The sequence below is a fragment of the Agelaius tricolor genome, unplaced genomic scaffold (genome assembly GCF_023055355.1).
Source record: "Agelaius tricolor isolate 1412-34295 unplaced genomic scaffold, bAgeTri1.0.p SCAF_50, whole genome shotgun sequence".
Classification (NCBI taxonomy): Eukaryota; Metazoa; Chordata; class Aves; order Passeriformes; family Icteridae; genus Agelaius; species Agelaius tricolor.
This window is the reverse complement of record NW_027269310.1, coordinates 2,672,655-2,733,602: the sequence shown is the minus strand read 5'-3', so window position 1 is coordinate 2,733,602 and position 60,948 is coordinate 2,672,655. Positions and strand designations below refer to the sequence as shown.

Here is a 60,948-nt window from a genome sequence, read left to right as displayed (position 1 = left end):
GAAGAAACCGGGCTTCTCTTCCTCATCCTCACTGTCTCCCGTGGTTGCCCTCTTCATTCGCTGCCTCGTTCAATAGGCCAAGGGAGATCTGAGTTTGGGGATGGTTACCTGTTTTTCTTCAGTTTTGGGAAGGGTCGGCAGCAGTGGTTGCTCACATGGGAGTGGAGTCGCCGCCGCTTGTTCACGTGGAGGGGAAGGCGCCACAGCCTGCTCCGGTGGGAGCCTGGAGGAGTGGGGGGATTGGCCCAGGCTCTGTGCTTGTTCAGGATCCCCGAGTGCAGCAAATGGGAGAGTTCCCGGCTGGCAGAGGCCCCACTCAGAGGGAGTCGCTGGCCCAGGAGAGCTCCAAGGGCTCCTTTTGGAGCGCTGTTTGCAGGGCCCCAAGAGAGGGGCTTCAGTCCCAGCAATGCTTCATCCTGGCCGCACTGGGCACCAACAGCTTTCTTTGGCAGGGTGAGAACAGGGATCTTGTGCCACTGAGGGAACAAAACCAGTTCCCAGGGCTGCTGCTAAAGGAACCAGGAGCTGGTTGGGCAGCAGCAGTGCCTGGAGCAGACAGTGTTTGTGATGAGCTGCAGAGGAGCTGAGCCCAGGGGCTGTTGGCCAAGGCCGAGGCCCAAGGAGCATTTCTCAGCTGGCAGGGCGGCCTGAGAAGGGCAGGGGGGAATGCACCAGCACAGGGCCATGGAACCAAGGGAGCATTGTGACACTGTGGGGCCTAGTGAGACCAAGGGACCATTGTGACACTGAGGAGCCCTGTGAGACCAAGGGACCATTGTGACACTGTGGGGCCCTGTGAGACCAAGGGACGATTGTGACACTGTGGGGCCTCATGGAATCATGGAGACCACTGTGACATTGCTGGGCCTCATGGAACCAAGGGGACTGTACTCACACTGTGTGGCTCCATGGAATGTAGGTATCACTGTGACACTGAGAGGCCTCATGGAACCAAGGGTCCATTGTGACACCAGGGGGCCTCATGGCCCCATGGAGACCATTATGACACTTTGGGGTGTCATGGAACCAAGGAGCCATTTTGACACTGATGGCACCATGGAATCATGGAGACCATTGTGCCCCTGGGGGTCCCCAGAGAACCAAGAGGACCATTGTGATATTGTGGGGCCTCGTGAAACCAAGAGGCCTTTGTGACACTGCAGGGCTGCATGCAACCAAAGGTCCATTGTGACACTGCAGGGCTGCATGGAACCAAAGCTCCAGGGCGACACAGAGTGGCCTCCTGTCATCAATGGTCCATTGTGACACTGTGGAGCCAGAGGAGACCATTGTGACACAGCAAAGCCCCAGGGTCCAAAGGTCCATTGTGACATTGCAGGGCTCATGGAACAGAGGAGTCACACGACATTGTGGGGCCTGGGGAACCACGGAGACCATTGGGACACTGCAAGGCCTCATGGAATCCTTGGGACCATTGTGACACTGCAGGGTCTTATGACACCTGGGGGCCACTGTGACATTGTGGGACCCCATCGAACCTGGGGGCCAGTGTGACACTGCAGGTCTTCTTGTAATCAAGGGGCCACTGTGACACTGCTGGAACCCATGGAATCAAGTCACCATTATGACACTGCGGGGCCCCATGGATCCAAGGCACCATTGTGACACTCTGGAGCCCCATAAAACCAAGGGAACACAGAACAGCTCTGGCTGGTTTGGCCTCCCATGGGCTGCCTGACTGGTCCAAGGGACCTTTGCATGTTGAGGGTCACTTCTCATCTGCTGCTGAAACACTGGGGCTCTGTGCTTTCCTTCCCAATAGATAGGAACTGTCCATCTGCTCCAGGCACCCATGGCCAGAATTGGGATTTCACCTCCAAATTTCCTTCTATCCAGGGATTGTTCCCATAGGAATATTGCCAGGACAAGTCTGGCTGGCAGTGGTTTCACAAGGGTCATCTCTCATCTGTCTCCAAAACACTGGGGGAGGCTCCATGCTCTCCTTCCCATGAGAAAGAACTGTCCTGCTTCTCCAGGTGCCCATGGCCGAGATTGGGTTTCCACCTCCAAAATTCCCTAAATCCAAAATCTGCTATTACTGACAAGTCTGGCTGGCCTTGGCCTACTGAGGCTCTCACCTGTCTTCCAAACCTTTGGGCTCTGTGCTTTCCTTCCTATGGAAAAGAACTGTCCTTCTCAGCCAGGTGCCCATGGCCACAATTGGGATTGCATCTCCAACACTGCCTGTTGTGACAGACTGGAGGAGATTGTTGGCTCCAAACATTTTGTGTGTGGGGGAGGAAGGGGCAGGTCCGGCCTTGCCCTGTAAGCCCAGCCCAGCCCTGCCCTGAGACCCCAATGCCCCCAGGGGCCTCCAGTGGGTTTACGGTTTCTACCTGAACCGCGGCACACTGAACCCCCAGCACCGCCGTCCGAGCCTGGGCACTGGGGCCCTCTTGGCTCTACTCAGTGCTGCTGCTGTACTCGGGGCACCCCAAACCCCGGTAGGGACCCGTGTCCCCCCACTCCAGGGATTGTGCGCGACTCACACTGCCCCGATCCTCCCCGCAGCCGGAGCTCTGTTCGGGGTTTGCGTGCCAACTCACCAATTCGTCTGCCACCCTCAGCACGCCCTGAGGGCGCCTACCAAGCCTGAACGGGGAAGGCCGACCCCTTGCGTGCCACTCACATTTCTATTCCTCCCACGCCCGGAGGGGGGCCCACCTTATCCCCCTGGGAGGCGTCTCACTCACTCAGGCTTCTCCTGCTTCCCTCCGTTTCTGGCCGGTCCCCTGGCAGGAGTCCGGAACCGCGGTACTCGGAGGCCCACAGCTGCTTCGGGGCTCCGAGCTGCCGGGCCCTGTCTCACACACACTTCTTTTGCTTGCCTCCTACTCCTGACACCGCCTTTACTTACCCATGCTCCTCCACACTCTTTGCTCCTAGGCTGCTGCCGACCGCTCCAGATAGGGCCAGATATCCCGCAGGCCCTCAGTCCTCTTTGGGTGTGGCCTTCTCCCGGACCAGTCCCCAAGACTGTTATGAATGGCACGTGAGCAGCTCTTTAGTGATTTCAGCTTTACTGGAAACAGTCTAGGCAGGGGACCCATGGGGTGTGCTCACACCACCGCTCCTCCCGAGACGGCGTGGAGGAGGAGGAGGTCAGCTCGTCCTCCAGCAGAGCTGGGTCTTCTTTCCTCACGACAGTCTCCGAGTAGATGCCTGTTGGTTTCAGGTTCATAATCTTTATACTGCTCTTGGCCTGCTCTGGTTAGATTGATGAAGGCAAAAAGTTCTGACCAGGGTCTTTGATATTGTCTTATGTTCTCTTTGTTTAGAGGTGGTATTTTGATTCTTTATTTGCAAGGTGGTTGGTTGTTCTAGGGGTTTTTGTTATGTAATCCTTTTCTGCTAAGTCTTATGGGAGTTTCATATTTGCTTATTAGGTGCCGTAATCATCCTCTTTATGGTCTTGGGTGGTTTGCCATTTGAGATGAGAGTGGGAGCAGCGGGGGGAATACCCAACAGTAAGGGGATTTACATAATTTTAAGACCTTTAAAAAAACAATTAAAACTTACACTGGCACTTTACATAACTATAAAACATTAAACAAACAGTCTATATCTATCATGGGAATTTTCTATTTACTCCTTTAACAATGTATTCTCTACAACACTCTGGAAAGTTGTGGAACCAAGGGGATCATTGTGGCACTGTTGGGGCCCATGGAACCAAGGGGCCAGTGTGCAAACAAGAGGCCATTGTGAGCCTGTGGGGTGTAACAGCCCAGAACACTGAAATGCTGCAGGTAACCAAAGGCTCCTTTACTTGAGTTTGGTGCACAGCAGGAACACCAGCCAGATATTCTCAAGAGGTCAAAAGGACACAAAATTCTACTGGCAAAGTACAAAAACACAAGAAACTTTGGAAGAGGATTTAATGCAACATCCCATTACACAGAAAACACTTATCATAGCAGTAACTTCATTAACTTAGCTCATTTACCCTAGAAATCATTGAACACGTAAGCTGCTGAGGTACCCAAAAAATGTTGCATATAAAGAGCATTAGAAGGAGAAGAAAGAGAGAGAGAGACAGAAAGACAGAAGCTCTATAGAAAGACACTCATATGACTATCAGTTCCTAGGGTTCCAGTGTGGGTGAGACACAAACCCCAGGAGAAGGCAGAGTCCATACCAGGGGCTGACCTTGTGCTCCGTGTTTTTAAGCCCCCGGGCCTTTGTGGGCCTGCCCCCAGGTGGGATTTCTGATCGCTCAGGCAATCAGGGCTGGGTTAGCACTGTCCCCACTGTGTGACTGACTGACAGCTCATCCCACGGTGTCTCAGGACATTGATCTCACCCAGCCTCTGACAGTGACCATGGTGACACCGCGGAACCTCATGGAACCATGGGTCGGTTGTGACCAGGTGGGTCCAAGGACACCACGGTGACACTGGGGAACCTCATGGGAACAAGTGGCCATTGTGACGCTGTGGGTCCCCATGGAACCAAGGGAACATGGAACAGGCTGATGCCTTCAGTTTTAGCTGTCATATCTCCAGATTCTGTACTGCATTAGTCTGTAACTCTGGACTTCATACAGAGTGTTAGCAAGTTCTCTTCACAGTGTAGTCAGACAAAACAATCCTTTTCCAGCCCCAGAACCAGATGCTGTTGCAGCTTCAGGCCCCAAAAGGGCAAACAACAGCGAATTGAGGAGAGCAAACTGGGAAGATGGGACTGCATCACCTGAGGCTGGAATTGGACATTTAACCCCAATATTTAAATGGACCAAACCTTATAAAAGTGTGAAAACCCCTGACCAGTCATCCATTTTGAGTGTAGCCTTGGCTGGGCTCTTGTCCTGCTCAAGGGGAATCCTTTGAAGGCCTTGTAATAAATCCCTACTTTATTCCTTTAACTCTGCCCAGCCTCTGTTCCAGGGAGCCTCTCCAGGCATCAAGCTGATCAGTGCCTGGAGAGCAAAGGATTGCTCAGGAAGTCTCCCTCACCCTCGCACAGTCCCATCTGACCAGGGCAAAAATCCAGTGGAGAGGAGAACATTATCTTGGGCCCTGGAAGGTGTGTTCTGCCTTTGCTTTGCACTTCCTTTCCTTGGACATTTGTGACATCTCCTTTGAGGAACTGAGGCTCATGGAGTTGCCACCAAATCTCCCATGGGGCTCCTCAGAGTGCACAAAGCCCAAAGGAGCTGCACCTCGACCAGAATTATCTTCAAGAATTAGTTTTGTCAGGAGTGGAATTAATGAAAAAGATTTCAATGAGCAATTGCCTCAAATGATTTTTTCCCATTTTCAGGATTTTCTCTCCTTAGTTTTCTTTTCATAAGAAGCAATATAACATTATTTTCTAATTGATATAGAAGCAGGGTGTTCCCTAAGGAAGTCTTGATTGGTAGGAAAGGTCTTCCTTGAGGTCAAGCACTGCCTCTATGAATAAAACTTTGCTTCTCACATTTTCAATACTGCCATTTCTCTCCTGGGCCTCTGGGCACCTGCATCCCTTTTCACCTTCTAGAAGGCAGTGAGCTGCGTCTCAGCTGCTTTTATTTTTTGGGACAGGAATGATGTTTTCTGTGGTGGTGAAACAGCAGCCAAAAGCTGACAAACTGAATCCTGACCTGAGCTGCCAGAAGCCATGAGAAAGCTGAAAACTCTGTGAGAACAGAGTTGTGCAGCAGTGAAAAACAATTTGTTTTTTCCTGAGAAAGAGCTCTAGGACAGTGGAAAACAACTGACTTTCCCTGAAAAAGAGCTCTAGGACTGTGATAAACGCTAGCCACCTGCATAAACTGTTTTTTCACTCTTAGATAGAAAAATGAAAACTATCTCTCACAAACAACTTTTCCTGCACTTACACACCAGGGGTTTGAGTGACCAATCAATCACCTGTGGGTAAACAATCTCCAAACACATTCTGCACATGAGCCCAACACAGGAGAAGCAAATGAGATAAGCATTGTTTTCCTTTTCCTCTGAGGCTTCTCAGCTTCCCAGGAGAAAAATCCTGGGCGGAGGGATTTTTTCAGAGAATGTGAATGCCACAGTGATAGACATGAGTAATGAGATGGTTGGCCTTCCCAATTAAGGGGTGAACATGATCAGTATGTTAAGAGAAGTTGTACAGATGTAGAGTTCTGTTACTGCAATGTGTCCCCCCCGCCCAGCATTGTTATCCCGGGATGATCTTGGTAGTGCGGGCATTTGGGGAGGGGCAGATTGTTCCTAAGAGGCACGGCTTAGCAACAGCTGAGCTCCAATCCAGTTCTAAGAAAGCAGTCTGCACCAATGGACAGCGACCAAGAGTCAAGAGACAGCCTTTGGGAGGAGCTAGGGCTGCCTGTTGCAACAGCAAGGATATAAAAGGGAGAGCAGCCATTGTGTGGATGAGCCAGCCCCGTGGTTACCAGCCACAAAGAGGGGGAGGCTCCCAGCACTGTCACTTTTTCCTTATTTAGTCCCTTTGTTGTAAGTTTTGTTAAGTTTTTAATAGATCTTTCAAAATTTTGAGACGTGAACAGTCATTTCTCACAGGGAGAAAAGGTTTTAAAAGAAAGGGGTTTTTTTAAATTATTTTTTTTCTTTTAAACCCAGGCCATGCCGACTTCTCTCACAGTGAACCACAGCCTTTCTCACCACCTGCACAGCCACCCCTCCACTCAACCCATTCCCCCTGGACTCTGCACAACTCCCAACACACCATTTGTCTGGAGGAAAGCACAGACTGTGTCAAGGCAGCAGAGCCCAGACCTGGCCTGACTTCCCCGGGTCACTGGAAAGGAGGAAATCCAGACCCACGGACACACACACGGACACAGAGCAAAGCTTTGCTCAAAGGGTTTATTGACTATTGATTGATTATTCTTCAGGGGAAATGGCCCAGGGCTCAAAGGGTTCAGGGGGTTCCTGCAGGGATGATCATCTCCTCATGCCACTGGAGAGGAAAAAGGACACTGGTCCTTGCCAGCCTAAAAGACAAAGCCCAGAAGGTGACCTCTGGAGCCCACTGGGCCATGGCTGGGCTTTGTCCCCAGCCCTGTCCCTGCAGGCACGGCTCACCTAGGCATCCAGAGAGGCAGCCAGGCGCTTCTGCCGCAGGAGAGCCCGCAGCTTTTCAGCCACAGGGGGCTGGGGACAAAGGCAGCGTTAGAGACACACTGGGGGCACTGGGCTGCACTGGGAGGCAGGGGACAGCAGGGGCGCCTTGGGGAAGGGGCTGTGGGAGCAATGGGGTGCAGGAGCTGCTGTGCTGCTGCCCAGAAGCACTGGGCTCCTGGCCAAGAGGCACAGCTGGGGCAGGGGCTGCATCCTGGCTCATCCAGGGGCTCCTGGGCTGACAGGGATGGGAATGCAGCAGGGCCCTGGGCAAAGGCTTCCCTGGGGAGCAGCCCTGGGGCAGGGCATTGTCTGGGCTGTCAGGAGGGGTGCACTGGGCTCTGCTGGGACAGACTGGGATGGCCTGGGCTGTGCTGGCCAGGCAAGGGGAGGCTCTGACAGCGGCAGAACTCGTGGTACCCACCAGAGGCGTCTCCAGGACCGCGATATTGTCTAAATCCAACTGCAGAGAGACCAGGAGACCTCGCTGGTCACTGGGATGTCCCCGGTGCCAGCAAGGGATGGGGGGACACCACTGCCCCCCAATGCCCTGAGGGGATGCCCTCCCATGCCAGCAGCCCACTCACCTCCCGCAGATCATCTTGGGTTCCTTCCAGGAGTGCCTGGAAAGGAGAACAAAGGCTGGGTCTGGACTGGACCTTGTGGGGCTGGGGGGGACACGGGTGCAGGGAGCAGGGCGCAGGCAGAGGGATGGGAATTCAGGGCCTTCAAGAAGATCTGTTTGAGGTGGGGGGAGACCCAAAGACACTGATCTGGGGTCACTTGAGGGCCCAGGGGACAGGGCTGAGGGTGTGGAAGGAGCAGGGTGTGAGGTACAGGGGAGGAGAAAGGAACTGAGGTGTAGGGACATGGGTGGGCAAGGGAGGGACTTGGTGGTGACAGGAGAATGAGGACAGGTGGGGACAAAACCAACGGGACTGGGAGATGGTGTGGGAGTGGGGGTGAGTCAGGGAATTGTACGGGGGGACCCCTCTGCAGTGGCCAGGAAGAAAAGCAAAGGATTGAGGGGGGACATGGAAGGAAAGGCCTCAGGAATGGTCAGTGGGAGGGCATTTGGGGACCCTGAATGGGACACAGAGGAGGGATCAAAAGGGTGGGAAGGGAGGCCAGAAAGGGCAGGATGTGGGGACAGCGTTTGGCTGGTGCCTCACCTTGGCCTGTGCCGGGGGGCACAGCAGGATGGAGAAGAGCAGAGCCACGCTGAGCACAGCCACCTTCATCTTCCTCTGGCTCTGGGCAGCGCTGCCTGAGGCTGCAGCAGGTGAGGAGCACCTTTATCCCTGCCGGGACTCCTCCCTGCACCCTCCCTGCCAGCCCCCAGGCCAAAGCCCGGCCTGGCACAGCCCCCAGCCCTGGCCACAAGCCCAGCCCTGGCACAGAGTCCACCCCACCCCACCTGTGGCACGGATCCAGCCCCCTTGCCCGGCATCCCTCCAGCTTCCTGCACGGGGCAGCTGCCCCTGGAAGGGCCCAGGCACCTGGGGGGCCAAGGGGGGCAGGCAGGGAGCCAAAGGCACCTGGGGACCCTGTGGGCACAGCCCCCAGTCCAACACAATCCATCCTCCAACAGCCCCCAGTGCCAGATCCCCCATCTCCTGCTGCCCCTCCCCTCCCAGAGCTTTCCCTGGGGGACACCCCAGAGCTGAGCCCGGCCCCAAACCCAACATGTGGGAGAACAAGGGGAACAAGGGACATGGGATCAGGTGGCTGATTGGCATCTCAGTCACTGCAGACACTGGGGAGCACTGGGCAATGCTGAGCACCTGCAGACAAGGCTGAGGCCTGGGGAATGCCTCAGGAGTGACAATTCCCACATCCACACAACCCAATAGCCCTTTCCCTGCAGATGCCAAACCCCACCAAGCTCCATGCCCACAGCACTGTCCCGAGGGGAATATGCCCTGCCCTGCCCCTCATCCTGTCACACCTGCAGCCACCGAGTCCTCCCAGAGCACCTGGATCATGGCCCTGGCTCTGGGCCCAGGCCAGCACTGGCCCTGAGCAGGATGTGCCCATCCCAGGCACACGGGGAAGTGGGCACCTGTCCCCAGGCAGCCACTCGGAGCTAATTGGGGGAACAGAGGTGCCCTGTGAGGAGGAGGAGGGGTGTTGGTGCCCTGCCAGCCTCTCTGACAAGCCCTGTTTACCCAGGCCCTGAGGCACCAGGAGCACATTCAGACATCTTGGGCTTCCAGGAAGGAAAATCCACACTGAAGTGGTTCCTGAGAGCTGTCCAAGGCTGTGATTCCTGTTTGACATTCCAGGGCATAAGTGAAGGGTTCTGCACATCTCTTTCCCCAGGGACAATGTGCATCCATCAGAGAAGTGTTATGGCCCAGCTGGGAAAACATTTCAGGCCACTGCCTTGATTGTTTGCTCTGGAACTCACCCAAGGAGGCGCAGTGCCCAAGGGGGATGATTTCCCTTGGGGGTTTTGATGCTTTGGGCCTTGGAGGAGACACCTGAGTGTCCCTGTGGGAGATTCTTCACCAGATGGACAAGAGCTGTGATATCATTGGTTTTCTGAGGTCACCTTGGAGAGAAATTGAGGAAGTGTCTGCAAGACCCTAAACAGTGAATGAATGGATGAAGGAGATCCTCACTGTCCTGACCCACTATCCAGCAAAACCACAGCCAAGGGAAGAGGCCTGGTGGAATCAGGGGGGAAGGAGACCTTGTTGAGCCTGGTGCACACTGGGCACTGTGGGGTGATCTCCTGCTGGTGTCCCAGCTGTCAGTGCAATACCACTGCTCTGATAAGACTGGGTCCTTAAGAAACAAAAGAAGTGTTCAAGCTCAGGGGAGGGGGGGATCTGGTCGCACTTCTCTTCTCTGGCAGTTTCTCTCCCAGGGGGGACATTACATGAGAATTGGGATGCGGTAAAGGACAGGGCTGAGGGCAGCTGCTCCCTCTCTCTCTGGGCTTCACAGGAGGACGCTGGGAGCTGCTGCCTGGGAAAAGGAATTGGTTGCTGCGGGTGGCCAGAGCAGCTTCCCCAGGCAGGCGCTGTCAGGCGCCTGCAGCACCGAAAGCGTCTCCACTTGGGGCTGCCTTGACAACTGCCCCAGCCCAGCAGACGCCTGAGCCCGGATGGTGCAATCAAAGCCTCACCAGAGGGACGAGAGGACTCCTTGCAGAGCAGATCCAGCCGGGTTTATTAAGGGAAAATCCAAGGGCCCAGCTGCAACCCAGGGTAGAAAGATGGAAACAGCAACCCTCTTCATCTTGCCCGAATTATAAATTTGGCCATCGCAATTTTGATTGAATTGGGAGTACGATCTTTTCTGGGGCGCCAATTGAGTTTCTTGTTTCCAATTTTTAATTTGGGTAGTGTTTGGGGTGAGGGTAGTAAGCTGGCCAAGGCTGCAGGAGCCCCCTTTGATCTTTGAGGGGATCTCTGCCCACACCCTGTCACCACAGATGAGAAACACTCCCTTGGGAAGCACTCTGGGAAACGGAGAGGACTTAGATAATGTTTTGGCAGTATAATTGCACCAGTCAACATCATTGTATCTCTTATCATTTGGTGATATATCTTTTCTCACTATCATCTGTGGTTCAGATTTCTCATGCCAATTTTGTTGGGGTGGCTCCTAGAAAAAGTTGACACAAGAAGTCGCTTTGAGGAGCCCGGTAGGTCTAGTTCTTGGAGGTCCTGTGGTGCATGTGGTAAGATCTTCATCCACTCGTCCCAGGTGTTTACCAGGGTGGGCTTCTTACCTGCACAGGCATATTCATTTGGTGACAGGGGGATTCCCACCAGACATGTAGACAGCAGGTCTTTTGCACCTGCCATGGCCATGCAAAAGTTATCCTGCTTGAGAGATTTCCCCAGTGTGACCCATAGGTTTTCTGTTGGTTGTGGCACGACCCATCCAACCGCTGTTTGGATGCACAGGAGCACAGTGACGGTGGCAGCAGCTGTTAAGGTATTTCGGGGTGTCCTGGGAGTGGCCATCTGGTCCTCCAGTGAGTCAGGTATCGACTGTTTGAGCACTGATGGAAACATGAAGTTAGTTAGTTGTCAAGTTAGTTGTCACTGTAATTTTCTTCGTTTTTAGTCAAGTTAGTTAGTTGTCAAGTTAGTTGTCACTGTAATTTTCTTCGTTTTGTCCCTATGGTAGCGAGGGCGAGGGATTGGCAATTGGGGCAGGTGGAGATAATTGCCTTGGCTTGGTCTCTGGAAATCTTAAATTGACCTACTAAAGCTGGAGCATTCTGAGGGAAGAATGCATGGCTTAGACGAGCCTGTTGAAAGACATGTGGTGCAGCGGGGGAAATGTGGGTGGCACTTGCTGCCATTGCTAACAAGTCTGCTCTCCAGCTGCCCTCAGTGATGTATCTTGGCAGCTCTGTGTGCAACCGGACGTGCAGAACGTGATAAGGTTGCTCTCTATGGGAGATGAACCAAATTAATTCAGAGAGCAAGCTGTAGAATTTTTTATTTTGGACTTCCTTGATCAGGGCACGCTCTGCCCGCTCTGCTATCCCGGTGACATATGCAGAACCTGTGACTGAATTGAAGGGTTGTTGGAATGTTCGAAACGCCCTCACAGCTGCAGCAAGTTCTGCAGTCTGGGGGGAACCTTCAACAACCTGGATATCAGACTCCCACTTCTGAGTGTCCGGGTCCCTCCAGGTGAACACTGACTGGTGAGATTTGCCTGAACCGTCAGTGAACACCGTGATAGAGTTTTTGAGTGGAGTTTTACTTTTATCTGATTTTGGGGCCAAATGCAGTGAATCTTTAAAAAGTCTGTGTTCAGGATAATGACTTGAAATTTTTCTGGGATAGCTGTTGAATGAAATTTGCAGATGTTCATTTGTTTGTAATAGAGAATCCAATGGTTCCAAAGTATAAGGGAGGTAAATGCACACCGGATCACAAGCTGCAAGAGTCCGGAGGCAATGCCGGCTTTTAATAATAAGTTTGGCTACAAGTTCTGGTGGGGTGGTAAATGTTTGATGTGGTTGGTGCAGCAGAAAAAGCCACTCGATGATGATGAGTGGGGTTTTTGAAGTATCATCCCACTGAAAGAGCAGCACATGGAAGTTTGGGCACTTACCAAAAATACCGAGGCTGAGGGGAAGGGACCGGTCTGTCCGATGTGCCTGGCGGTGTTTGATGGCGCTGGCGACTCTCTGCAAAGCCTCACAGGCTTCTGGCGTTAGCGAGCGTGGGGAAGCCAGGTCGCCATCTCCTCGTAGAAGGTCGAAGAGCGGTGCCAGTTCTTCTGTGGTGAGGCCCAGGAGAGGTCGGATCCACGTGATGACGCCGCACAGCTGTTGCGTGTCTCTTAATGTCTGGGGGTGCTCATTGATGGACAGAGTTTGAGGCACGATGGTCCTTCCTGTGATTAAAAACCCGAGGTACTTCCATGGGCTCCATAGCTGGATTTTTTCCTGAGCTATCTGAAACCCCGCACTTTTGACAGCTGCGACAGTTTTGGAAAGTGCTGCGTCTGAGTAAGACTTGGTGGAAGCACAGATTAGTACGTCATCCATGTAATGTATGTGTGAGACTCTGTCCAAAGTTTCTCTCATCTGCCTCACAATCGTCATTGGGGACCACTGAAGAAAAGCCCCTTGTCTGAAGTTTCTGGCCCTGGTGGAGAAAGTTACATGCCATGGGCCCCGAGACCTGAGCACAGCTGCTGGCATTGCTAAGCTATTGTTCACAGGTGTGTTTGCTGTATGCTACACTGAACCCAATGAAAGGAAGAAGGGGGCCCCTTGCCTTTTTGCAACAATAGCCTTGGAAGTTGTCCCACCTCTCGGCCTGGCTGGACTTCTCCTGAGTTTTGGGTGGTCCCCCACAGAAGACCCCTCACTTGTCTTACAGCCGCCGTGACAGACAGACTGAGATGTACAAGGCCTCTCCATCAAAGACCGAGACATGAAATCCCTATGTGAAAAGGCCCCCCTACACTCTTTCCAAGGACTGGCACTGAGACCCCTAACCTGGGGGAGGTGTGTGGGGGAGGCAAGCTAACCAAAGCAAGATGGATGTTGCAGGTGCGAGCAGTGGACCAAGAAGACAATGGCTCTCACCCACTGCAGAGAACATGGACTGTGTGTACCCTTCTCTAAATACCATTTTTTCCCCCAAAAATACAATAGATTACCTTTGATTCGGTTTCATGTTTTACCCCTTCCCCCATCAACAAAAAGAGTATAATAAGAGTTCAGATGAACTGCAACCCTGAGATCTCCCCAGACGTGACCTGGTGAACTCCATTGGCTGGACATCAAAGGACTGTGCCTTTTCTACGTTTGGTAGCTCTATACCTTCCTTTCTCTTCCTCCCTCTTTTTCCCTTTTCCCCAATTCCTCCCCAATGCATTTTCTTGTGGTTATTCAATAAAGGTACATTTCTTTTGATTATCACTGCAGCCCCCTGTACCGTGCCGGTGTTTTTTGCACTCTGAGATCAACCCACAAACCATCACAAAACCCGTTCGTAAGGATGGATCGTGACACTTGCATACATACTATAGAAACCTTCTATCAAACCTTAAAAATTCTCTACAAATTCATTTCCAACATTACTGGGTCTGGCACTGCCCAGATCTGGTGTTTGCTGCCACCTCCAGTGCCCAGATCTGGAAATTCCCTTGTTCTGGCAGAGCCAAGTCCAGCAATTTTCTGGTAAAGAAAGCCAAAATCTGGCAATTTCCCACTGCTGACACTGGCAATGCCAAGATCTGGTGTTTGCTGCCACCGCCCGTACCCCAGTCTGGACATACTTGGTTCCAACACAGCCCAAGTGCAGCAGTTTTTTGGAAAAAGAAGACAAAACGCAGCAATTTCCTGGTGCCAAGACTGTCACCACCCAGACCTGGTGTTTGATGGCACCACCCATGCCCAGATCTGAACATTTCCCTGTGCCACCACAGCCCAAGTCCAGCAATTGGCTGGCAAAGAAAGCCAAAACCAGGCAAATACCTGGTGCCTACACTACTCCGATCTCGTGTGTGCTGACACCGCCAGTGCCCCGATCCGGAATTTTTCAGATGCCTGCACAGCACAATTCCAGCAGTTTGCTGGCACAGAAAGGTCACATCTGGCAATTTCCCAGTGCTGGCACAACCCAAATGCAGCCATTTTCTGGCAAAGAAAGCCAAAACCCGGCAGCTTCCCGGTGCTGCCACCAGCACCACTGTCTCTGTCTCTCTGGGAGCCTCTCAGGAACCCTGGGCCAGTCCCGAGTCGGCAGACACCGGGGGCAGCCCCGACACGGCCGACAGCGGGGAGACACTCTCTGTGCCCCGAGGGTACTGAGGGCACCTGGGCTGGCCGCCTTTGCAGCACAAGAGACACCAGAGACAGCGGTAGAAGATAAAGGGCCGACTCTTAGCAGGGGTTAATCCAAGGTTTTATTCCAGGTGTCCCAAAGGAGCCCCTACACCTCAGGGGCCTCCTGCCGAGAGCCCGGGAGATGTGCCAAGGTTACATTTAAAGGGAGGTGGAAACCCAAAGTAGAGAACATTTGACTAACCAAGAAGTGACCCTAAGGGATGGGTACTGGGGGATGGACATTTAGGACAGCGTATGGGGCAAGGCTTGGGGGGCTGACCCCTGGCCTCTGGCTGATCACTTGACATCCTGGACCAAAGCTTCTAGAGGGAGGGGATGGGATGCTGAGTGATTGACAGAGAGCCAGGGTGGGGATTTGGGGATGATCTCAGCAAGGGCAAAGGATTACACAGGGAAAGGGAGGGGGGTACCATCTGGGATGAACCATTTGGGAAAAATACGGGGATACAAAACCAAAACTATCACAAAGTATTACAAAGTATAAAAACACACTACAACACACCACCCAGATCTGGTGCCTGCTGCACAAGTGCCCAGATCCGGAAATTTCCCAGTGCTGGCACAGCCCAAGTCCAGCAATTTGCTGGCACAGAAATCCAAAATCCAGCAATTTCCTGATGCCAATACAGGCGCCCAGACCTGGTGTTTGCTTCCACTGCCAGTGCTCACATCTGGATATTTCCCTGTTCTGGCAGAGCCAAGTCCAGCAATTTTCTGGCAAAGAAAGCCAAAATCTGGCAATTCCCTGCTACCGTCATTGGCAATGCCAAGATCCGGTGTTTGCTGGCACCACCAGTGCCCAGATGCGGGAATTTCCCGGTGCCGGCACAGCCCGAGTCGAGGAATTTTCTGGTAAAGAAAGCCAAAACCTTGCAAACACCTGGTGCTGGCCCCACCCAGATCTGGTGTTTGCTGGCACTGCCAGTGCTCAGATCCAGCAGTTTCCCAGTGGCAGCACAGCCCAAGTCCAGCAGTTTGCTGGCACAGAAAGACAAAACTCGGCAATTTTCTGGTGACAGCACCGGCACCACCCAGATCTGCGGTGAGCTGGCACTGCCAGTGCCCAGATCTGGCAATTTCCCTGTGCCAGCACAGCCCAAATGCAGCAATTGTCTGGCAAAGAAAGCCAAAACCCGGCACCTCCCAGGTCTGGTGTGTTGGGGTTGGTTTAAAAGAAGAAGGAGACCTTGGCTTAAGGCCGTGGGAAAACCCTCTTTAGTTGGGGTCAGCAGGAGCTCCCGCCCATAATCCTCTTGTTCAATTATGCAGATTGTTACTAGAAAGTTCTGAGTTCTCTTTGCTACCATTGGTTACATTTTACTGCAAAAATTGTAATATTCATAATCCTTCCTTCCTCTTGGATCCTTCCCTCAGATCCCACCTTAACCCCTCCCCATATATAAATGTATAAATATCCCTGCAGGACCCTGGGCCCAGGCTTTTTTCTGCTTTGCTCTGTGTACTGTGCACGCCGTCCTGTTTGTTGTGTTTGCCTGCATTAAAGTTCTGTTTCCAGACAAGCAGATGAAAGCAGTCTCTGTCTGTAAAGTGGCCAGAGCTGGTTCTCAGGGAAACCACTGGCCAATGGTCCGGACGAGGACCAGAAGGTTTCACTGGTGTTTGCTGGCACCGCCAGTGCCCAGATCTGGAAATTTCCCTATTCTGACACAGCCCAAGGGCAGCAATTTGCTGGCACAGAAATCCAAAACCCGGCCACTTTCTGCTACTGGCTCTGGCACTGCCCACATCTTGTTTTTGCTGTGCCAGTACCCAGATTTGGAAATTTCCCGGTGCCAGCAGAGCCCAAATCCGGCAGATTTCTGTCGCTGCCAACGACACCACCCAGATCTGGTGTTTGCTGGCAGCGCCAGCGCCCAGATCTGAAAACTTCCTGGTGCCAGCACAGCCCAAGTCCAGTGATTTGCTGGCACAGAAAGCCAAAAGTTGGAAATTTCCAGGTTCTGGCTCCAGCACCATCCAGATCTGGTGTTTGCTGGCAGCGCCAGTGCCCAGATTTGGAAATTTCCTGATGCCTTCACAGCCCAGGTCCAGCAATTTGGTTTTAGCTAGCTTAGGCAGAGAAGTTCCTGGGACTGGGACTTTCCTTTTTCTTGGAACTGTTTAAACCTGCTCTGGACTGAAAACCCAGAAAAACACCAGAAGCTCACACCTGTGGCCCACCGAGGTCTGGGACGCTGCACTCCAGCACCAGAGGGACTTAGAAGAGACCGAGTGAGCCAACTACACCCCACAAAAAGGACTTTCTGAATTTGCCATCCCTTCAGCACTGTCAGAGGTTTTATTTAATATTATTCATTTTTCATGCTTGTGAATACTTTACTTGATAAATAAACTGGGGTTTTATTACTTTTCCCAAGGGAACTCTTTTTCTGAACTAGTAGGAGGAGAGGCCACTGGAACTTGATTTCTAGACGGACCCCTTTTGGAGGTTTCCTCCCAAAATTTGCCCTAAACCAGCACAAACAGTCACAATGGAAACTTCACCAGTGGCACAACACCCCAGCCCACCAGGAAAAGAAAGGACACGTAAAGTTCTCCAAACATTTGTCCTGCTTTGCTGCAAAAGTCCTGCTGCAGACACTGTGCAGTGTGGAAAGCCAAGAGAAGCTGCAGCTGGTGGCAAATCTTGGGACAGAAGCTTGACCTTGTTCTCCAGGAGAGATTCTTGGCAAGAGCAGACAGGAGAAGATTCCTGGAAACCTGGAACAGCTTTCCAGAAGAGAAATGTAAATGAAAGAAACAATCCAAGATGTTTTCCTCTATTTATTTCTATGCTCCCCTTTTCCATGTGGCACTACTTCTCCATCCCAGTAATTCCAGATGCACTGCACCTCTAAGATCAGTGGCTTAGTGATTTTTAGACACTCTAAAATACCATGAGGCACACACAGTTTTGCTTCCCCTGTTTTTACTGGAAGGCAACACTGGAGATGTAAGTGCAGTGCTGGGCTCAGGTAGGAATCCTAGCCCAAGGGAAGGTGTCCCGCCAGTGTTTGCCCCTCAGCCAGGCCAATGCAGAGCAGCAAGCGAGGGGATTGCTGTGCCAGTGTGCAGGAGTCAGGGCTCTGCACCTGGGCTCAAGGCTGCAAAGTTCCCGTGTTTGGACAGACTCAGGGGCTGTGCCCGGGGCGCGCGGGGCTCGAACGTGGGGCTCGTGGGGCGAGCGGGGAACGAACACGGGGACGAACGGCCCCGGTGCTTCAGTTGCAGCGGCGGCAGCGGCGGCAGCAGCAGCGGCGGCAGCAGCGGCAGCAGCAGCGGCGGCAGAAGCAAAACAGATAGCCTAGAACGATCTTTATCGTTCTCTCTTTCTTGGTCTTTCTCTCTTTCTGTCTCTGTGTCTCCCTTTCCCGCTGTCGGGCACCCTTCTCCCGGGGTCCCTTGCCCGGCGTCCCTCTCCTCTCCCCGCCTCCCTCTCGTGTCCCCGCCTCCCTCTCCCCCTGCCGGGCCGGGCCATGCCCCCGGCCCGCCCCCGGCCCCGGGCGGGGCTGCCCCGTGCCCGGCCCCGCCCGTCCCGCCGCGGTCTCGCCTCCGCCCGGCTCTGGCCCTACTGGCGGTGGCGCTGCTGGGCGGGCATCAGTGCCGTGTGCGGGGGCGGCATCGCCGCCCTTCGCCTCCGCCTGGCCCGAGCCCGGCCCCGGCCCCGAGGCAGGCTCCAGCCCCGAGCCCGGCCCCGGCCCCGGCTCCTGCCGGGGCCCGCGGAGGACACAGGCGGCGCGGCCGCTGCCGCCGCCTCCGCTGCGGCTTCCCCGGCCCGAGCTCCGCCGCTCGGCAGCGCGGCCGCCGGCCCCGAGCCTCCCGTGCCGCGTTGCGAGGAGCGAAGGCCTGGGCATGGCCGGCCCGGGGCGGCTGAGGGGCGCTCGGGGGCCGTTGCTGGCCCCGGGCCGAGCGCTGACAGCCGCGTCCCTCCCGCAGGGACGGCGCACGAGGCCCTGCAGGAGCGCTACCGCCTGGGTTCGCTGCTGGGGCGCGGAGGATTCGGCAGCGTCTTCGCGGCCACGCGGCTCTCGGACGGCGCCCCGGTGAGCGGCGGGGCCGGCGGCGGGCGCAGGACGAGGGGGCGGAGGAGGAGGAGGAGAAGGAGGAGGATGGGGCTGGGCAGGGCGGGCGGCGAGCTGAGGCCGCCGCTGTCCTTGGCTTGCAGGTGGCCATCAAGAGGGTGCCACGGAACCGCGTGCGGCACTGGGGCGAGCTGGTGAGTGAGCGGGGCCAGCGGCAGCAGCCGGGGCTGCCGGGCGGGGATGAGCCGAGGCCCGGCACGGTGGAAGCCGCCAGGACGCCTCGAGGGGGAGCGGGCGTGGGCGCAGCGCAGGGCGCAGAGCATCCCGGGCTGGCTCAGGGCTTCCCCAGGCCTGGCACGGCATCGGCCCCACTGAGGGCATCGTGCTCCTCCCGCAGCCCGACGGCAGCAGGGCCCCGCTGGAGATCGTGCTGCAGGCCAAGGTGTCCACTGGCTTCCCCGGCGTGGTGCAGCTCCTGGAGTGGTTTGAGCTGCCCAACCACATCGTGATGGTGATGGAGCGGCCAGAGCGGTGTCAGGACCTGCATCGTGTCATTCGGGCACGGCGGTTCGTGCCCGAGGAGGTGGCGCGGGAGCTGTTCCGCCAGGTGCTGGAGGCCGTGCGGCACTGCACCAGCTGCGGGGTCCTGCACCGCGACATCAAGCCAGAGAACATCGTGCTTGACCTGGCCACCGGGCAGGCCAAACTGATTGACTTTGGCTGTGGCACCTACCTGCAAGAGACAGCCTACACTCACTTTGCAGGTGAGCCCACGTAAGGGTGTACTCCTGGTCCCGGGATCTCATGGCCCAACATCTCCCAGCCCAAGCTGGCTGTGGCAGCGGGGATTCTCCCTTTTGCTGCCAGTCAGGGGACTGAGTCTTCAGCTGAGTTGCTTTAGAGCGGGGCTGGGTGGGGAGCCATCTTCCAGCCCTGCTGGCAGCCTTTGCCAGCCACTCTGCCCAGGACTGGGGCTGGGCTGGGGCAGCCAGCCCGACCAAAACCCCCGTGGGTGGGGGTAGCAGAGAGGGGGGTGGAACCTGTGCCCCAGCCAGTTTGGTGTGCAGGGGAGAGGAAGGGCTTGGACTGCTCCACTCGCCCTGTTTGCCTTTGCTTCCTAATATTTTTGGGGCAATGCAGACAGGGAGGATAAGGGCATGTTTTCCCCAGCACAGAGAGGGTTTTTCCTTTGCTTGTCATGGTCAGGCTTAGCCAGGGCTTCCTCTGCCCTCTTCTGACACCAGTGGCTTCTTTTCCAAGCCTTAGTTTGTGCACAAGTCCCAGGTGCTGGCGAGAGGGCAGTGGTCACCCTGTGTGCCACTGATGCAGCCCCCGCAGGCCCAGGGATGCTGGGGCCAGGCTCTGGGAGCAGCAGCATCCCCCTGCTGAACTCCATCTGTATTCCATAGGAACACCATCCTACAGCCCCCCGGAATGGAACGACTTTGGCTGGTACCATGGCGAGGCAGCAACGATCTGGTCCCTGGGCATCCTGCTGCACCAGATGGTCTGCGGGGAGCACCCTTTCAGGAGGGGCCGGAACCTCAGCTGGGGCCAGCTCCCGCTGCCACAAGGGCTCTCTCAAGGTGGATCCTCTTCTCTGGGCATGGGGGGAATCCCAGTGCTGGGAGCCAGCAGCGGGCTCGTGAGCATCCCGCTCTGGCAGCTGCTGAGGAGGTGGCACATGTCCTGCTCTCCTCCAAAACAGGGAATTGATGGGAAAGTTTAGGCCCAGCCCTGAGCGCATCCACCAAGGCCTGGGCATGGCAATAGTGGGGCAAAGCAGACAGGAGCCTTCTCTGGCTGACCGGCAGTTTCTGCTTTCTCTGCCCAGAGTGCAAAGATCTGATCAGGTGGTGTTTATCCGTGAACTCCTTGGAAAGACCCACATTAGAAGACCTGTTCTGTGATCCTTGGGTGCAGGATATTCCTTGGCCGTAGAAGAAGGGAGAGAGCCACAGGCACACTTTGATGCAGGGCCCTGGTAAGTTGCAGCTCCACACATGCCTTGGCAATCAGAAGCAAAGGAACCCAGACCTTTTTGTGCTGCCTGTGTCACAGCAGGGGGGTCATGGGATGGGCACACGCAGCCCTTGTGCTGCAGCTGAGCTGCTCTGCCCAGCACTGGTGGCCGCCATCCAAGCTGGTTTTGCTTGTGCTGGTTCCCTGACAGCTGGGGCCCTGGGCAGAGCCCTGAGAGCCTGGTCTCCCCCCAGGGAAGGAGAAGGAGCCCCTGGAGAAGCTGTACCGGGTGGGGATGCTGCTGCTGCTGCTGCTGCTGCTGCTGCTTCTGCTGCTGCTGGAGACAGCCAGGATGGCACCAAGGATGAGAAGCTCTTCCTCAGCCTGGCCACTGGAGGCTGAAGGTGATGGACTTTGATTCTGGCACCTTCTTCAAAGCCAAACTCCACAGGGAATTTGCAGGTGAGTCCCCACCCGGGGAAATGCTGCCAGATTTGGGCATGGCCCAGCCTGGCTGGGAAGCAAAGGTTCCCCCTGTGCTGGGGCAGATGCAACTCATTCTTCAGTCGCTGTCCAGCTGCTTCTGGCAGGGCTGGGGCATGGGCTGTGCTGGGTACGAAATGGGAGTGGGCTCCTGGCCCTGCCAACAGCTCCCAGCAGCCACCGTGGCCTGGGCTGGGGCTGGGGCTGGGGCAGCCAGCCCGACACAAGCAAAGCCCCATGGTGGGAGCAGAGGTGGGACTCCAGAAGCTGTGCAGGGGCTGCTTTGCTCTGCAGGCAAGGAAGGGCTGGGCTGCTGCACTGCCCTTGTTTGCTTTGGGATGACCGTGATTTTGGGGGACAGTGCAGGGTGGAAGTGAGAAACTGTGGGCTTCCCTCAGCCATGGCTGGGTTTTTCCCTACCATGTAGGAGTTGGGCCTTCCTCAAGGCCCTGACAGAGATAAGAGTTTTTCCCGTTTTTCTTGTTTTCCCTTTTTGTCTGTAATCTCTTTTCAAGAATGTGTTGTTTGTTTTTCCAGAGGAAGCGTTCCAGGTGGTCCAGTGTGGATGGGGAAGTGCTTGGGAGCAGCTGTGGCGTGGATGGGCGGTGGCCTTGGAGAAGGCTGAGGCCATGGTTTGGGAGCAGCTTTTCTTGCAGCCGTGGCTGGCGTGAGGTGGGTCCCTGTGTGCTTGGCAGGGTGGGATCAGAGCTTTTGGGAGATGGCAGCGAGCACAGGAGCATCCTGCTCTGGGCAGCTGCTGAGGGCTGGATGTGCCGTGGCTGGCTGCAGGCTGGGCACATGTCCTGCCCTCCTGCTCTGCTGCCAAAGGCAGCAGGGATGGGCAGCTCTGGGCACAGCTCTGGGCACAGCCAGCATGGCCTGGGCACCGCAGGCCTTGGCACAAGGGCACAGGAGCCCTCAGCTGACGGGCACTTTCTGCTTTCTCTCCTTGCAGCCGGGCTCTGCGGCTGCTGAGGCTGCTCTGGGCTCTGCCAGGGCTCTGCTGGGCTCAGCCCTGGGCCCAGCTGGGCTGGCTCTGCCCTCACATTGCTCTGACAGCTTTGCATCAGATGAGCCCCTTGCGAGCACAGCGGCTGAGCTTTCTGCTTTGGCAGCTGAGTGAGACTCTGCTGCAGGCCCAGAGATTGCAGCTGGGGACACACATCCAATTGGCAAGAACCCAAACCCTCCACAGTCCCAGCTGAACGCCTGGATCTGCACAGGGTGTTTGTCTGTCCCATTCCTCCTTATTGATTGGCTGGAATTGTGCAATTGCACTTTCTTCCTTCTCTAGAAGTGCCTGAGTGGGCCAAAGCTGGCGAGTGGGCCATGTTCCTGAGGCAGTGCAGTCTGGAGCTGATGGATGGAGAATTGCCCTTCTGCACTGCCAAACCAGAGCAAAAAGCCCTAAGTGGCACTTGGTGTCTCTAAGAAATCCCTGACAGTTTCAAAGGGAATGTGCAGCTCCTTGCCAGGCTGGGAAGGAAGGGCATCTTCTAAAGGATTTGGGCTTTGACAGAGTTTCCATTCCCAGTCCTGCTTGGAGCTGGAAGGGCACAAAGCAATTTCCTCTTGCTTTGAGCACAATTTCAAATGGCAATGTTGGAAACAAAGCCCAAAATCTTTTAAAAGGCTGCTGGGATAAGTAAGATGGATCCATGCCATCAGTACATTTACAATGTAAATAACTGAGTTCCCCTTTAAAAAAGATCATTTACCTCTTAATGCAAAGTTTCAGAAGTTTTTCACTAACACTTGGGTTTTGTTTTCATCTTTCACATTTTATATAGTTTTTTTCTTTTTCCTTTTTTTCCTTTAAATAGAAAACATGTCCTACAGAAGGAATGTCCTTTGCTCCTGGTTCCTGTGTTGAGCAGCTCCCTTCCTGCTGGCTGAGCTGCTCAGGCAGAGCCCGGCAGCTCCTGGCCCTGCAGGGCTGAGGCTTTTCCCCGTTGCTGGGCACAGACTGATGGAGCAGCACTGCTGAACACGGGCACACACAGAGGGCCCAGCAGCAGCTGCCTTTGGCCACCTGAGGCTCCAAGGCCCAACCTCTGAGCAGCCAAGGCTGGAAGAGACTGGCAGCATCTGATCCCTGACTCTGGGCCAGGGCTGCACAAATGACCCCACAGCAGCAGCAGCAGCAGCAGCAGCAGATGGAGCTGACTTTCAGCACAGCCCCTGCCCCTGTTCCCTCCCGTGTGCAGCGGTGTCACAGCAGCCTGAGGCACCTGGGAGCCCCCAGTGCCAGCAGGGACTTGAGATGGCAGCCCTGGGCTCCTGGAGGCTGTGCAAGGAACGGAGCTGGGCACTCCCTGTCCATGGGGAGCTTCCAGATGGAAAAGGCTGCTGTGCCCAGGCAGCTCCAAGGGCACAGAAAGGAGGCTCTGGAGCACTGGATCTGTGCCAGTGCCACAGTCCTGGGCAGCAGCCAGCCAGCCCTGGGGGAACAGAGGGCACAGCAAGAGGGACAGAAGCAGGCAAGGGCAGAGACTGGGAAGAGCCAGAGCCAGGAGCAGGAACAGCTGCTCCATTGCACTCTTGGAGAAAGCTCTTGGCTGCTTCAAAGCGCTGAAAGGCGTGAAGGGCAGAGAGGAGGCCACAGCAAACAATGCTCCTGTTTGCACAGCCTCCCCTCTGCGTGTCCCAGAAGGAATTGGATGGACTGGATTCGTCTCTCCGAGTGCTCTCGTTCAGCATGAGCAGCTCAGCACCAGCAGCTGAAGGAGCTGAAGCCTCAGGCCACAGGAGCTGGGCAAGAGGGAACTTCTGGAGCAAAGTAATGCTGCTGAAATAGCCCCAGCTGAATGCAGCGGATCTCATCATGGAATCACAGAATCCTTTCTGTTGGAAAAGCCCTCTGAGCTCACCCAGTGCAGCCGCTCAGCCAGCAGTGCCAAGCCCAGCACTAAAGCCCGTCCCTGAAGTGCCAAGGCCTGGACAGCAGCCCTGAGTGAGGCCTGGACAGCAGGCCCTGAGCCCAAGGTGGCCTCTGGATGAACCTTCCAAGCAAAGGTTATCTTTGTATCTGCTCCCTGCTGAGATATGCATGGTCATTAGCACTGTGATAGATGTAGCCACTCCTTAGTGAAACATGGATGGCCCTTTGTGTATTTAGAAGCCAGAGAAGGCCATGAAATCTGACATCTGGCCTTGTGTGGGGCTGAAGGATCAAAGTCAGCTGCCTTGGCTCCTCCTTGAGGCCTGGCCAGGCTTTGGGAGGGAGCCAAGAGGAGGATGAAAGCAGATGTTGGCACACTAGCAGTGCTGTCAGTTTGTTCATGCAGCACTGCCAGAGCTGGGCCCTCTCCCAGCGGGCTTGGAGCCTCAGCTGGGGCTGGAGGCACCTGCAGGAATTGCCAGTGCCCAGGAGTGGCTCTGCAGCCCTTGGCTGTGACAGCTTCCCCAGCTGCTGTGTGCATCTGGGGGATGGGAAAGGCTGAGGGGAAATGCTGCTGCATCTTCCCTAATCACTGCAGGCAATCTTTGGTGGGGATGATTGGGTGCATTGCTGAGCTGCTCCTTTTGTGATTCTTTGCTGCTCTGAACTGCAGGAAATGACACTGATTCCTTCAGCTGGAGTCTGTGTCTTTGGTGCTGACTTTGCCCACTGGTCAAACCAAACTGGCCCAGTCTGGCCAGATCCCAACCAAATGTCACTTGTTCAATGTCAATGTGAGGCATCAGTGCCATCAGAAATTCCCAGATGGGAAGCCCTTCCCTGGAGTTCCCTGGCTCTGCAGTGGGCTGAGGTGGGAGCCCCGTGGGAGCAGTGGGGCAGTGGGGTAAAAGAAGCTGCAGCCCTGGATGTCTTCAAATGCATCCAAAAACTGCACATGGAAAAGGAAAAGGACTTGTGGGTTTGGGCAGACAAAGATGAATTTGTTAAGAGTCCAATGGAAACAGCACCTTCAGAAGGAACAATTATTGTTGGAATGCTCCCACATGGAGCAAGAGCAGAAGGTTTTAATCTTGAGCTCAGCTGCATTTGTACCAGTGAAATATCAATATACTAAATAACTATATCTATTTATTGTATAATAAGACCTTAATATACTTATATATAGTTGTGTATTTATATATATATATTATATATATATGTCTGTATTTATCTGTCTATATGTATATCAATATGTATATCTACATATGAAATAATAATAATGTGAAATAGTGCTGACAATACTAATTTGGTAGCTTTGGCTGCTCAGGGATGTAACTCTAAATACCCTACAGAACAGGATTGGCCAGGACCCTACTGTCAGTGGTCAACTTTGTGAGTTTGTATACAATGTAAAAAGGAGGAAGGGAGGAAATTGGCTATTTTCCCAGGGTTTGGTGATACTGTGATGCAGAGTGCTTTGTCTGTTGCTAGGAAAAATACAGTGATGAAGCCTGCAGGGTTTTTCATGTCCCAGACTATGCACAAGCTGCAGGATTGGTTGAACGGGTGAAGGGGTTGTTAAAAGAGCAGTTGAAAAAATGAGGAGATGGGAACCTTTGCCCATGGAGAACCCATCTCCCAGATGTGCTCCATGCCCTGAACAATGGCCCACGGGGGAAATGGAAACCCCTGGCTGTGCACGGCTGCCCCCAATTTGCAAATCCAACCATGGGCAGTGAGACTTGGACTGCCTGGGAAATTGTTCTGGCTGTGATGGCCCCTGGCAGGGCCAGCCCAGAGGCTGCAGGGCTGGGCCTTCATGCATTGGAATTAATGAGGATGAATTCAAAGCAAATGAGAGCCATCAATACTGAAACAGGAATTCAGATTCCTCCAGGACACTTTGCTTTGGTAACTGCTCCCTTGGAGCTTGGCCTTGCAAAGTGTTCATGTCATGGCAGGAGGAATCGATGCAGAATATCCAGGAGAAATTACAGTAATTCTGTGAAACAATAGTGACCAGGATTGGATTATTCAACCCCATGGCAGGGTAGCACAATTATTGATATTGCAATTTTAGGAACGATTGTGAAAAAAGGAGCTCCAGCTCCAATCACCACCATTTGTGGAGATAAAGGGTTTGGATGCAGCAGTCCTAATAATGGAGCCATAGCGTGGGTCCAGAGGCCAAATGGCCCTCCCGAGGCAGCTGAAGGAGCAGCTCCTGGGAAAGACAACTCTGAGTCCTGAAAGCTGGGCAGGAACAATGGGAATGTGTCCCTGCAGCCAGGGATTGTGTGTGAGAAACAAGTAGATGTGACAGGATATTGTTTTACACATGCTGCCAGACCAAATCTCCCTGTTTGCCCCAAGGGCCCCTTTGGCAAATGCTCTGATCCATGGGGCTCCATGGGAAGGCTGCTGTGACACTGAGGGACTTGCACAGGAATTGCATCCAGGAGCCTGGGTGCCCCTCAGGGACTGGGACCCGGCCCCTTCCAGCCAGAGGGGAAAGGGCCCCCCAAGCCTTGTTAGCCCCAGACAACATGGTAAAGCTGAACAGCAAAGGGCCTGGGGGCATTATTCTGGAATTATAAAGGTGCCAGCTCCATGGACAACAGAATTCTTGTTCCTAACTCCAAGGAGATTGAGAAAAAAGAATGAAGAACGGTGTCACCGAAGTACTACTGATGTCTGTAAGGTGTACCTTGATAGTCAGCCAGAATCTTTGTCTGCCACAAACACCTCTAGTGTTTGACCAAGGGGTTAGTCATCAAAATGTAATGATGAGTTCTGATGGATTGCTGAGCTTCTTTTGTAATTCTTTGCTAATGATGATGTGCTTTGCTGAGCTTATCCTTTTGTAATTCTTTGCAGCTGTGCATGATATAAATGCCACAATTCCTTCAGTTGGTGTCTGTGTCTTTGGTAGTGACCCTGCCCACTGGTGAAACAGGGCCCCCTCTTGCCTAAGTGTTCCCTGGGAAGGCAAAAAGCCTCCCTCCAAAATTCCCCCCTTGCTCCTTGTTCCCCCCCTTCATAGCCTGAGCATGATGTGCTCTGGTCTGGGCTGTGCCCGGGGTCAGTTGGGGTCACCTGTCCTGGCTGTGCCCCCTGCCCAGCTCCCCCGCAGCCCCAGCCCCTCCCCAGCGTGGCTGGACGAGGGGCAGGACAGGCCTTGGCTGTGCTGCAGCTCAGCAAGAACAAAACCATCTCTGCGTGCTCAGCGCTGTGCTCAGCACCCGGCCCAGCAGTGTCTCAGTGCCAGGGGCTGTGCCCTCAGTGCCTGCCAGGGCTTTCCATGGCAACTGCCAGGCCAGGTGCCCCAGGTGTCCCCCCCAGTGCCGCTTGCCATGGAAACAGTGCCCAGCCCTGCCCCTTTCTGTCTGGCTGACCTGGCCTTTGGCCCTGGCAGTGCCCTTGGCTGCTGGTTCCTGGTGCCTGAGCGGCCAGCGCGGCACAGGGCAGGTGGCCATGGCACAGCCCCCAGCAAGGGATCCCCTCTGGCTCTGGGCACTGACACCAGCCCTGAGCAAGGGGCCCAGGGCAGCTTTCCATGCCCACCAACCATCACAAGGCTTTTGCCCAGAAAAAGGTACTTGGACATCCATAACTCTTTGTTCTTATTGTCTCTTATTCTCCTAAATCCTAATTGTCCTAAGTTTTATTACTTTAATTATATTACTGTTTTATAAAACAATTTAATTGTTTTATAGCAATTTTTAAAAAGTTTAAAAACAAGTGATTGGTGTTTTTCACACAGTGCCCAACACACAACATCCCATGTACTGATGTTTCTGGGGGAGCCATTTACAACACCGCGGGGTCACAGGATGTGAAAAACGCCAATCACTTGTTTTTTAAATTTTTAAAAGTTTCATAGTAATAAAATGGTTAGAAAAAGAGCAATATAATTCGAGTAATAATAACTTGGCAAATTTGGATTAGTACAATATGAGACAATACAAACAAAGAGTTACGGATATCTGGGTACCTTTTTCTGGGCAAAATAAGCCTGAAAAAAGACAAACTTTAAGAGAGGATTAACCCTTAAAGACAATAACCTGTTGCATATTCATACACCTCATACATGATGCATAAATTCCATTCAAACCAAGGAGTCTGTTCAGTGTCGACTTCTTCCTCTGAATCCTGACGGCATCTTCAGGGCTGAGCAGGCAGGAAGAAGTTCGTTTCCTCTGATAGGAAAGCAATAAATTCTCTTTCTCTGAAAGATTTAGGTGTCCTGTGGCTGCTATCTCGCTGCAAGTCCTTTCTTAAAAAAAAAAGTATCTCACATAGCATAGTTTTTATTTTAACATTATGTTATAACCTAAAACTAGATTTAACACAGTACTTAAGAAAATTAATACAGCATAACTTTCTGACATAACACATATAATATTCATTTGAATATTTGCGAAAAGCCAATCATAAAATACGCATTTTTCCCACAGGAGGACTGGGCTCCCCCATTTATTCCCTGTACAGGCGGGACCCCTCTTCCCCTCAGACCTCTCCCGCCTTCCCCGCGACGGCCAAAGTCCCGCTGTGCTGCCCCCGGCCGGCGACCACGGCGACATCGCCAACCCGCCCGGGCCCCCGGGCTGCCCCGAGACCTCTCTGGCGTCCACGGGCGACGAGCAAGCCCCGCCGATGGCCCCGATGGTGCCGATGGCCCCGCCGATGGCCCCGATGGTGCCGATGGCCCCGCCGATGGCCCCGCCGATGGCCCCGCCGATGGCCCCGATGGTGCCGATGGCCCCGCCGATGGCCCCGATGGTGCCGATGGCCCCGATGGTGCCGCTGGCCCCGCCGATGGCCCCGATGGCCCCGATGCTGCCGATGGCCCCGCCGATGGCCCCGCCGATGGCCCCGCCCGATGGCCCCGCCGATGGCCCCGCCGATGGCCCCGCCGATGGCCCCGCCGATGGCCCCGCGGCCGCCGCTCTGTCCGGCCGGGCCGTGCCCGGGCCGTGCCCCGCGAGCTCCGCTAGGCGGCGCCCCCGCCCCCGCGCTGAGGGGCCGCTGCCGCTTCCCGCCCTTCGCGCCTGCCCTCAGCGGCCGCCGGGAGCTGGGGCCGCTCCGCCCGCCCTTTTATCGGAGCCATGGAGAAGGAAAACCGCTTTAAATTGTTCATGCCGCTGCGCCTGAGCGCTGGGCAGGTGTCTGCGGGCAGATCCCAGGTGAGCGCTCGGCCGCGGGGCCGCTGAGGGCGGCCCCAAACCCCCCCTCCCCGGCCGTCCCCTCGGGCTGTGCTGCTCTGGAGGCCGCGGCTGAGGAGGGGACGGGGGGAAAGCGCTGGGGCCCTTCCCCGGGGACACGGGGACAGTGCTGGGCCCGGGGAGTGCCCGGCAGAGCCCCGGGCTGGAGCACACACACACCTGCCCCTTGCCCCGGCACAGCCCCGGCCTGGAGCACACACACACCTGCCCCTGCGTGGGCCGGGACGGCTCCTGCACTGGACTCGCGTTTCTGTGCGTATGCCTGGAGTGGCAGGCATTCCTCTATCTCCGGCTGGGGTCTGTGTACAAATCACAAACGGGACGGGACTGCTGAGGAACTGCCTTGAGCTGTTTTCTTTCCCAGCATCAGTCTCATTACATGGTGATGACAATGGGAAGATGCCAGCAGCTCACATCCCAGGCAGCAGACCAAGAACTTAATGTTACAACTTACTTTCAAAGGTTTTTGACCAATCACACAAAGCAAAAGCATATTGACAGTAGTTCTATCCAACCACTGTAAGCACAGGTACCTTTGGTTCAAACAATGCTTGCCTTTTTTGAATACAATACCTGCTGCTTGTAAGCCTTAAAACACAATGCACAGAGCTCCATTATTAAGCTTAGAACTTCCTAATATCTCGCTAGATAAACTTTTCTGTAACTTAGGGAGTTATTCTAGACAAGCGTTAATACACAGACCATTGTTCTATTTGTCCTTTTCTACTTTTTAAATAATTTTTCTGCTGACCTATCTCATGGCTACTGCTTGGCTCTAATCACAGTTCTGCTGTCTCTGAGGCTGCCTTTTGCAGCTTTCCCAAACCCCTCTGATTTGATGGATTCCCACAGGCCCCACTCAGATGCTCGCACTGGTGTTGGTGTCTTGGTCTCACCAGATCAGGTGTGCAGTGAAAATGTTCTGTCCCCACACTGAGTTATGGGAATTCAACAAGTTATTTTTTCATGTTGAAGCTCCTTATGAAATATGTTGAGATTCAACAGGATATTCTGACAGCAGATGAGTTAGCTGTTTACAGGATGAACTTCTGTGACTTAAAAACCTTGTAAAAGGGTATTTTCATGCTGAAACATAATCAAATATGGTCTAGAAGTGCCCTTGGAAGCAAAGCAAAAAAGAAATGTCAACTACTGGTCTTCAAAAAAGTAATTTGTCTCCTTGAGTCCTTTGCCATGCACCAGGGCCCAGCCAGGCAGGAGCTGCTGAGTTCCCTGCATTGAAAGCTCCCCTTTGGCCACAGTCTATAAATCAAACTGCAGGACACCAACAGTTTGATCAACCACTGGGCAGGAAGAAGTGAGTTCCAAAGCCATTACCAATACCTTGGGCTTTGAAATTTGTAGGCAGCTGTTTTATTAATGACCAATTCTATTTTCACATCATCTGTAGGGATTTTTTATGGATTTTATAATTCTTCTTTACAAATCTACCCATAAGGAACTAATGTTTAAATTTGTGCAGGGTTTGAACAGATGCTCAGATGATGACTTTAAGCTGCCATTTGACGTGTCGAACCGTGGTGAAATCACTGATTCAGGTACGATTGGAACATTTGCCATGCACCTTCTTTAGATTTTTATATATTGTCAAGGTTTAATTTTCATGAGTAGTCTCACAGTTTCATATCTGTAACTGTTAAATACAGTTTCACTGTTACTTTTTTTAGAAAGACATTGACCAAAATCTCTTCATGTTTCAGATACAATTTCACAGCAAGTGAAACTTTGCTCTGAAGTAGATGAAGAGGTCAGCTAAGTATCAACTCTGCACATCTAATTCCTTGGGGTCTTTTGAATTTGTTCCCAAACAGTGCCTAAAGCATTATTCAGTAGATATTTCAGGGCTAAAGGAAGTAGTTAAAAGGGAATAATGTTTTCTGTCTCCTGTTTAAAGCTGAATCACTTAGAGGAGATATTTGTGATTTAGTGAACATGCCTGGAAACAAATCTTTAAAAATTAAGGTGATTGCAATATTGCTGTTGTTCTTTCTTTGTTTGAAGTGCCTGTGAAGTCCATGAGCTTTAATTAGAGTAAGATTTAAACACTTAAGTATCCTTGTGGAACTGTATCTGAATATTCTGTTGAGGGGCAGAAGGGTTGAAATCAGAGTATTCTTTGGAAAACTGAAGTAGATTATCCCCATTGCCTTGTCTGGCTTTGTTTTATCTGTAAAACAATGAATTGAGTGGTTTCCAACCTTGTCTGGCTTTGTTTTATCTGTAAAACAATGAATTCAGTGGTTTCCTCAAGCACTGGATTCTTTTGACAGTGTCTTTACCAGCAGATCTCTGCTTTAGCACAACTCAGTCCAGCTCATTTTTTTTGCAATAGCTTCTGTACTTTGCAGCTACAAAACACTCTTTGCTACCACAAAATAAAACACATTTCTTGTACTCTCCCTGCTGATTTTCATATCCCTGACAACTTTTTAGACTTTTTAATCCTAAGCTATTAAAGCACCATCAGGACTGGAAGAAAACTGTGATGCAGCCAAAACAAGGATGGTGTTTGGGGGTGTTGTAAGTGAACCAAAGGGCCCTTTGGGCTCGTGTGTTGCTCTCCCTGCCTCGACCACTGGCCCAGCACTGCTTGTAGGACACTTTCAAGGTGTTCTAAGGGCACAAGGGTGGTGGTTTTCCTTCCTGCTGCGTGTGTGAGCAGAGAACTGCTGGGACACTTGGATATTTGTAAATCCCTGGGTCCAGATGGGATCCATGCCAGGGTGAGGAGGGAGCTGGCAGATGAGCTTGCCAAGCCTCTCTCCATCATTTATCAAGAGTTGTGGCTCACTGGTGAGGTTCCAGATGATTGGACACTGGCCAGTGTGACACCCATTTACAAAAAAGGTAGGAAGGAGGATGCTGGTAATCACAGGCCAGTTAGCCTGGCCTCAGTGCCAGGTGAGCTAATGGAGCAGTTCATACTGAGTGCTATCCCACAGCACTCACAGGATGGCCAGGCTATCAGACCCAGCCAGCGTGGCTCTACGAAGGGTGGGTCATGTCTGACCAACCTGGTCTCCTTCTGTGACCAGGTGACCCACCTGGTGCATGCAGGAAAGGCTGTGGATGTTGTGTATCTGGACTCCAGCAGGGCCTTTGGCACTGTCTCCCCCAGCACACTCCTGGAGAAGCTGCAGCCCATGGCTTGGACAGGAGCACTCTGTGCTGGGCTCAGAACTGGCTGCATGGCCGGGCCAGAGAGTGATGGTGAATGGTGCTGCATGCAGCTGGCAGCCAGGCACCAGTGCTGTCCCTCAGGGCTCTGTACTGGGACCAGTTCTGTTCAATGTTTTTATAGACGACGGGGATGAGGGCATCGAGTCCTTCATTAGTAAATTTGCAGAGGACACTAAGCTGGGAGCTTGTGATGATCTGTTGGAAGGAAGGAAGGAAGGAAGGAAGGAAGGAAGGAAGGAAGGAAGGAAGGAAGGAAGGAAGGAAGGAAGGAAGGAAGGAAGGAAGGAAGGAAGGAAGGAAGGAAGGAAGGAAGGAAGGAAGGAAGGAAGGAAGGAAGGAAGGCTCTGCAGAGAGACTTAGATCAGTTGGATGGATGGGCAGAGTGCAGCAGCATGAAGTTCAATAAGTCCAAGTGCTGAGTTCCACATTTTGGCCACAAAAATCCCCCACAACGTTCCAAGCTGGGGACAGTGTGGCTGGACAGTGTTGAGGCAGAAAGGGCCCTGGGGGTGCTGCTGACAGCCGGTTGAATATGAGCCAGCAATGTGCCCTGGTGGCCAAGAAGGCCAATGGCTCCTGGCCTGCATCAGGAATGGTGTGGGCAGCAGGAGCAGGGAGGTCATTCTGCCCCTGTGCTGGGCACTGGGGAGGCTGCACCTTGAGTGCTGTGTCCAGTTCTGGGCCCTCAGTTTAGGAAGGATGTTGAGGTGCTTGAGCACATCCAGAGGAGGGCAACAAGGCTGCTGAGGGGTTTGGAGCACAAGCCCTGTGAGGAACGTTGGAAGGAGCTGGGCTTGTTTAGCCTGGAGAAGAGGAGGCTTAGGGGTGACCTTATTGCTCTCTCCAACTGCCTGCAGGGAGGTTGTAGCCAGGTGGGGTCGGTCTCTTCCACCGGGCAGCACTGACAGAACCAGAGGACACAGTCTCAGGCTACAGCAGGGGAGGGATAGGTTGGATATTTGGAGGAAATTTTTCACCAAAAGAATAATGAAGCACTGGAATGCTCTTCCCAGGGAGGTGGTAGAATCACCATCTCTGCATGTGTTTATAAAAAGACTGGACATGGCACTTGGTGCTATAGCCCAGGTGTTGGGGCAGAGGTTGGACTCGATGATCTGAGAGGTCTCTTCCAACCTCATTATTCTGTGACTCTGTGATTCTGTGTGTGTTCATGGCAAGATCACAGGTACTCTTGGGCAAAGTCTCTGAAGCTGCTTTTACTTAACTCAGCAGTGTCTGTCAGAAGGAGAGGACAGAAATGGTGTGAAGAACCTGCTAGAAGGAATTTTGGCTTCACTGATAATTCTGACAAAACTTTTATTGATTTTGGTGGACTGCAGTTATCCATGTCTTTAAGCCCATCTATGTGGTGATGTCTGAAGGAGGTTTGGGATATTTCATTGTATTTGTTTCTCCTGTGTGCTCTGTAAAGCCTTTTGATACATACATAGAGGATGCACAAAGATTTGTGCATCCTGTGCATAAACTTGGGCTCCTGATCATATATCAACTTGTATCACCATCTGTAGAAAAATATTACTCTTGTGATGTTTCTAAGAGATAAATACATTATCTCCAACAGTATGAATTAGATATTATGTACTATTAATTAGATAGTATTTGAGATTAAATTGTGGAACCTGTTTCAATAGAATACAGAAACAATGAATGAATTGTTCTCAAAACTCTACAAAGAGGCTGAGAAGATCAAGCAGTGGAAACTGACTGTGGAAACTGAATTAAACCAGAAAGAAAGAAAGCTCCAGGAAAATAAAAAGACTATTGAAGCACAGAATAAAGCCATTCAAGAACTGCAGGCCAGTATTGTATAGTATACATTAAATAAACAAAGTTAAGTGCTTCCTGATTCAGTATGACACTATTATTGATACAATTAAATCTTAAAGACTGTTGCAGTTTGGTTTGTGCCTTGAGAAAATGATTATTTTGAGAAGTTGCAGGCACCTGTCCTGTGTGAGTGTTTGTCTGAAGAATATACCTGTAAGTGTCTCATTTGCTGCTAAATTATTGTTCATTAATTATTGCATCTTTCATGCAAAAGATGACTCAGCATGTAATACCAGATAAAACAGACTTCTGTCTACTGATGCCCCAAATTACTTTTTCATGAGGGATTTGAGAAGTCAAAGTGCATTTCTAATCTATTTTTCAATAACAGTGTCTTTTTGCATTTGTTCCCTATGAAATTAGTTTGAAAATGAAAAACTCCATTTGAAACTGGAAGATGAGATATGTGAAAATAAAGATCTCTTGAAAGAGTAAGTAATAGAACCAAGTATATATTCTTGTGGTGGAAAGAATCAGTTTCCATGTGGGCAGTTTTATGTAGCTGTTAAATTTTGAAGGTCATTTCCATTGTTACTCCTTAGGTACACAAAGTACTGTGCACTCCTGTGCAAACAGGATATTTTTTCCCTCCTTTAGAGCTGCTGCTTCGAGGCATCTGTGTAATGTGCTCAAGGAAACCTGCACTCGCTTCACAGAGAAGACCAGCAAACGTAAATGCTTTTTTAGCTTTTATTGATCAGAGTAAATGTACTTCTAGCTTGCTCTAAATTCACAAACAGAAGAAAGAAGAAGACATTTCTCGTGCTGTTCAGAGAAGTTCTCCAGTTGGGATCGACTGGATGTGGCTCTCAGAGTGAAAAGTGAATTTTTAGTGGCTCACAAAATTGGAAGTGAAGCCCCAGGTCTAACAGACTTTTGGTGTGTAATGCTGAATGCAGAGGGCTTTTGAAGCCAGTGAAATTGTTTGCTGAAAGGTGCCAGCCTGGGAGCTCTTTGGGTGCCCAAACAGTGACCCAGGGTTGAGGCCGTGCCCACAGCCCTGACTGGCCCTGGCAGCCGCTCCAGAGCAGGGCAGGGCTCCTCAAGGCTGCTCAGCCCATTGAAGGTTTGCAGGGCCATCCACACACTGGGAATATATTAAGACAGAAGAAGTGACACTTCATGCCTGTTTTTAGGCAGTAGAATCTACTCTAAATTCCCAGCACTCTCTAACAAATTTCCAGAGCTGACATTTCCTGTTTTCAGCCATCACACATTTATGGGGAGAAAAGGTCTTAACCCCAAGGTCATAAATGAGAAGAATTTCATGGAATTCTTCTCATGAAACTGAACAAGCCAAGACAGTTGGATAACTTAATGAAGTTTAAATTCTTGAGGTTTTAAAAGATGTTCTTGATTGGAAGTTCTACTTTATATGCAATTTAGAATTGTTATTATAATCATTAGAATTTTACTAACTTGATCCTGGATACTTAAGAAGTGTCTATTTCTTTTTAGCCTTAAATCTAGAAACACTTGTATATAGATGGACTGTTCTTTTTTGATAGCTGTTTCTTTTACTGGTCTCTTTTTAATTGTTTTCTTAGGGAAAAAATAGTATCAATTACAAAAGTGAAAGAAGGAAAATATGGACATGGAGTGTTGCAATTTTCTAATGACAGCTCTGTGGTTATAGGTATCTGCTGATAGGAAGAAATTCAGTGCTAAACCCTAGATTACAGTTTAGAAATACTAACAGTGTTGATACATTATTATTCAACAGCATTAATGCTATAATAATTAATATGGTCATATCAACTGATCCAGAATTAGACTTTTCACAGAAAAAAATATCTTAGGAAGGAAATTTAAAAGCTGAGCTTGCTTAATGTTTCAATGAAATGCACATTTTCCCTAAATTCTGTAACTTTTGGCACCATGTTTCATAAGGACTTATTTAATAAGAATGGAGCTGGTAATTCCTTTTTTAATTCATTATACTGATTAAGTATAATGACTTGGACAGCTGGCATTCTTGTTCAAAAGAAAAACTTTCTCATGTGTTCTTGCTTTGATAGATGAACAGGAAAAGGCAGAAACAATACAATTGTATGAGGAACTTCATAGCAACATAGAAGTAAGTGACCAGGCTTGATGAAAGGAATGTGAGTTATGTGAGCTGAGCTGAGTTCCCTGTTTATGTTGGGATACTGTTTGTATCCATCATGTGTGGGTATCATGTCGTGTGTGATGCAGGAAGTTGGGCTTTCAATCCCTTTTCAAGAATGATTTTTGTGTTCCATAAAACACATTCAATGGAGAAAGTGCAGCAGTGTGTGGGATGTGGATCCCTGTGATCTGTGGGATGGGTGCTTAGTGCTGGGTCACTGCCACAACTTCTGGCTTCTTTCTGGGCTCTGTTTCACCCACCTGCTGGTTCCTCAGAATGGCTGAGGTGGGCAGCAGCCCCTGGAGAAGTTCCAGGGTTTCCAGTATTGAACTTCAGATATTAAATTTTGTTTTTAGAGAATGACAGCGGCATTTGAAGAGCTTCGTGTGCAAGCAGAGAACGACAGATCGGAAATGAGTTTCAAATGTGAGAATTCAGTTTATTGTGTTTATGCAGCTGGCTCAATTTTGTACTTCATAGCTTGTGTTCCACATGCAGGGCCAGGGCAGACAGATGTGAAGGGCTGGAATGGTGAGCAGGTCACCCTGAGACACTGGGACCCTTCTTTTATTCATGCAGCCTTTGTTCACTGCCTGGCCCCTTCTGTTGCTGTTCCACTGGGCCAAATTTGGAACTTTATTTTTCAAACTGTCACTCAACATTGAAGTTTTGTCTGTGAAGTACAGTCTAGAGATCAATACTTATTTCACATAGTTGGTTTATTTAGATGATAATGCACTAGTGTATAGCTACAGAAACTTTAGCTAAATGCTCTCTCTCTGTATGTATAGCCTGGTGTGTTCCTGTTTCATTTTCACATGCTCTTTTCTATTTGTATTTTGATTATAAAACCAAACATTGCCTCAACAATTACTCTTGGGAAACAAAAGGTACAGCTGTACAATTCCAAGCAGTCTTAAAGTGGAAGTTGTATTGAACTTGGAGTATATTTCAGCTAGAATGTTAACTGTGGATGTTACTGTATCTCAAAAGTAAAAGAAGAAGCAGAAAAAGTGGACAAGTTTGAAAAAGAATGCAAACTGGAAGTCAGTCAAAAGGAAAAGCAGGTTTGCTCATTTTACCATCTCCTATGTAGAGCTTTATTTGTGACTAAAGGGGCAATGCAAGAGCCAAGAAGTGTTTCTGGGTATTAGTATAAAAGACAAAATAACACCTGAAGCTGCATTTAAGTCAAATTCTGCTAAGTTTAGTGATCTTTCAGTACCTTTAGTCTACTGGAATTTATGGTTTGATTTAGAATTGGAGAACTTTTTTCTTTAGAGTAATGTGACTTGATCGATATTTGGCTAAGATTATATCTAGCCAAATATTTTCTATCTGTCTGTCTGTCTGTCTGTCTGTCTATTTAATCTAACTTGAATGACAGCAAAATATCTGCTTATCATACCTGGGGTACAAATGAAAATTAGCATCTGTCCCTTTTCCAGACTTCATGATGATATTTCTTGCATTTTTCTAGATTTCAGCTCTCACCATAGAGAGAGATGAAAAAGATGATGTCATAAAAGACATCAAGGCTCAGCTGCAGACGTCACAAAATAAGATTGCTGACTTAATGGAAGCAAACTGTAAGAGTTCTGCCTGCTGTGTTTAAATGTAATTGTTTATAGAATTTAAATGTAATTGTTAATGATTGTTTATTTATGATATGTAATTCTTTATAGAAGCATAGGAAACAGGGTCATGATAGTTTTATTCTGTTGCTGGTTGGCAGCAGAATTTTGGGGCCTTGAAGGCCTTATTTTTGTTTGGAACAGGAGCTGCTCCTGTGGGAGCAGGACTGGCAGGGTCGTTTTTAGGGTGAGTCAAGCACTGAGAGCTTTGGAAGATTGCAAGGGAAAAATATGTTGCTTCAGTTTTGCAAATTTACAGTCAGGCAGATGTCACTGAGGAAACTTACTTTTCAGAACTTGATTTTCAATATGTTTAAGCCATCTATATTCAAATTTTATCTATTATTTTATACTATATGATGTTAGTACCATTGGTCTTTATTAAATTCTTTAAATGTATGTAATTTTCCATTTTTAGCAGTACTTTTTAGTAAATATCCTATTTTTAAAAATATTAACATCTTTTTTTGTTTAGTACATCATGAAGAAATGTTAAAGGAATCCCAGGTCAGTAAAGAACATTTGAGGACAGAGCTGGAAGAGGCTAAAATGTCATTGCAAAAGGCAGAGGTACCCCTTGCTTATAGTTTTACAGTAGAAATAGACTAGAGGAGTATTTGCATAAATAATTATGGATACTTTAGACATGAAACAGCTGTAGCTGTTTGTTGCAAAACATGTTTAGAAATGATATCATGTCTTGAAGGTTACTCAAAAGAACTTGGAAACTGAGCTCCAGACTAGAGTGAAAACATTAATTCAGGTTACTGCAGAAAAGGAAGAGCAGGAGGAAGAATGTAAAACAATGAAGGCTTTGCTTGCAGCCCTGACAGAGGAGTTTGAGACTTCTGTTGCCAATTTGAAAAGCTTGCTGCAAGAAGAGCAAAATAGGTAAATTAATGAGTTTCAATTCCAAGAATGATCTTACAGGTTGCAGTCTATGACAAAATCAAGAACAATTGGAAATGAAGCTGAAATTTGGAGGTTTTTTCCACACAGTGGTCTAAATGCAGAGAATTGAATGTAAATTTTTTTGTTGGTGATAGTTGATACTGGTCTATAAAAAGTAAATTTTTGCCTCCTCCAACTTTCATAACTCTGTCTTTAAGAAATAGAGATTTCTGTAGGTATATATTTGTTTACTTTTATGTCTACTGTTCTGAGGTTGTAAAAGTGTAATTTGATATGTGCTGCAGGCAGATTCATCATCTGCCTGTTGAAAGGTAAATGTTCTTAAAGTGCTTGTGCTAAGACTTTGTCTTATTGTCCTTGAAGTTTCAAATGCAGTGAGTGCTTTGTACCCTACATTTGGGGTTTTTAATTTACCATTTTCTTAGATTAAAGAAATATGAAGATGATTCAAAGCTGCTTACCTTGGAGCTCCAAAAGAAATCTGCTGAACTGGGTAAGGCTTGTAGAAAGGCAGAAAATGAGCCAGGCAGTAATAAAAATGCTTTCTGCTGTTGTCTGGAAATGGACTGTCTCTAGCAGGTGGAGAAATGATTTTACAGTACCTGTACCTATCAGGAATGCCTGAATTTATTTTGACTCAGCTGATCCCTTTTCTTTGGGGGTCATTGGTACTGGCAGCAGCCAAAGGGCAGTGCTGTGCAGAGCTCCAATAGTGAGACCATTCCTGCATGAATTCTTCTGGAGGTAATTTTGGTTTCCAGCTAAGAGCAGCAGCACTGCAGGTGCCAGGAGTGACTTCTGCAGCAGAGATAAAACCCTCCCATTGAGGTTTCTGGGACCCTGCCCGTGCTGGAAGTGGAATGATGCTGGCAGGGGTTGTCTTTAAATATCATCAATTTGATATCCTGTGCTTTCTAGGGATGTGCTCCTTAGTCCCCAGAGTGAGAGCTCTGCCTTGCTGCTGAGAACTTGCAAAAAATACCAGCACTGTCAATGTGCACATAGAAACCATTTGGAAGTCAGTAACAACTGGTTTCCTTTCTCAGCATATCCATGTGGTACCTTCAGCAGTTCAGATTTTTTTCTGGAACAATGCAGGTGCAGCAATACTTGCAGAGTACTCTAGTCTAACAGTCCATGGTTTATTTGAAGCTATAATTGTGGAAAACATAGAAAGGCCCTAAATTTTATTTAAGATAAATATTTAGTTTCTCTTCAGATAGAGATTTGCTAATGTCTGAATCATTTTTTCAAGTCTACATTTAGATTAAGTCATAAATTAGCTTTTCAGCTTCTTAACTTAATCCAACAAGTTTTGAGAACTGGGTATTGCAAAGGGGTAAATGTTTTATACTGCCTGCTAAATCTGAAAAATCATTTCTGTTCCATTAATTTTACATTCCATGTGCTGTAGAAGAGATGACTAAAGTAAAATGTGATAAAGAAGTGCACCTTGAAGAGCTGTCAGAAACTCTGGTAAATATTCATTTTATTAATCTCATGGCATTTGCTCTTCATATGAAATTCCTCTTGCTTTGTAAGTATCTTAAATGTCATAAATAAACACCATCTAGTCTACCTTAACATTTCTACTAAACTTTCTCACACACAATTTCAGTGTTCTCTTTGAAGAACTTTTTTATTGCCACTGTTTTTCTTGTCTCCTGTGCTTTTGGTTTTTCTTGTCTCCCATGGTTTTGGTTTTCCTTCTCAAGGTTTTTGGTTATTTCCTTCTTTGTTCATGCCCATTCAAATGCCACTCCCTGTGGATATAAAGTTTTCCCATTTGTTCTTCCTTACAGGCAGGTAATTAGCTCTGGCCTCTGTGAACCCTGCTGTACTGTGGCACAGGCCCATTTTCTGTCACAGGAGTCTCAGCTATATGAAATACACTCTGAACAGAGGTTTCTTTTCATTATGATTTTAGATTTACAAGCCTAACAAGAATCCATATCAACTCAAGTTAAGATAGTGGGAAATCAGGTGTGCATTTTACTGTGTTTGCTTGTTGTTCTAATCTGTGCATTGAGTGTTCTGAACTGAGTTTCACTCATTTTCTATAATGGGCAAATTGGAGGACTTTTACTGAAGAAGAGGCTTGAGGCTACTGTAGAAAATATGCAGAGAGAGAAAAACGTGGAGAGAGCAATGAAAATGCTCTCCAGATGAGAGAGGTCTGAAGTAGGGCAATAGTAACATGTTTTTAGAAATAGTGAAGTTACACATCATGACTTGGACACAAGTTTATGCATAAGAAACAGCACCCAGAGCAGTGTCCCACCCTAATTTTGCAGCCCAGGTAATTGAACTCACAGCAGGGGACAGACATGAACAGCACTGGTGTCACAGTTCACTGTCTCACAGCACTTCCAGATCCCAGCAGAGATTGGAAAGATCCAACCTGGATAATCCATGACATGGATGTTGTTGGGTTCTTCTGAAAGCCTTGTGCTCTTAGTTCATGTCTGATAACCTCCAGCAGTTGGAGTTTGCACATGGATACTCAAAACTCTTCCTTTTCATTTTGCAGAAAGAATTCCAGGATTTGAAAGCACAGCTGACAAGTACAGCTGAGAAGGAACAAGATTATTTAAAGCAGCTTGTGACTCTGAAAACAGATCTTGAACAAGAGGCGTATGACCATTTTGAAAATATAATATTTAATTCGTTTTGGTGGAGCTGCTTTAATCCACAGTGAAATGAACTAGGATTGTTTTCTAATCAAACTTTTGAACCACATATATGCCATTAATTCTAGACTTACATTTCTAAATTCCACTTTCTCCATTTGTATGTATTCTATGGCATATGTAGTTGTTCCATATCTCTTTGACTTATTTAACAAGAAGAGAAAGTTTCTGAATTCATTGTTAATCTTGCTTTGAACTACATCTACTTCTCTAACCATTAGATTTATATAAAAGTTGACTCTGATTTTCTTTCCTTCTTCTGTCACCTTTTGACATCTCTCTGACTCTGCTGCAAAGCTTATATTTGTAGATAAAGGCCTGGACTTCATTCAGCATGGAATAAGACTTGATAATGGGTATGTTTAATTTAAAAGGAGATTTCAAAAGGCATCTTCTTATTCCTCTTGGCCATTTGTTTGAAATTAGGTTAAGGAATGAACAACTAACAGTGTATCTCAGTAAGCTTTCACTAGAGAAAGAACAAACAGCACAAGAGAAAAATGCTGTGGCTGCAGAAGTCAAGAAACTGCAAGAACAACAAGAGGCAAGTTGTAAACTTCCAGGTTTCATGAAAGGACAATACTCAATTTGACAAATTACTCAGTTTTACAAATTAGATGATGAGCTGCAACATGACTTGGGTCTGTAGAGTACCTGAGCTGTTTTTTGTGTTTGAGTTGGAAAGGAAGTGTATTTACACTTGTGAGCAAGGCAGGTCAGTGTGCTTTGGATGTCTTTGAATTTTTTAAGAAGTCACTTTGAATTTTATTTCTTTGCTGACACATGGGTCTTTATTTAGGATAGTAAGAAAAAAGAAGAAAATACAAAGCAGTTAGTTGAAAATCTAGAAGAGGCAAATAGCCAGCTAAGGCAAGTAAAAACAAATATTAAGAACTGATATTGTGAAAGGAAGTAGACTCAAATAGTTAGTTGTGTTCAAATGCTGCTTTCTGGGATTTTTTTGATTAATGTTTTTCTAGATTATATAGCTAAACAGAAACTATTGAGAATTGCTGTTGGCCAAGTAGAAATTTTCTCAGATTAGAAATACCAATTGCTGCAGGAACAGTGTTTGCCATCATTTTGTATTACATAGTAGGAGCTGTCTTGTTGTGCATTAGACACCTCAGGTGAGAAGGCAATGAAAATGGAAGGTGAAGGTCATGGATTAAATGTGACAAGGCAAAACTGGGTAAGAGTTACTCTCTGTATCACCAGTTCAATAGACAGGCAGCTCCCATGTTTCACAGCTGCATTGCAATAGTCCAGGTGAGGATGTATTTTCCTTGGTTTAGCTGGAACATCTTTTCCTACTTCAAAAAAGTATGGACAGTTCACACATTGACTTACTGGGCATGCTGCTGCATTTTAAGAACATTTTCATTGAGCAGCTTATGAAGTTCCCATCAACATTAGCAGCTCTTTTTAGAAAATAAAAGAAGGGTTTCTTAGAAGTACTGAAAATAAGTTAAAGGCAAGAAGGAAATATTTACTAATGCTTGTTAATTTGGCACTTAGAAATGAACTGGAGTCTTGGAAGGAGAAAATGGCAAAGACAGGTGAAGAGATGAGAAGTACACTGGATGAAAGAGAAGAAAATGTATGTCCTGTGTCATGCAAATATCTTACAGAACCTGTAGGACAGCATTAAATGTAAAATCTGTGTTGGGATTTTTCTGCAAAGCTCTGCCTGGGGGATGTGATCTCTGCCAGAGGTTTCTTCTCTCTCAGCTGCTGCCAGCTGTGCCATTGTGTGTGCCCATGCTGAGCCCTGGTATTTCAAAAGACAAGCACAGTCATGGGGATCTTCACTCTTTGCTGCAAGTTTCATATTAAAGATTTGGTTGTTTTCAGGCAAACAGAGAACCTGCTTTTCTGATTTTTCATATACCCACACAGTGATGGATGGGCTCTGGATTAGCTTTTTATATGTAGTGTGAGGTTTAGCTTAAATAGATTCAAACATTTCTACTTTTCTTTCTATTGGTTCAAAGCAACCTGGGGTTTTTAGCAAATTTCAAAATTTCATTGTAACAGTCAAAGATTTACAATTGTCATTTCAGGTTAAGAGTACTGAAAATTAAATTTCAAGAAAGGAAAAACCATTGAAGATTCTAGAAAATAATTGGGAAATTCATTTTTTCATGGATGTAGGGAACTTCCTACAAGTGTATTTTTAAATTGTGAAGATATTGGGGATTTTTTTCTTCTTTCTTAAGTCTCTAACAACTAAGGAACTGGTTCACTGCTATTGATTAACATCTCGTGGTACTTTATGGCTAAAACTCTGATTATTCTAGCATGTCAGCTGGTGTTGCAGTCCCATTGGAACAAACCAGACTGGTGCAAGTGCAGGTTTGAGAACATTTACAGGAATTGCTCACACAGGGAGTCATTTGTAGAACTTACTAATGAATGTCTGAAATCTCTCTTTCAGATGGACAATTTAAAGCAGCAGGTGGAAAATAAAACCAAATGCATTGAAGAGTTGCAGCAGGAGGTGGGTAGAGATTTTCATTTCACAAATACATAAACACATTATATTTTGGGTTGCCTTTTCAGCAGGTTTGTGTCTGCTGTGATATCTTTAGATCCACCTATGTAATTTAAAAATTCTCCTTTCTTATCCTAACCCTGAGCAAATTAGGGAGTCATCTCAGGAATCACTTGATTTGTTAAATGTGCCTTAATTTGAAAAGAGCAATTACAAAAATAATATCTTTAATAAACTTCATTTTTCATTTAGTGCATAGTGTTATTTTTGTACTTGTAATAAGTATCTCAGTTACCACTAGTAGAAAATAATTCTGCACTGGCACAAACTGTAGTAACTTCACTGTAAATATAAAGAACTTGTTTTTTTTGTCATGACATCTTCACACCTTCTGTCAGCAGCATCTTAGTTTTAATTCCCATTCTGCACCTCATTTGTTATTCCCTGCTCTTGCTCAGGAGGAGCCTTTCTTAAGGTCATGAAGAAACAGTAATTATCACAGAAATTAGTTGAACATTCATTTGTTTGAAGAATTGTTCTGGAACCTGAGCTGCACAACAGAGAGTTATTTGCCTGATGAAAGCTGGAATTTCTTGATGCAGTTAAACCATTACATAATTCCATTTACTTATTAAGGTACAGTGCTTGTTTTGTCTTATTTCAAAAGAATAAGGTGCTGAAAAAGAAACTTACTGCAGAAAGCAAGAAAAGCAATACTTATGAAGGGAAGGTAGGTTTAAATAACATCCTGTAGAAGATGAGGTGAGTGTTTTTAAGTGCCACTGTAAGTAATGATAATACTTGTTCAATACGTTCTGAGCTGCTTTGGGATCTGGGATACAGACTTTGCAGGAATGAGCTCACAGTTTTTAGAAGATGCTTCCATTTTTAATCATTGGGCACTGACTGTTGGACATTTAAGAGATGGATTCACATTGCAATTAATGATGTTTCTAATCTGTTCCTTTTTTTTTTTCTTTTGTTGATAGTGGACTGAACAGGGTTCAGCAACCTCATTGTAACAGAAAAGCATTTAAAAGACATATACATATATGTATATATATATATTACTTTTTTAAGGCTGTTCTGCAGTGGTAATCCCTCTGATGGGAATATTGTGTCCAGCTTTGGGTACTGCACTTGAAGAAAAGTGGACTTCTTTGAGGATATTCATATGATAACCTTAAAAGGAAAAACTGTAATCAAGATGCACAGCTGGGAGAAAAATGTACCATAAAAGCTGGTAAAATCTGATACAGATTTACAAGAGAGGGAATCAAATCTCCATCTGTATTTGTTTTTTTCTGAGGCATTCACAGCATTTAGGGTGACTGCTTAGGGCAGTCTTCCCCACTGGGCTGTTGCCATTCTTTCTTTGAGTATTTTCCAACTCACTTCAGGCCAAAGTTCAACTCTTTATTAAAAAAAAAGCTGAACTTTTAAATAGGAAACACTTTATTCATATACCTGAACAGTAACAGTGTGTTTGTGCTCAAAAACAAGAGGTAAGAAAAAATCATTAACACAGTAATTCCTAAACAAATAACAGCAGCAATTCTGCATTCTCAAAAGGTGAATAAATTGCAGTTAGAGATGGAAAATATGAACAAGCAACATAAGGAAGCAGTTGACATCTATCAAAAAGACATAGAAACAAGAAAAGGAAATGAAAATAAACTTCATGAAGAGGTGAGAGGTGTTCATTTTTACTGCAATTTAATTTTTTTTAATTTAAAATGTTTTTATGAAGCTTTATTGGCTCTTGCTCTTCCATTTCAGACATGAATGGAATTTGTGTATGCCTGTGAGCAAAGCTTCAGTACATGAGGTGCTTAGGCTGACGTATTTGAATATGTCTTTGAAAATAAGAACTCCATTAAAACTTCTTGCTTTCAAGATATAGTTCAAAGAAATTCCACCCTTGGTATAAAGTCAGCATAGTTAAATTAGATTATAACTTCTCCCATATTAGTATTTTTCTGCCCACACTTTTTTTTTTTTTGATGGCAATGCTAAGAAATGTTAGGGCAGAGTGCTTGAAATGGCCTTTTGGTTTGAAGTGAACTTGCCTGCCATGGCTGTACCTTTGATCCTGCCCATTTTAACAATCTGCAGAAAAGATGAGGGATTTGAAAGGGATCTGAAAAGCAAATAAAGCCCAAGTGGGACTGCAAACTTTGCACCCACAGGGGAAAGAAGAAATTAAGATTAAAAAGAAATATATGGTTATGTTGATGAATGAAATGCAATTTATTACTGACAGGTAGAAAAGATGAGGTTGCTTTGTGATGAAACAGCAATGATACAGAGAGAAACTGATGCCAGATGTCAGCACAAGATAACTGAGATGATGGCACTGATGGAAAAGCACAAGGGAAGAGATTTTCCTGCTTGCTGTGGTTTGCAGTGTGTGATACCATGTTAACAGCATGTTTATAACTTGTGATACCACGTTCATGACCTTTCCAAAGCAGAAACAGGCCTGAATCTGGGAAAAGGAAGCTGAACACATGCTGGACTTTGCATCATCTAAAATCAAATTCATTTGAAGATTTTCAAAAGATTCCTATGGGCAGATAAATTCCATTCATCCAAACTTCTGGGATTTTTAGATTTTTTTCAGTTCAGGCTTCCTTTGATACCATCTGAGTGCAATATTTTTCAGTATCAGTTTGGCTCTTTCTCTGAGATGCCTTAGTGACTGTCAGCAGTTTAGCCTGACACATTTTAGTTTTCCTTTCTGTTCCTCTATTTTTCAATATCTTTAGCAGATATATTAATAAAGATGGCACAGCTGGCTCTTAGTGCTGAGCACATATTGCTGCACAGAAATCAAGCACTCTCTGCCAGCCCACAAAATAATACTTGAATTGAGCATTTTCTGGTTTACAGTTTCTGCAGAAGCATCAATGAATCTTTTCTTTCTGAATCTTAAGAGCCTGGTTTGAAAGAAATGATGTTTTAAGACTGGATAACTCTATAATTGTAACATTTAGTCACATGTTTTGAGTTTGTTGTTGGTTTGGTTTTTTTTAACCCAGAATGAATATGATAAAATGGTTGAAGAAAAAGATGCAGAGTTAAAAGTCTATAAAATGAAACAGCAAAAGCAGTTCTCATCAGCAAGAGCACTGGTAAGGAGTACTTTCCAATGTTCAGTAATTCAGTGAAGGGGCTGACGTCCTTGTGGAGTGGTTTTATACTGGCTAAGGGCCAGGCACACACAAAAAAACATTCACTCATTTTTCTCTGCTGTAGTTGAGCAGAGGAGGGGAAAGAAAAATTCAAGTTGAGATAAGGATTAGGAGAAAAACACTTTGAGGGTAAAGCAGATTCAAACTTAAATAGCATCAAAAATTTATTATTAATAGAATTAAAAATGGGTAATGAGAATTAAAATAAACCTTTAAAACACCTTTTTTCCCAATCCCTGCCTCTTGCCCACCAACAGCACAGAGAGACAAAAGATGTGATCTTCAGTCAGTTTGTGACTTCTAAAAATCTTTTTTCAGGTTGCTTAGAGAGTTTCTTTTTCCTGCTGTGCTCTGGGGTCTTTCCCACCAGAGACAGTTCTCTGGGAACTTTTCCAGTGTGGTTTTAATTTTTACCAGTAGCAGTCCCACCCAAGCTGCTGCAGCAGATCTTATTCTGGGCACTAAAAACTCCAAATGTTTCTAGAAATGGAGTAGCAGTGTGTTTGTGTCTGCTCTTGCAGATAGTGTGTCATGTTCTGACTTCCCACTTGGAATAGGAAACTTTTGTTTTAAATATTTCGATTGTGCCCTCTCAGCCCTGTTCTCCCAAGTGTTTTAAGGTCTTACCTTGAACATTTCTGATCAAGTCCCTGTTTCTTATAGTGCTTCAGTCTTTTTTAAACAAGCTAAAGCAAAGCTTCAAGTACAGGGCTGAAAAGCAAATAGAATTCTCTTGTGTATCTAATGAGTGTCCCTGTTAATTACTGTCTCACTTGGGACTGTTTTCTTTTTTCTGGGCTGTGCAGAGTTAACCCTGTCCTTTATTTAATGGTTTGTAGGAAAATGAGCTGTCATGTTTGAAAAGTGAACTGGCCTCCCTTAAGGAACAACTGAAAGCAGAAATTGAAGAGAAGGTGGAGTTTTTTATTCACTGAGCAGTGGGGGTGAGAGGTGTGGCCTGGGCTTGTGCTGTGGGAGGAGTTGGATAAGAAATGAAACTGAACAGAAAAACAGGGACTTTTGAATGCTGGGGTTGTGCTAAACCTGGTCATATATTTGTGTGAACTGTATAACACTCTGTGATTATAGATTATATATAAATTAACAAACAACAAAACAAAACTCTCCTTTAGTTTAGTTAATTTTAACTAGCTAAAGCAAAAAAGTTCCCTAAACTGTAGGGGTTTTTCAGTGACTTTTGAATGCTGAGGTTGTGCTAAACCTGGTCATATTTTTGTGTGAGCTTTGTAACAGTCTGTGATTATAGACTGTGCTGTGTAATTACACCAAGAAGATTTTTAACAACTGAATTCAAAGAAATATTTCCTTGCTGTCACATAACTCTTTTGTAGGAGAATCTTGTAAAAGAGCACTCTCACAGTATGATTCCTGAAAGTGAAAAGAAACACAAGGTAACTTCAACTTTTTAATTGCTTTTAGAATTTGGTAGTGTTTATATGTGTAGAATCAATTGAAGTGCCATGATAATTTATTTGCATTCAACAAAAGACATTGGAATGCTTTGGACTTCAAACTTTTTTAAGATAATAAAAATTTATGTTCCTGGGACTCCTAAACCTTGTTTAGATCTATACAGTGAATCTACTCATGTAAAAATAGAAAGTCTCCAAATTATATTCCTAAAATAAAAATGATAAAAATAAAAAATATCTCCTTCAGTGCAGGAAGCCCCTTGGGCAGTCCAACACTGAAGTTTTGTAGCTCCTAACAGTGAATTTTTCTTGTTGCATTTTTCTGCCTGTATTTCTTACTTCTCTGTAGATGATTTTTTTTTTCCCCTGGGATAAGAAGGGATTTTAAAGGGTCCTACCATTCCATGGAGATATTAGACAGCAGTTTCTGGAAGGGCTCCCACTGTGTAACTTTTCTTGCTCAGTTGTTGATTTTTTTATGTCTCTGGAATTGTTTTACTCAGTCTTAAAAGTGTCCATTTGAAAAGGCACTTTTCCTCTATGGAAGAGAACAAAGCTGATCTAGCTGTAAAAATGGTCAAAGTGTCAAAGTAGTCCTGACTGCAGAACTTACCCTTCTTCCCTGTCAGGAGTTCACTTGTGGGTTTCATATTGGAGCAATGGAATCCAGCACCACTTTGATGTTATCTGTCTGAAAAAGGACTGCACTGGACCATTCAATGCTTCTCAGTTTAACTTCTAGTGAAAAGACTATTTTAAGTAACACCAATCTTGATATAGCTATCAATCTTTCTCTGAAAGCCTTTCCCTGCACTTTTGTTTGTTCCCATTTTCTTTGATGTTTGATATGGTCCACATGTCGTGGCTACAGTTCAGAATAACCTGAATTTCTGCAGATAAGCATGAAGAACTGAAATACAATGTGCCATGAAACTCAGCTCTTCCATAGCTTCCCCTTCATTCTCCTCATTTGGCAACAAAAATAATATCAAAAATGCTATTTCCACCCCACCCCACTTTGTTTGGGTCATTGCTTCATGTTTGGATGGAAAGAGAAGAGTTCCACCATTTCTCTCAGGTGAATTCTTGGACACTCAGACTGTAAACTGGCTCCTGAGTTTGGCTTTAGATTCCATTCTTGCCCCATAAAATAAAATCTAAAAATAGAAACGTTTTCTTTCCCAGACATATGCTATCAAGACTCCTCCAATGGATAAAATGCACAGTGGAAGAAGCACAAACCTGCCTTCAGAGCAGAGCAGCAGGAAAAAGCAGAAAGTGCTTGTGCAGCTGGACACTCAGTCAGACAGCTCTGAGCACACTGACCTCCTGGTAAGAGTCAGAGAGCAAATCCTGTGCTGAGCACTTCTTTGTGCTCACTGCTGGCTCTGAGAATGAAAACAAACAGTTTGGGCTTCCACATTCAAGCCAATATTTATGGGTATATTTTTAATTGATTGGTTCTTTCTGGAATTGTATGTACATAATTAACATTCTTTTTATTGAACTGTTTTGCCTCATAATGAAATCTTAACTTTTTTATTTTTCATAGTTTAATATCCTTAGGGGGAAAGAAAAAGTAGTTTTTAATATAGTGTGAGTAAGTAACTTTTTCATTTATTAGAGCATAGTCTCGGAAGAAGAAATGTTTAAAAATTTGTACAAAGATTTTCCACAAGCTTCACAATTACATTCCACAGCACCAAAAAAGGTATGTTAGCCTTTCCTAAGATTAAAGCAAGCAGTTAATCAGATTGTTTACAGAAACTAAAGGATGGCTTTATTTTCCTTCCTAGACCCCAGCTCCATCCAGTGTGAAATCTCCAGGCTCTGCTCTGAAACTCAAAACCATGAGGAGAATGCGCGAGGCGGGCTGGGCTGCGCTCTCCAAAATGGACAGGAAAAGGAAAATTAAAGATGTTGTAAAGTTCTTTGCTTAAAATGCAGAAATACCCAGTGCCCTGGCATTGCTTGCAGGGTTGTTTTTCTCTCAGTTAGTGCTTTGTTGCATTTTTCTGTCATACTCAGTGTGTTCAATACTGTGTTCATTCCTTTACACATATGAACTTTATAGATCTATAACTGCAACCCCTGCAGAGCCTTTTCCACCTTTCCTCCCTTGTGCTTCAAAATGTTGGGACAAAAATTGGCCAATTTTAAATTCTGAAATAAATAGAACTGCATAGAAAGTTGTTTCAAAGCTGTTTCTGGCATTAGAAAGTCTGGTTTTAAAGAACTTCTGTTCTTTTAAATTTACTCCATTTTTCTTAACACATAAATACATAGTGGAAGAAATGTTGCTGTTCAATGTATGCTCTTTTACCTGAAGTCCTCTTGCTTTTTCCTGCATTTTAATGGCTGTTAGACCTGTCTTTTTAGACTGTTTTGTTTTCAGTATGTTAAAATGGTTTTGAAACTTCTAAAATTGCAGTAGAATTGCTTGTATTTAAAAAGATTTCAGCTTCACAAGGAGTAAAAGATGCACGGTATAAGATCGTGAAAACAATGTTCAGATGCCATTAAATTGTTTATCTGAAATAACAAGTATGGGACTATTTGTTATTGCTTTAAATATTTGAACACAGACAGAAATCACCCACCAGCTTTCCTAGGGACCAGCAGAAGTCCAGGGATAGATTAGAACATCTATTTCTGTATTAATCCTTGATTAATCTTGGTTTCACAACAGCGACAAACCCTACTTCACAGCCTAGACATAACAAGAAAACTACAAGTACATGTTAAAATATAATGCAAAATCAAAAATCCCAAATGCAGGTGAAGTGGGAAGCAAAATAGATTTGTTTTCTTCTTTTTGTGTAGTCTTAGGGATAGGCCAGTAGTTTGGGTTCCTTATGTTGAGCTGTTGAGCAGCGATGTAAATGAGATTTGTTATTGTATGTAGCTAACAAATATTGTGCAAAGATCTGGAAGAATATGCTGTGCTTTCCCCATGAGCACTTGAAAGTGAAAAATGGAAGTTTGTACTGCCCACTTCTGGACTCAAACAGTAACTAATCAGCTAGAGCCTTGGTATTTCCTAGGGACATGAATCCATGGGATATCACATAATTCTCCTGATCCTGTGAGTGTGTCCTGTGAGGTGCTGTGTAAATCACCTGAAAAAGTACAAAAATATTGCCAGCAACACTGCAGAAAGCTTGCAGGAAATGCAAACAGCAGGGAAGGGTGTAAAATCCCATCTGCCCGTTTCTGTGCCTGATTTTATTTATGGACTGAGGGTGCCCTGCTTGCTGCCATGGCCACAGTGCACAGCTCCATCTCTCCTGTCTCCTTCTCTGGCCTCAGGCCCAGTTCCTGGGAGCACCCCATGGGGGAGAATCCAGGCAGTGAAAGAGACAAAGAGCCCCAACTCCTGGGCTCAGACTCAGACAGGTCCATGGGGGAAGGAAAAGCTGTGCAAGGAAGCAAAACCAGGAATTCATTCCCTGCTTCCCACGGGCAGGTGGGTGTTCATCCGTGCCCAGGTGAGCAGGGCTCCAGCCCAGGCAATGGTGACCTGGGGACACAAATGCCATCACTGCCAGCATCCCCCCCTTTCTCTTCTTCCCCCTCTTTCCAGACTGATTCTTCTTCCACATGGTCTGGGAATGCCCTGGGGTCAAGTCAGGTCACTGTCCCAGCTGCGTCTCTGCCCCTTTCTGGTGCTCCCCAAGCCCTCGCTGCCAGGGCAGGATGAGGAACAGGAAAGGCCTCGGCTCTGGGCAGGAACAAAACCCTCCTGGAACCTTCCCTCTGTTTCCAGGCCAAATCCAAGCCCTGCCCCAGAGAAGCCCCTGGAAGGAAGTTCAGTCTCCCCAGCCCAAAGCAGTCCCCAGTGCCCATCCCCAGCACCAGGCACTGCCTTCCCCAGGGCGTCTCCTCTAGGAAAGGGATGGCTCAGCGAGCACCAGGCCGATGGCGATTGCAGCTCAGGGAGAAAACAGGCGGGAGGGGATCCCTGCTTGGAATTCCAGGGGTGCTTTATGGGCCAACACACCCGAGGGGTCCAGGCACCAAGAACCAAGAACAAAGCAGGGTCCAGGCTTTTATATGGGACAAGGGAGGGGGAGCTTTGGTGTCGCCATGATATTTTCTGAAACTGAGAAGCTGAGAAGCCTCACAGGAAAAGAAAAACAAGAATTATCTGCTGCTGTGGAATGCAACAGGTGCATCTTTGATTGGTCCATGTTGGTTGTTTCTAATTAATGGCCAATCACAGTCAGCTGGCTCGGACTCTCGGAGAGTCATGAGCTTTTGTTATCATTCTTTTCTATTCCTGCTTGCCTTCTGATGAAATCCTCTCTTCAATTCTTTTAGTATAGTTTTAATATATCATTTTCTTTTAAGATAATATATATCATCAATAATAAATCAGCCTTCTGAAACATGGAGTCAAGATTCTCGTCTCTTCCCTCGTCCTGGGACCCCTGCAAACACCAGCGCACTTTGGGCCTGAGGGCCAATGGGCAGAGGGAACAAGGGTGGTGCAAAGGCGGGACAAAAGGGCAGCAACCAACTGGGATTCAGGGGAGGAGCTGCAGGCAACGGGAACCAATAGGAAAGCAGGAGTGGGGAACATTCTAGAACTGGGGAGGAGAACAAGGATGATGTAACTTGAGTCATCAACATGTAAGGGACACGATGCCACCAGGACACACACCAGGGGACAATGTCACCACACCTGTGGGGACGCTGCCACCAGGACGCCTCCAGTGACACCCAGCATGGGCCCACATGGCCCCTGTGGGTGACACTGACCCTTGCCCTGTCCCCAGGGGCGGTTGGGGTCCCCTGAGCACGGTGGCCCTGGGACACCCTGGTGGCTGTCACTCTCTCCTGGGCCACTTGTCACCAGCTGAACAAGTTCCCATCCTGCCCTGGTGGGTGGTGACATTCAGCTGGGACACCACAATGGTGGCAGGGGGGACGTGGTGGCAGGAACTGCATCAGGCAGCGCCATGGCTGAGATGAAGGTGCTGGTGGCACTGTGGTGGCACAGGTGGTGGCCTTGATGCTGTCCCAGTTCATGTCCTCCCATGTCACCATCCATGGCTGTGTCCCCCCATGTCCCTGTCCATGGCCACTTCCAACTCAGGTCCCCACCCAGGGCTGTGTCCCCACGTGTTCCCATCCAAGCCTTAGTTCAATGTCTTGATTTTTACCCCAATTTCAGGACTTTCAAAGGTATGAACAGAAACCTTTGTGTTTGAAGGCAAAACCAAAAGGATTTATGGGTCCTTGCCAGAAAAGCATCCACATGCTTGGGTGGGTGGGAAGAACCTTTTTTGGAGGGGTTTCCACCCCACTGTCTCCAAAATCATGGGTTTTGCCCCAGTCGGACCCGATTTGGTTGTAGAAGATGCCTGTGGGGCAGAGAGAATTAAAATGATGGATTGGTATTGGAGAAGACCTCCAAGGCCATCCAGTGTTACTTGATGCCACCAGGAAGACGCAAGAAGTGAGATTTTTCTGGGGTCAGAAGTCGACAAATCTGCTCCATGTCGCTATAGGACATGAAACAACACGAGCGCACACACCACTGTTCTCAAGGTGAAAAAGGGGAAGTTTATTTCCTGACTCCAACATTTATAGTTTTCCAAAAGTGACAGTGGATTGGAGGCTGACAGTGCCACCTCTCCAATGACACTGGACAAACCAACAGTCCATCAGATTTCTTCTCCTCCATAAAAGAATGCAAAAGAATAAGTTATTTACAGGAAGTATGTGAAAAAGTTTGCTAAAAGAATGTAAACATCAGAAGGCCTAGAAAAATCTTCAAAAGTCAGGGCGACAGCTCTCCACAATGGATTTCTGATGTTGGTCTGTGGATGTGTCCAGGTGCTCACGGGGAGCCAGGAGCCAGCCAGGTGTCTTCCTAACACAAATCAGCAGCACCACGGATCACCAGGGCTCTGCCCAACGGGGTCACTGGGGATCATCCAGTGCTGATCCTCCAATGAGGGATGGAGCTGTGGAGCTGGAGCAGCACACAAAGCTCTTCCCGCCCTGGGAGCACTCCCACAGCTTCCCTCAGTGCTGGATGAAGCGGTCCAGCTGGAGAAAGATTGATTGATTGTCCTTCTCGGACGTCCCGGCCGGCTGTCCAGCACCGCTAACAGTAGGGGGGCACTATCCCGATCTCCATGGTTGGGGACAGCACCTAAGGCAAACGCTCTGTGCCGTGACAGCAGTGTTACCTTGTGGCAGGACGTGGCTTGGCTTATGGCTACAGTCAGCAGAAATGAGGGAGCGCTCTCCAGCTGTGGTGAATCCAGGTTTATTGGGTCCCAGGGGAAACCGACAACCAAAGAGAGCCAGGGGGAAGTTGCAAGAGCGTATAAGGAGGGAGGGACACAGGGGAGGAGAAAGTCCTTGGACGAATAGGGTTTCAGAGGGGAGTGGGAAACAAAAGATTGACTTAGGGAAAACCCCAATGGGGATAACTTGAGGGTGGGGCCCCGGCCCCTGAGCCAATCACTCGACGCTCCAGCTGAAAGTTTCTAGAGAGTTCTAGAGAGAAGGGTGGGAGCGCCGAGTGACGGACAGGGCACCGGGGAGGGATTTGAGAAAGGGTACATTAATCTCCAAGGCAACTGGGGAGGAGTTGGGATAACTGGCAGCATAAAGGAGGAAAGGGAGAACCAGGGCAGAACCATTGCATGATAGGGGGAACAGAACAGTCCAACTTATACAGACAACACAACAGCTGGATGCATTGGTGTTGGGTCAAGGCTGACCTCTGGGAGAAGCTCTTCCCACACCAGGCACACTCATAGGGCCTCTCCCCGCTGTGGATGCGCTGGTGGGCACTCAGGTGGGCGCTCGTCCTGAAGCTCTTCCCACACTCCCCACACTTGTAGGGCCTCTCCCCGGAGTGGATGAGCTGGTGCCTGAGGAGGCTGCACTTGTCCCTGAAGCCCTTCCCGCAGTCGGGGCAGCGGAAGGGCCTCTCCTCTGTGTGAGTGCGCTGGTGATGGAGGAGATTGGAGCTGATCTGAAACCTCTTGCTGCATTCATCACACTCGTAGGGCCGTTCCCCGTGTGGCTCCTCTGGTGGAAAATCAGGCTGGATCTGGCTCTGAAGCTCTTCCCACACCCAGGACATCCGTAGGGCCTCTCCCGGTGTGGACGCGCTGGTGGTGGATCAGGTTGGAGTTGTGGCTGAAGCTCTTCCCACACTGCCCACACTCATAGGGCCTCCCCCTGGTGCAGATTCCCATGTGGGAGTTCAGGCAGGAGCTCCACCTGAAGCTCTCCCCACATTCCGAGCACTTGTGGGGCTTCTCCCCATCCTGAAGCTGCTCAGGGACCCCCAACTCCGACCTGTGGTCACCTTCCCGACCCAAGATGGGTCTTTCCTCCTCGGATCCCCGTGATCTGCGTTTGCAGCCCCTCCTTGTGTGGGATCTCTGGGACTTTTCCTCCCCGTTGGATTCCTGTGCCCTGGAGCCACTCCAAACGGCCTCAGCCACCAGGTTCTGCTGGGGATTTGTCCTCCCTGCTCTCCATGCTCAGCTCCTTCCCTGGGGGAGGAAGGACAAGGAGAGGATGGGATTTGCCTCCGTGCCACAGGGAAGGGGAAGGAGATCCCCCCAGTGCATCCCTGGCTGGACAGCATCAGCAGTGGGGCTGTCCTGCAGCCGGGGGCCGTGCTGGGCTGGGAGATGGAGCAGGAGAGAGGGGGAAAGGGGCACTGACTTCCTCCTCACCTGCCTGGGTGTCCTGGGGCATCTTCTTCCTCCTCGCAGCCTCCTCCTCCACCTGGCCAAGGTTTGGGAATGGGAAATCCTGGTTTGGGGGGCAAAACAAGGGCTGAGCGTGTCGGGTTTGATGGTCCCGGTGCCCAAGTGCAGCTGGAGAAGTCAGCGCCCCTTTCAGCCTCGGGGGGCCCGGACCCCGCTCATCCCCAGCCTCCCCCACCCCTCCAGGCTGCCGGGGGTCCCTCTGCACCGGGATCGCCCCTCTCCGCCATGGATTTGGGGCGACTCCCCCTCCCCGCCCACCTGCGGCTTCCGGAGGGGGCGGAACCGGGGCAGCCGCGGCCCGAGCGGGGGAACCGCGTGGGGTTGGTGCTGCGGCTCCTCCTCCCGCTGCTCCTCTTCCTCCTCCTCTGGCCCTCCTCTTCCTCTTCTTCCCGCTCCTCTCTCTCTCTTTCCCTTTCCTTTTCCTCCTCCTCTGGCCCTCCTCTCCCTCCCGCTCCTCCTCCGCTCCCAGCCCGGCCCGGGCAGTGCCGGCACCCAAAAGCAGCCGGGCTCTGCCCTGGGGGGTTCCAAAGCGGCCCCGCCACGCCCGGCACTGGGAGCGATACTGGGAGCACTGGGAACGATGGTGAGAGCAGCGGGCGGGAACTGGGAGCGCTCTCCCTGCCGGTCCCGCTCTTACTGGGAGCACTGGGAGGGAACTGGGAGCAAACAGCGCCCGGACGCGGCTGCAGCCGGCGGGGGCGGGGCCGAATCTGAGGGCGTGGTTATGCAAATTTGGGAGAGACCGCGCGCTGGGATTGGTGGGCGGGAGCAGGGCGGGATTTGCACGGTCAGGTGAGGGCCGAGGGGAGCCGGAGCGATGGCGGCGGCGTCCGGGGAGAGGGAACCGGGAATGGGAATGGGGACAGGGAATGGGGAATGGGGGATGGGGAATAGGGAATGGGAACGGGGAATGGGGACAGGGAATGGGGGATGGGGACAGGGAATAGGGAATGGGGACGGGGAATGGGGACAGGGAATGGGAATGGGAGATGGGGAATGGGGACCGGGAATGGGGAATGGGGACCGGGAATGGGGAATGGGGACAGGGAATGGGAATGAGGAATGGGAATGGGGGATGGGGATAGGGAATGGGGAATGGGGACAGGGAATGGGGTCCATACTGGGAATGGAGCAGGACGGGACTGGGAGTGGGGTGACACGGGAATGGGCGGAGGAAAGGGGAGTGACAGCAGGGAGGGGGGTATCTGCTACAGGGGACACCAGGAAGCGGGACAAGGGGACACAGGGACAGTTCTAGGCCAGGAGGTCCTGGATCAGCAGCCCCAGAATCTCCACCAGCATCTTCCAAAGCACCCGGAGCCGCTTGGCCTCGTGTCCCCAAAGCCCTGAGCAAGCCCCAAGTCCTTCCCGGGAACTCTCAGCTCCCTCGGACCCAGCATCCCCCACACCTCTGGAACAGCTCCTCACTTCTCAAGCCCCATCTTAGTTCAACATCTTTATTTTTACCCAGGTTTTGGGTGTTTGGAAAGAATGAAGAAATGTGAAAAGAAGACCCAGGCCATGAGGAGCCAGGAGAATGTGGAGCCCCCAGCCAGGTGTCTTCCCACCAGGGATCACCGGCACCACGGATCACCGGGGCTCTGCCCACCGGGGTCACTGGGGATCATCCAGCGCAGATCCTCCCGTGGGGATGGAGCTGGAGCAGCGCACGGAGCTCTTCCCACACTGGGGGCACTGGCAGGGCTTCCCTCAGTGCTGGCTGCGTTGGTGTTGGGTCAAGGCTGACCTCTGGGAGAAGCTCTTCCCACACCCGGTACACTTGTAGGCACTGTGACATCCCCAGGAGCAGGGCTGGGATGGGCTCTGGTGCCTGGGACATCCCCAGCAGCAGCGGGGCTGGGATGGGCTCTGGTGCCTGGGACATCCCCAGCAGCAGCGGGGCTGGGATGGGCTCTGGTGCCTGGGACATCCCCAGCAGCAGCAGGGCTGGGATGGGCTCTGGTGCCTGGGACATCCCCAGCAGCAGCAGGGCTGGCTGTGATGCTCTCCAGTGCCTGGGCCGTGCCCAGGGGTGCTGCTGGCTGGGGTTGGGTTGGTGCCTGTGCAGTGCCCAGGGCAGGGTCACAGCGGGGCAGCTCTCAGTGTCCCCAGCAGGCCACGCTGTCCAGGGCAGCCGTGCCAGCGCTCACTGCGCACTCGGGGCAGGCTGGGCTGGACGGGGCTCGGGGCACAAACGCCGCCCCCGGGGCTGGGCTCTGCCCCTGCCTCTGGGGCCCAGCCCCTGCTGGCAGCGCCTTGGGCAGGGCACGGGGCTGCTGCTGGCCCAGGGGGACAGGCCTTGCCCCCTGCCAGCTGCCCGGGCCCCTCGGGTGCCTGTGCCACAGCCCTGTGCCTCCTGTCCCCGCTACTCCCCGCCACCTCCACTGCCTCCATCAAAGCCCCACTCAACCTCTGCACTGTGACCTCTGGAAAGAACAAAAGAACAGAAAGAAAGAATGAGAGAGGGAAAGGAAAAAAAGGAAAGGAAAGGAAAGGAAAGGAAAGGAAAGGAAAGGAAAGGAAAGGAAAGGAAAGGAAAGGAAAGGAAAGGAAAGGAAAGGGAAGGAAAGGAAAGGAAAGGAAAGGAAAGGAAAGGAAAGGAAAGGAAAGGGGAAAGGAAAAAGAGTAAAAAGAAACGAGAAACATGTAGCCATTTGGCCCTGCCTGGATGCCAGGCACCCACCAAAGCTGCTCTCTCACTCCCCTCCAGAGATGGACAGGAGAAGGAAAACAGAATGAAGGCTTCATGGCTTGAGTTAAGGACTGGGACAGATCATTCAGCAAATGCCATCATAGGCAAAACATTTTTGAAATTACAGGTATTAATTGAATTTATTTCTATCCAGATCAGGGCAGGATAGTGAGAAGTAAAATAAAGCTTCACAAACACCTTCTGCCTGTTCCTCCCTCCTTCCCAGCTCTGCTCCTCCCCCAGTGGTGCAGGCAGACAGGCACTGGGGGCTCTGCTCCGTTCATCACCCGTTGTTTCTCTGCTGCTCGGGGAGAGGAGTCGTTCCCCTGCCGTGCCAGGGGTCCCTCCTGAGACACTTCTCCATGAACTTCTGCAGGGTGAGTTCATCTCACGGACAGCAGCTCTTCACAAACTGCTGCAGCTGCCTCACTCTCCCAGGGGCTCACAAGTCCTGCCAGGACCCTGCTCCAGCGTGGGCTCCTCTCTCCACGGCTTTGCAGGTCCCTGCCGGGTCCCTGCTCCAGCACAGGTTTCTCATGGGGTCCCAGCCCCTGCTCAGGCACCCCCTGCTCCAGCACGGGCTCCTCCAGGCGCTGCAGGTGCATCTCTGCTCTCCGGGCCCTCCATGGGCTGCAGGGGCCCAGCTGCCTCCCCAGGGGCTGCCCAGGGAATCTCAGGGCAATCAGCTCCAGCCCCTGGAGCAGCTCCTGCCCCTCCTCCTGCCCTGCCCTGGGGTGTGCAGAGTTGTTCCTCTCACGTGTTCTCACCCTGCTCTTCCCTGCTCACAGTTACACCTACACCATCACCCATTTTCCTAAATCTCTTGCCCCAAAGGTGTTACCACCATTTCCAACTGGCCCAGCCTTGGCCAGCAGCCGGTGCATCCTGGAGCTGGCTGGAATTGACTCTGTGGGACACAGAGGAGCAGCTGCTTCCAGCAGCCTCTCACAGAAGGTGCTCCTCGAGCTCCCCTTACCAAAACCTGGCCATGCAAACCAAGTATAAGCATGGTAGGGTTTTTAGTACCATTATTAATTCTTCTTTTTGCTATTGTCACTATTATTGCCCCTGTGATTTCACACTTTCCCTGTGATGTCACACTGCCCCTGTGATGTCACAGAGCCAACTCTATGTCACCTTGTGATGTCATACAGCAGTGCTGTGAAATCACAGAAGACTGATATCCCAAAGTCACCCTGTCATGTCACAATCTGTTTTGTGATGTCACAGCCTGCTCTATGATGTCACACAGCCACCAGGTGATGTCACAACCCACTCTCTGATGCCACACAGCCATCCTCTGTGATGGCAGACTCTGCTCTATGGCCTCATATCCTGCTCTGTGACATCACAGCCAGCTCTGTGATGTCACAGCCAGTTCTGTGATGTCACCACCCCCTCAGTGATGTCACAAAACCCTCAAGAACTCAGTTCTAATAAAACACTGAAGTTTCTTGTACTTTGAAGAGATCCCTGTCAGGGACACAGCTGAGAAAGTGTCCCCAGGTTCCAGCTAGAGCAGAACACTGCAGGCAGTGATGCCAGTTGGCACAAGCAAGGCAAAGGTGTCTCTAGTGCTGAGCACACCTGGATGTGTTTCAGGAATGCAAAGGGCCAAGGCCTGAGCCCCAGGGCCTGGCTAGGCAGATCCTGTCCCTCCCTCCTGGCTCAGGGCTCTTCCCGGGATGGGCACTGGCATGTGGGGATGTGCAATGCCAGGGGCAGGAGCGTGGGGCGGCCCCTGCCAGGCTGCTGAGCAGGGACAAGGAGGCCATGAGGCCCCAGGCCTGCAAGGGTCACTTGTCCCCTCCTGGCCCCAGGCCCAGCAGCCATGGCCAAAGTGCTGCCCAAGCTGGCTCTGGCAGGGCTGTCTTGCAGCTGCTGCCCATCCCTGTGCCCTGTGCAGCCCAGGCTGTCCCACGGTGTCCCTGCCCTGCGCCTCTGTCCCTGCAGGCTGTGGGCATCCCCCGGCTGCCCCACCTGGCTGGGCCCTTCCTTTGC

At 49.3% G+C, this 60,948-nt stretch overlaps 1 protein-coding gene, 1 long non-coding RNA gene and 1 pseudogene across 2 annotated transcripts; 2 read left to right on the top strand and 1 right to left on the bottom strand.

The window, feature by feature from the left end:
- Positions 1 to 17,876: 17,876 nt before the first annotated feature.
- LOC139604403 (serine/threonine-protein kinase pim-1-like) lies at positions 17,877 to 20,381 on the top strand (the record flags this gene model as incomplete). The annotated part of the gene is made up of 5 exons (XM_071455569.1): positions 17,877 to 18,461; positions 18,584 to 18,634; positions 18,838 to 19,204; positions 19,850 to 20,026; positions 20,275 to 20,381. Coding segments are annotated over 5 exons (1,287 nt in total), but the record flags the coding sequence as incomplete, so codon positions are not given.
- Positions 20,382 to 28,874: 8,493 nt separating this feature from the next.
- Positions 28,875 to 51,045, top strand: LOC139604402 (synaptonemal complex protein 1-like; annotated as a pseudogene).
- A 4,948-nt stretch (positions 51,046 to 55,993) lies between these two features.
- LOC139604412 (uncharacterized) lies at positions 55,994 to 56,724 on the bottom strand. Its single transcript, XR_011683973.1, has 3 exons — positions 56,514 to 56,724; positions 56,220 to 56,298; positions 55,994 to 56,033 (listed from the first exon to the last, which is right to left on the bottom strand). It is a non-coding gene; the product is annotated as an uncharacterized lncRNA (long non-coding RNA).
- Between the last annotated feature and the right edge of the window lie 4,224 nt (positions 56,725 to 60,948).